Consider the following 72,089-nt stretch of genomic DNA (forward strand, 5'->3'; position numbering starts at 1 on the left):
CGCAACAACTTTCTACTTGCTAAAGTAAAAGAAACTTCTGTAAACAGTCCATTCAGTTCTCGTGCTTTGACTTGCGGAAGACTTTAAACTGGGACATTAAAAGTGGTCATTCTGTCATACCCTTAAAAAAACTCAACCTAACCTATTGTCTTTTTTACAGTGATGTCAGGCGTTTATTTGTAGATGACGTGCTATTCTCGCAGCTAATTTTTGAATATTTGTGCAATACTGCTTTTTATGCGGTTTACCAGTGTACTCATTGTATTTTGTTTTATAGTAATTTTGCTATTTTGTATAAGGGGCCCGGCTTGCGGTTCTCACAACCTTGGGACCTCCTTCTGTATATACAATTTATCCACGTCATGTTGGTTGTAATAAAACCTTTTTTCAATTCAATTTCAATTCAACAACTTTCTAGGGCGCCGGTCGCCGAGCTCTTTAAGGACGCTACTTCCACCTACGTCAGCGCTCAGGCAGGACAGTTAATTCGAACAGAACCGCTTTAGACTGGTCCTATGGACTTGCCGGTGGAGTGGCGCTGAACGCTGCTACATTGTCCGCGACCTCATCTACCACAGTGGCTGCAAGAGATGCGATGACACGGCAGTACTTGGTCGACTGCGACGTAATCTTCGCCAGCTCAAAACAGCCCTCCATCTGCAGGAACCAGGTAGCATGATTTCGATCCCAATATGGCAGCAGCGGGGTCATGGCGGTAAATGTAGCGATTGAGACCAGCGACAAAGGCTGGTTCTGCATGCCGGCAGCAACCGACGCAAAGGCGTGATGTGGTTGGCGTCAGCCATGGCTCCACTGACTGCCCATGGATGGGCAACGGTAACGGAATCAGGTCTGGGTCAGCAACAGTAGAGCGCCGATACGGCGAGGGAGACGGGAGCAAACGTCTTGCCGCAACAGGAACCACCTTTTATCCTCAGCGCATGGCTTTGACTGCTCACGAAAGAGCACACGGTAGATGACGATGATGATGATGATGATGATGAAGCGTTGACGATGTTGGTGATGGGCGCTTCTGTGGTGGTGACGATGAGGCCGCTACAATGTAATCCTGTTTAGATACCGATAATTGACGCTATAGTGCTACGTTCCCACTTCATTTCTGAACCACAAGAGTCTACTTTTTATCATACTGGCTGTCATATATATGGCGTTCGGGCAAGCCGACAGCTAAGATATACCCATTACTGAACTCTGTCTTTTCGTTACGTAAAGAAAAGTGGGTAGTGTTTTGAAAGCTTACCTTACACTGCAAAAAAGTACCATTTTAACGTGAAATCAGAGACGCTGACAGCAATAAATTTCAGGACTAGCCATTTATTTTGAATTTTTCCTAGAACCCACTAGCTCTAAAGAATGCATTGCTTTTATTGATGCTGGATAAGCACCAAGTGCGATAAAATACTGTGAAGTACAAGAAGCCGCTGAGCATGTCGTAATAATAAGCTGGTGCGTGCGAGGAGTACTACAAAATATACAAACATCAGTCCCTTGACGAGAAAAATAAAACTCAGCCCAAACGCAAAACAAATTAGTAGTGGCTTAGCTCTGCAATGCTAGGATACAAGTATCGTGAAATCAGGTTCAGCGATCCAGTCCAAGACAGTCCAATCCAGTCCAGTCCAGTCCTGCAATTTTTTTTAACGTCCTTTGTCCAGTCAGGGCTCATGACGCATGCTCAGCACGTCAGCACGGCTCTTTACCAGCCACGCGAAAAGGCTATCCAGCGGCTCCAGTGCAGCATCAGAGTTGGCTACTGCGCAATTGAGGTGCACACATAGGCACGCGCCGGCGGCAGTGTGTCTGCCACGGCTATGACTCAACAAAATTCAACACAGTCCCCTTTATTCAAATCCAATCCGAATCCAGTGCAATCGAATCCGAGCGAAGCCATACCAATACCATCCAATACCCCCCGCACTTGCCCAGAACGGCCCTTCCCGGCACACGCAAAACTGCTCAACCTCGGCCAGTGTAGCTTACGCTCAAAAAACTACTTGTGATTGACAAGAGGAGCTCTATACGTCACAGCAATTGATCCCGAGATTTTTTTATTTTGCTAGGAACCCACACGTGGTTCCTTGCGCGCGTGCATTGAAGTGACGTGTAGTCCAGTGGCGAACTGTTGGTCACGGTTGCTTTAGACATAAAAAAATCACTGTAACTTATAAAGATTTAGAAAACAATGTCTTTTACAAATTTGGAAAACGTTTATTCATGTCAAAGTACATGTGCACATTATAAAAAGCAAGAACTGTCACCATTAAATCTAAGCGAACGTAATAAAGGGTCCGAGTTGCATTCTACATAACTCGGTAATTTTCTGTTCTCCGCAAGGTTGCTTGTAATATAAAAATGTCGGGCAAAAACTCTTCCTTTCTTCAATACCAACTTACAAGTCAGAAAAATAAGCTTGTTCTACACTGGGTATGGAACCTTTTTGCAAGGTCACCAGAATATGCCAATCAATTTAACAGTTCTCTTATTCTTGTAAACAAATTAGTCTTGCCGGAAATACCACGTCGAGCGGATAATTTCGCAATCAAATACGAATAGCTGGAGGGTCTAGGCCAGTTGTACGAGAGGCTGTTGCAAAGAGCGAGTTAAGCTTTACGAAGAGAAATTATGCGTCCACTATGCGACCTAATCGGACTTCACACTCTAGACCGCCTGGTGCATACTGCAGTGCTGAATGCGGTGATAGTGGAGCGCGAATACTCCGGAAAACTACCAGATAATCGAAGGAGACACCAACAAGCATAATAAAATAAATTGAAACTTTGTAACTTTAGGCATCGCCACGAGCCGCGACTTCTGCGAGAGTGGTCTATAATATGAATTAGTATCATGCGGCAGTTGCCTCATTGCTACTCAATGCGGTATGCAAATGACGGGGATTGATTCATCAGCCCGCGCGTAGGAGTATGGATGGTGTTGTAGCTGGAAGTGTGTCTCCGAAAGGTGAGTCAAATGGGAAATATCAGTCATAAGGGTTGACTCAGACTCTAGGATGGGAAGTAGTTGTTCGATGTCAACTGAAAAAGGAAAAGGAAAGGAAAACAGAAACAAAGAAAACACCAAAATGTCCATTGCACAGGCATTTTGTATCTTCCTTTTTTTTGAAACAGACATCACCTGAGTAACAGCAAGAATTTGGGAGAAACCCAAAATAAAAAAAAACAATGTCGAAAGCGAGATCTTTTTTTTCCGAATAACAAGAATTTCTGTGAATGTGATTCCTAAATTGTCTAAGGTAACTTTGCTTTCGGCTTACAATAAATTGTATTTCAAAGAAATGCAACACAAAATTGCAGCGTTCCAAAATTTTATGGCGCCCTTTACAGCACGCCACAAGAGACGTTTCCAAGCGTGCGCAGCATTGTCCAGGTTTCTTTATTCTTTATTGTTTGGTCAGGGCTTCAGCAAAGCAAAATGAACACAGGCTTACAGCAGGAGTAAGAACCGTAGCATGTCATTTACTAGTGTAAAACTACAAAAAGCCGATGCCTACTTACACTTTTTACTACAGGCAACCTGTCAGGTGTAGAAGTTTTTACAGTCAAAATTTCTACAATTTGACGAACGTTTTCGCAAAAGTACTCTCTTCAGGGTCACGCGTCGACATCTCTGTAGCGAACTGCCAGTGGACACCTCCAAATACCATGCTGGGCCAGCAGCATTATGCGGTCGTATTGCGCTCTTTCAACACCGCGAATGTTTAGCGGGAAATCTTCCGTCAGCGTTTTCTGTAAAACATCCCAAAAGAAAACCCCCTCCCAGCAATTTAGAAATACATGCTGAACTGTCTCGACCTTTTTGCATACTAAGCAGACTCTCCCCCATAGCACAAACAATCTTTTTTTTACCCTCCAAGTCTTCACCGGTAGCTCACCAGCGTGCAGCCTAAAGAAAAAAAATTAACAAGACGGTAAGACATCCTTTTCCCTCTTTTCAGCACATCCTGCACTGCCCCTGCACAGTAAATGGATCTTTATAGTAGAGTAGGAAAAGTAGTAGCGACAAGTTCTCCATACAGCTTTTTCCTTGTCACACTCGCCAAATATTCCATTTAGCATTCCGGACTCAAAAACTATCTCGCATCCATAACCTCTAGAACATAACCATGAATTCCCGAAACAAAGGCATCACTTGAAACGACAAATTGTGGCAGAGCTCTGCCCTGACGCATTTGACAGACTGCGGGTAAAAAGGAATAACCCATGGCACGCGAAAAAAGAAAGTGGTTCACAATATGCCGCAAAAAAAGATGCACCAATTATAAACCACCGTTGCAAACTGTTCAGAACACGTTAGGTTGACTAGTTTGCTCCCACGTAGAGCACCATATTTTCACCGTGGAATCTTTGCACATAGGATCGCGAACACTGCGAGGTCACTGAAGGTCAGTGAACAATGCATGGTAACGTTTTCGAGGCTACTAAAAGAAGGAGTTCTACCAGACGACTCAAAACTTGCAAACTTTGCGCCGTTGCACAAATCGGGACCACGTTGCCTCATACCCAATTATAGGCCTGTTTCTTTGTCGAGTGTAGTATGAGAGGTGTTCGAGCACGTGCTTTTCACTCCCAATAATAACCACTTAAATTCATTTGCGCTGCTTAGCCCGCAAAAGCACGGTTTTCGAGCTGGATTTTCTTGTGGGACGCATTTAACAGAATTAACTCATGATATTGCTGGTGCATTGGAAACGTGTTACCTCCAAGAACTGTATTTTTCACGATTTAGCAAAGGCGTTTGACGTTGTTCCTTATTCACTCCTCCTAGAAAAATTGGCGTGGTATAACATAAACCCTGAAATCGTTCGTTGGATACAAGAGTACTTGAACTGCCGTGAACAGCGTGTTGTCGTAATTGGTCAGCAGTCTGAAGATGTCGATGTAAATTCGGGATTACCGCAGGGTTCGGTTTTGGGCCCACTGTTATTTTTAATTTTCATGAATGATATTAGTAACGGTATTTCTTCTACAATACGATTTTTCGCAGATGACTGTGTATTATATAGAATTAGTAATCACTTCGACGACTGCACCGCGCTTCAACATTACCTAAAACGCTATTTGATTGGTGTAAAACTTGCGGAATGCAGATAAACCTACAGAAAGTTGTGTACATGTGCTTCACAACAATGAAAACGCCTTGTGTTTATTCCCATACCATAAACGGCACATGTCTTGAACGAACGTTCGAACATGAATACCTTGGTGTGTATCTTATCTCGGACCTGTCTTGGCGCCATGATGTAAATTATGTGTGTGGGAAAGCTTGTCGTGTTTTGGGCTTCCTACATAGCAACGCGAAACGTTTTCCAGAGAAGAACAAAGAGTTGCTGTACAAGACCAATGTTCACACCATACTCGAGTTTGCTTGTACGGTATGGGATCCACGTGTAAAAATTGATATCGAGAAACTAGAAAGAGTTCAGAACTTGGCTACTCGCTTTGTTCTTGAAGATTACTCAAGGAATTTCAGTGTGTCTACAACTAAGCGCAGCCTAGGATGGGATTCACTTCAGCATCATAGGAGAGAGTCAGGCTAAAATTGTTTCACAATATATTTCATAACGAAAGAGATATAGACAAAAGTTGTTATTTAATGATTCGAGACTACGTTTCACTTAGCACAGATCACTCCTGTAAACTAAAAGAAATAAGTTGTTGAACCACATTTTTAAGCATTCTTTTTCCACAAATACTATTAGCGAACGGAATAAAATGCCCAAAAATTGTTGTCACGTTATGTCTAATTATGTATTTTCGTGTCCTTTGTAGTGTATCTTTGTTGCACATGGCGGGTTTAGGCTTCTCATTGTGCTTCAAGTGATATTTCTGTTCTGCCTGTATTTTGTACAATATTCTACTTTCTCCCTCCAACTGTAATGCATCGAAAAGGCGCTAGGGGTACTATGATAAATAGATAAATAAATAAATAAATAAATAAATAAATAAATAAATAAATAAATAAATAAAACTGAAATACATAGCAACGTTTGGACACAGAAAATAGGTTTCATACAGTTGCGCGCGCAAACATCGATAGCTGTTTCCCACCTCATTTTTCTGCCTTCCCTCGCATTTCGTTCGCCTGCCTGCTCTAGTACGGGTGACTGTCCCGGTACTTCTCGAGCGGAACTCCCAAGTACTCCGTCGGCGTGTCGTCCTATGTAATCCCGCCAAATGCGCTCGGTTTATAATCCCGATCGCCATGCCAAAAGCCAATACACTGGGCCCAGTTCAAAGCACTCCCGGTATACCCGCAGGAATTTTTGATGCTATCTATGCCTTCTGATATGCTTTTCCTTTCTAAGCAAAACCGAGCGATGAGATCGGCATACGCAAGTATGCGCATTTCATACGATTGCAGTGCAAAACCTCGAAAGCCACAGTTTCATATAATGCTCCTCAAACAAAAGTTTTAATGTAAATACCGAAAACTAATTTTGATATAGGACAGCCTTGACATACGGAGCCCCTAACTTGAATGGGAGAGCTGACCTGGTTAATATGCACTTGGTTTATTATGCCTTCAAAAAGTGTCCGCGGCAACGGCAGCTGGCTTGAATGCAGTGAAAAGTGTTAGTGAAAACCTGTCTGGGCCCCATGACTCGACATGGATATTGTGAGGCAGATTAAAAAGAATAGAAAATAGTAAAAAATGCCACCGCCTGTGCAAGCCCCCCATTACTCGACAGAGGACAATAACGAAGCAACTCAGCCAAAAGACGCCGGCGTTAAGGAGGGTAAGGGGTTTGGTATGAAAAACGTCGAAACCGACGCCGGGAACCCTGTGACAGACGACGAGCACGAGGAAAAAATTAGTGTACCAAAGAGTCCAGGCCGACCCGTCCCCCCTTCCGCTCGGAGACAACGGCGAGCGAAGGGCATTGCGAAATAAAGGCGTCGTCAAAAAGAACTGTGAGTTGCCGTTCCAGCTTCAAACCGAAGCCGAACGTCGGCCCCTACGATCGCGGGCTCACTGGCACGAAGCCCCCGTGAAGCTCTGTCGGCCATCAAAGGTATTGTTTTGGTACATGTACTCCGCTCCCCCGAACCCCTCCTGAAAAATTCTGTTTAACGTCTAATTTTGTTAATGCGGCAGTTAAAACCCATTTCATGCGCTTGTTTTGTGTTTGCCGAAGTTTTTTTGTGTCTTTTTGAGGGCGGCGGGTGATATTGTTGCCCTGCTCACACGATGCGTATTTTTGTATATTTATATTGCGTGCTGGTAAAGAGCGATTTGCTTTACTTTGTAGTACCCAGCACAGTACTAATTTTACATTGTAAGCGCCATGCGTTGAGTCCTCATCCGGACAGATATCATTGGGAATATTAACCATCTGCGTATCTCTACGCTGATTGAGCGAGTACGTGCTGAAGGAACTGAACATTGTAGCCGTTCCGGAAACGAAAGTTGAAGGAGTAAGCACACTCAGCGCATGGTGCGGCAGCTTGCTGCGCACAACAACGTTTGTATCAGTCATGCAGTGGGCGTATCCGGTAGCTGAATGTTATTGATCCAGACGAGTTTATGTGCCGTCGTTCAGAATGTGGTGGAGTGTTTGGAGGGACGGTTTATTGTTTGCGATTTTGCTATTAGGTCGCGCGATTGGCGAGCAGTAGACGCATATGCCCCAGCAAGTGCTGAGGAAAGAAAGGTGTTTTGCGTATGTCTACAAGTCTGGTTAGACACGGAGCGTGTTTATCTTGTGGATTATATTGTGTATGCTCGGCCAGGGATACAATGAGGGAAACACGTTTTCGGGATGCCAGCATTTCAGTTCTCCAAGAAACAGTCGAATGATGTTGTTTGCAACTTGTTGGCGGTGTAATGGTCGGGTCGCAAGCAGTACAGTTTACTGATTTTTAGGGCTGAAGTCATGCTCGTTTAGACCGAGCGTATGTGTCTCTCGAGCTTTTCTCGAAGTGTTACGATTACTGTGTGATCCCCGTGTCGTTTAGCGACCACTGCCTTGTTTCGTACTCCATCGGTGGGAGGAAACAGAAAGTAACCGAGTTAATTGGGATTTGTGGAAAATGAATAAAAAATACTTCCGGATGAGGTATTTAGGAGTGATGTAGCTGAAAAAATTAAGAAACTAGAATTGGATATCTCCAGCTGCTCCTTTAGGTGGGAAATATTTAAGCAAAAAACAAAAATAACTCCTTTAGAAACGTCAAGCGCACGAAAGTACATCGACCGAGAAAGAGGAAGACTGCTTCGAAGGAACCTTGCTTCGCCTATTAGAGAAGAAGGCCAGTCAGCAGGGGAATGTAAAGAAGAGATTAGAACCACGAAGTAGCAGCTTGAAGTAATGGCTAAAGGAAACTATCATGCTGCTCTAGTAAGAGCGCGACCCCAAAAAATTCCGAATCGCCTACCAAGCGAACGCTTGGATTAGCAAAACGAAATGCTTGCAAGAGACAGATTGCTGAGATTGAAAATAATAGGGGTATATGTACTGATCACGCTGATATCGCGCATACGTTTAGGGAATTTTCTGAAACTTTTTTTCTGTTCACCCCAACGACCCAGATATATTTAAAGAAGAATTTTTAAATGCGTTGTCTGGTTCCAGAGATGTCATAAGAACCTTAGCTGAACACCTCTAACCATTAACGAAGTAAAGAGGAATAGAAAGACGAAGAAGACGAATCGGAATTGGCGGGCCCTACCCCACTTTGGCGATTTTCTCGTGCTTCACGAGTTCTAATGAACTGTCATTGCTTCGAGATTTACAAGCGCCTATCTGGCACCAAAGTTGCACGTTCAGAGGGCGCTGCGGCGGCCCCCGGCCTCTCTGGTGAGCATCTTGCCAGGTGCACGGCAGTTAGGGCTTGGCCGTTGCGACCGCCTCCATGCCCAACATCGGGCGAAGATGGAAGCCGGCGCAGCATCAACGGCAGCTACGTCGCTGCCAACAATTGATATGTGAACTGCAGTGCCTGCAAAAGTCATGTCTCCACTACTTGGAAATGATCAGATGGACACTATGGCGCAGTCCTCTGAACCGCGGCTAACCTCGGCGCCACAGGTGGTGACTGTGCCGCCTCCTGATCATTGCCCGATGCACGTAACAGTGCAGACACCACGGTCACCGTCAGAGCCTGGCACGTCAGCCGCTTCCAAAGAACAACTAGACCCCCCCTCTCAGGATGGCAAAAACATCGCCGTTTCACCGGGGGGAGACGACATCGTACCAATCCTCGTCCGCCAGAGTCCATGTCAACCCACTCATCCTTCAAGATGATAATCAAGCCCAAGTGCAAATTCGTCATGTCCGGGCTCCGTAGTCGTATCATTCAGCATACCTTGGACGCATACCCTAATGTAAGTGAATTCAAGGGATTTGCCATACACCACCCCACGAACACCATTTCCGTCTGGGTGCATAGTATGGAAGATGTCAGCCTTCTACAATCTCTGCAAACAATTGAAATCTCTAAAGGTCTGACTGTTCCAGTGCATGCCTACCTCTTTTCAGGCACAGACCTTCGACGGTACGTTGTTTCTGACGTGGATGCTGGAGATTGGATTGGATTGGAGTAAACTTTATTTGTGCCTGCAGATCGGCGTTTTTGTGCGCCGTGACGCGGGCCCGGTGTCGTCTTAGGGGTTAGCCGTTACTCAGCCCGAGCCATCCGCTCGCCGTTGACGGCTCGCGAGTCTCGGGCCTTTCGAGCGCCCTCAGGACCTGCTGGACGGCCCAGAGTTCACGTTCGCGGTCGTAGCTCTTCGCGGCTTCTTCCAGCCGCGGCCTGATTTTTCTCGATGCCGCTTCCTCCGGTTGTTTTGAGCAGTCCCACAGGATATGGTACTGGTCGGCCGTCTCCCTACGGCACACCTTGCACCTGTCGGTCGGGTACGCTTCAGGGTACATACGATGCATCAAGGGCGGGGTGGCTAGCGACCCGGTCTGTAGCTGTCTTAGAAGTACAGCCTCCGCCCGGCTCAGCTCCGGGTGCGGGGGTGGGAGAACTCTGCGAGCCAGGCGGTAGGCCTTCGTGATCTCGCCGTAGTCCGTCATGGGGTCTTTGGCTACGACCCACGCGGGACGGTTGGTCGCGGGGGCGCGTTTGGTTAGAGCTCGTGCCGCCACGTGTGCCGTCTCATTGTGGTTTGCATTTCTCGCCGACGCGCACTCGCTCGCATGCGCCGGGAACCACTTGATCCTCACTCATTTTTCTTCCAATTTGACTCCGTGCAGCACGCGCGCGGCCTCTTCACACATGCGTCCCTTGGCGTAGTTGCGCACCGCCGTTCTCGAATCACTCAGCACCGTGCGGCAGTCTGTTTCAGCGATGGCCTGGGCGATGGCGACCTCCTCCGCGCATTCCGCCTTTGTGGATCTGACGTTTGCCGCCGTCCTCACGGCACCCCTGGACGCTTCGATGAAAGCCTCTAGTTGATATTCGGCCGCGTCCACGTACCGCGCGTGTCCCTCTTTGGCGTGTAGGTCGATGAGGGCCTTGGCTCTCGCATTCCTTTCTCCCTTGTTGTATTCCGGGTTCATGTTTCTCGGTAAGGGGTCTACCCTGATCTTGCTCCGGATCTCGTAGGGGGTGGAGAGTTTGGCATTCTCCGCGTCCTGACGTCCGAGACCCGGGTCTTCGAGTATCTTCTTCCCGGCCTTGGTTGTTGACAGGCGCTCGAGCTGAGCCATTCGTTGCGCCTCCGCAATCTCTTCAAGCGTATTGTGTACCCCTAGCTTCAAGAATCGGGGCGTGCTCGTGGACTCGAACAAGCCGAGCGGCGACTTGTATACTTTTCGGATGATGGCGTTGATCTTGTTCTGTTCGTTTGCAGCCAGAGTTGGTAGGCCGCCACGTACGCAATGTGGCTGACGACGAAGGACTGGACGAGCCTGATCAGGCTGTCCTCCTTCATGCCGGCTTTGCAGGACGTGATTCTCCTGACGAGACGCATCGCGTCGGCCGCCTTGGCGGTGAGACGAGCGACGGTCTCGCCGTTTCTTCTGTGCTTCTCGATGACTATGCCCAGGACTCTGATCTTGCTGACCTCGGGGATCGTCTGCCCGGACCGCGTTACGATGTTGATCTTCTCGTGCTCTCGCCGCTGACTGTTTTTGGTGTTGCCTCTTCGTGGTGGTATTATCAGGAGCTCCGACTTGCTTGGCGAGCAGACGAGGCCGGAGCCATCGAGATGGTCTTCGATGGCGTTGACGGCCTCCTGCAGCTTGGCCTCGATCTGGGAGTCGCTGCCGCCGGTCATTTATATCGTTATGTCGTTGGCGTAGATGGTGTACCGGACCCCCGCTTTCGCGAGCCTGTCGGCCACTCCTATCATTACCAAGTTGAACAGTAGCGGCGAGATCACGGACCCTTGCGGTGTGCCGGTGCTCTCGAGCTTCTTGTCTTGCAGTTGTATGTCGCCAGCCCGCAGCTCGGCGGTCCTGTCCGTCAGGAAGTCCTTTTTGTAACTGTAACTCCTTTCGCCCATGTTGAGCCTGGAGACTTGGGACAGAATCGCCGAGTGTTTCACTTTATCAAAAGCTCTCTGCAGGTCGAGCCCCAAGATGGTCTTGTCTCGCGAGATGCCGGTGTCGTCCACGATTTCGTTCTTGAGCTGCTGTATCGCGTCTTCTGTGCTCAGGCGCTGTCTGAAGCCAATCATCGTGGCGGGGTACAGTCCTTCCCTCTCCAGGTAGTCCTGCCACTGGTTCATCAAAACGTGCTCCAGCACCTTGCCCACGCAAGACGTTAGTGAAATGGGCCGGAGGTTGTCCGTGCCGAGTGGCTTGCCCGGCTTGGGAATCAGGATGGTCTTGGCCTTCTTCCAATGCAGCGGCAGCGTCCCCGTTTTCCAGCATTTGTTGTAGTAGCCCGTTAGGCTTTCGACGGATGTGTCGTCGAGGTTCCTGAGTTTCTTGTTGGTGATGCGGTCCGGTCCGGCCGCCGAGCTGCTGTAGAAGTCCTGCAGTGCTGTGCGAACCTCTTCTTCTTCGATGTCTCTGTCGAGACGCTCGTTGGGTAGCCCCCTGTACGGCCCGTGGGGCTCCGTGGACGTAGTCAGCAGGTATCTGTCGCTGATGCGGTTCATCACCGTGTCGGCTCCGTGTTTCATGACTTCCCGATGAATGAGTTTCGCCAGTCAGTCACTCTGGTGCGACTGAGTCATAGTTTCGTCGAGCAGATGCTTAAGCGAGTTCCATGTTTTCCCCTTGGGCATCTGGCCATCGGCGGCGTTGCATATCTCGCTCTACTGCTGCGCGCATAGCGTGCGACAGTGTTCCTCGATTGCTTTGTTGAGTTCTGCGACTTTTTTCCGTAGCCTACGATTGAGGCGTTGCCTTTTCCATCTGTTGAGAATGGACTGCTTGGCCTCGATGAGGTGGGCCAGCCGGCTGTCCATTCTGTTCGTTTCAAGGTCTGTTTCTATGATCTTTGTTGAGTTCCGAACGTCTTGTAGAACCTTGTTGGCCCACATTTCGATGTCGTCGATTGCTGTGTTTTCTTCCTCCTCCTGATTTCTGGTGTCTCTGAACGCGGTCCAATCGATCCACGTATGTTTCCTGACAATATTACTGTTCGGCTCCGGTACGACGATTTACAAGATCATATGGTCACTGCCGAGGTCCACGCCCGTCTTCCTTCACGGGATCGTGATCGGTTCATTGTTCTTGACGAACGTTAGGTCGGGGGTGGTATCTCGGGAAACGGAGTTACCAAGTCTCGTTGGGTGAGCCGGGTCGGTTATGAGGGCATAGCCAAGTTCCGCCGCGTCTTGGGATAAGTTTCTGCCTTTCGCATTGCTTTTCACGTAGCCCCACGCCGTATCCATCGCGTTAAAGTCACCGCACGCACTTAGCGTGTTCTGGCCGGCTGTCGTGCTTGCCTTGTGAAGAATGGATTTGAACTTCTGCAGTCTCTGCGATGGATTACTGTAGATGTTCAAAATGAAGATGCTGTTTTTTCTTTGCTTGGTCGGTATGAGTTCGTTGAGCGTGTGTTCGACCTTCACGTTACTTAGCCGGTGTTCAACGAAGGTGAGTCCCTTTCTGACCAGGGTGCACAGGCCTCTGCCATCGGGCGGGCCCGCGTGCACCCTGTAGCCTGGAAGGAACGGCTTGTCCGTTAGCGTTTCTTGATGTAGAAACACGTTGGGCTTGCGCGCGGCGTGCACAATGTGTTGCTGGACCACTGCCCTCTTCTTGACGAAGCCGCGGCAGTTCCACTGCCACACTGTTATGCCTGTGGAGTTGGTGGCCATGATTGTCCTAGTCGGAATTCTCCGGGTTGCGGCACTTGGTTGACTGGCTGCTGTAGGGGCGCGAACATTGGGTGGCTTAGTACTAGTTGCACGCTTCTTTCCAGATTGTTGACTCCGCTGACATTCTCCGTTTGAAAGCCGCCTATGGCATCCTTCATCGACTTGATCATACCCTCCAGGCTGTTGAGTTTGGCCTTCACGTTGTTTTTGCTGCTGCCGGGGCTGCAGGGGCTCACGTTGCTCTTGGTCTTGCGCAATTCAACTGCCCTCTTCTTCGGTGCCGGTTCCTTGTCTTCAGCGGCCCTAGTTTCCTCGCCCTTGTTGCTGCCGGTCGGGTTCAATCTTAGCTGTTCGACGTCTCGGAGAGCGTTGCGGATCTCCGCGATTTCCTTGGTGAGGTTGTTGATGGTGGCTCTCAGGGCCGCGTTCTCCTGTCTTAGGGCCTCGTTGAAATCTTGTTCCTTGGTTGAAGCTTTGTCATCTTTCTTGGTGTTGTCGCTCGGACTGGTTTTCATGACACATCGCGCAGTGTCATCCCAACTGACTCTCTCGCGAGGCGGTGATCTTTGGGTTCCCTTTTTTCGCGCGTCTCTGCTCTGGCTCCTGAAACTGCGATCTATCGACGGTCCGCGGTTTCTCGATGGCGTCCTTGACTTGCGCGCAGCTGGCTGGTCTAGTGGCGGGAAGTCGCTCTCTGACGGGAGCTGGCTGCTGACCTTTCGGCGCTCCTACTGCCGCCTGCGGACGACGTAACGTACCTTGAATTTGGCTTTACAATCTCTCGCGGCGGTCGGGTGAGCGCCGCCGCATAGTTTGCATTTGGGGGTGCAGTTGTGGTCTTCTTTGGGGTTTGCTTCGCCGCAGCCTATGCAGATCCTGCTGGTTGGCGTCGGGCACAAGTCCTTGCGGTGCCCGACCCTACCGCACTGGTGGCAGACGTCAATTTGCTTTCTGTACAGGTGGCATGGTATGAGCGTGACGCCGTATCGGACAAAGTTCGGTACCTTGGGTCCTCTGAAGGCTACGATGATCGTAGTCCTGTTGCCGATTCGTTTATCGCCTACGGCGAGTTGGTTTCTGTGGTTGACGATGTTTTGTTCCAGTTCTTCGGCGCTCGCGTCGACAGGGATTCCACGGAATATGCCCTTCACGCTGTCGTACGGCGCCGTGCGGTACGCGCTGACTTCAAATGTCTTGTCTTGAATGTTGATCGTTTGCAGACTTGCGTAGCGGACAGCGTTTTCCTGCTTGGGCGTGCTGGATACTATTATCTTTTGTTGCGCGTTCGGGCAGATGGTATCCGATGCGCTCTCTTCAGTCGTAATCTTTGCCGCGGCAAGAATGGCCGTGGCGACGGTCGTGGTGCCACTCTTGACGATGTCAAGTCCTCCTCGTGGTCTGATCACGATCTTGCTTTCCTCCAGTGGCAGGGCTGGCATTCTCGCTGCCTTGATGACCGAGGCTCAAATATTCTTGTTGTCTTTCGCTTTCTTGTTGACATGGTTGTTGGAGCCGGCGAGCTTCGCGACAAGGTCTCGTTGACGGAGTCTCGACATGCGTTCCCCCGCGAGCGTCCAGCCGGCGTCGCTGTGGAATTCCTCAGGTGAAATATCTTCTCCTTCAACTTCCACGCACATTTCGGAGTCGGAGATCGTTGCCCGAGGGGAAGTATCCTCCATCACGGGGCTGAACGGCGGCCGCCGAGGCGGCGAGCCGCGGCAGGTGCGACGGCGACGAGGCCTAGCGCTCGTAGAACACGCCGAGGCTTAGGGGCCCCTCGAACGGCGGTCTTAGCAAATGTCCAAATAATAGAGCCGATGTGAACGCGTCCGTTCGCTTCGGCTATCGCAGCGCCGCCGGATGCTGGATAAGACCTGGCCAGCTTTTTACAGGACCTGAAGTGCTCAATGCACCACGTAGGTTACTGCCCGTTAATTTGGAAAAGGGCGCTCTTGTCTTGTAACACTAAGTGGACCCTCCGACGCACCGCCTTGCATGTATTACTAAGGATGCGTCCTTCACGTTTGCCAGTACCGTCCATCTGCAGTGTACTGTTACAAATGCCTCCGCCCCGGACATATGAAGGCTTCATGACCATACACTGCTGCAGAAGTGGCGGTGTCGACGATATCGCACATCACTTGTGGGCTTTGCAAGACCAATGAACATCAGACCAATGCCTCTCCAATGTGCCCCACCAAGCGGAAGGCTACAGAGCAGATGCGACAACCCCAGACCCGACAAAAAACTCGCTACTTCACGTGACCAGCAGGATGTCACCACAGCTGAAGTATCAAATCGTTACGCAGCGCTCTCGACCGACATTACAAAAGAATAATCGTGTGAAATTGACGAACCTGAGCCACAGTTCAAACTGACTTACAGTGAAGTCACCCGTAGTAAGAGTCACCCTTCACCCACCCGTATGCATGCGACCCTGAAAAGAAGAGACTAAAACACTGGACGCGTTAGATGAACGCCTGGTAACACTGGAGACTGAAATTCAGCGCATCCGGAGAAGATGTACCATACTGTCTCAGCGACACAAGAGCAACGCTTACTGACTCCACCTGCCCCACATTCGTCTTTCACGACTTCACCTGCCACACCACAGTCTTTCCTGTTGCACACAAGGTAGACGCCGATGACACCACAGCAGCTCCTGATGTTCGTGTCCAAGCACCTACAGCATTTGGCTTCGGTGCTCGCGGCTCATCTCTCGCGATGACAAGCACTGCATGGCCTATACACCTGACTTGTGTTCTCCAGTGGTACCGTAGGGGCTTAACAGGTAATCTCGGTGAACTGAAATACTGCATGCGCATTTGCCAATTATCTGCATGCACCCTCCTGCTACAAGAAACAAACTGCGCTCCGCAAATATCGGAGTTCACTGTACATACGTCGCCAAGCATTCGGGACCGCCGAGGTGTGCGTCCGCACATCCCCTCTGGCAAAGCAATTGTATACATACATTACCACTTCCCACAAGCCCAAGTCCCTCTTCCCGCGTGGTGCACCGCTTGGCAAGAGGTGGTAGCTGTGCGAGTTCGCCTATTTCACTGAGAGGTTATTCTCGTATTTTATTACGCTCGACCAAGCAGTGGTCATGCCAGTCGAATTCGGTCAGCCTGGCTTTCACATCTCAGCCACAACTTTCCAGAGGTCCCGAGTCTAGTGTGCGGAGACTTTACCGCTCCGCACGGATCCTGGAGCTACCAGAGCAACAGCTGTAGAGGTCAGCTGGTTTAAGACACATTGTAGGGGGTGAACATTCAACTCGTAAATGATGTTCTCAGCCCCACTCTTCGGCAAACACCCTCGCGCACCGTCTTACTCTCCGGACATCACGTGGTGGCTTGGGCGTGGGGGGCCCTCACGGCACTTGCAGCTTGACTACTGGGCGAGTGATCACCATCCCATTTATATTAGGTGCTCTGCAGGACCAGTGTTACGACTTCCTCGACGCTGACGGGTGATCGATTGGTATGAGCTCAGATTCCAGCTTCCCCACTCGAACAAGAGAGTGATAACCCGATTTCAATCCTACTAAGCGCACTGCACGCATTAACGCACATCTCTTGGGTAGATGAAGCCTGACGTACGCCTGACCTTCATCTGCTCCGATTGTGGGCCGCCCGCCGTCGCGAGGAACTGACTGTGGCCGCCAACCGTCATCTGAGAGTGCCAAGATCCACCTTAATCACCTGACAGCCCAAGCGCAAAGACATGAACGACGCCTTTCAAGGGCGTTGTGGATGGATTGGTGTGCTTCACTCGGTCTCTCAACAAGCACAGCCTCAATATGGCGCATGTTTCAGGCAATGGAACGAGGCCGCAAGCCGCGGGACGCCTTGGACAATGCTTATCTTACATCGGGTCTGTCCTTGCGAGAATTTGCGGAGGAGGCAATGAAGGCTTTTTTCCTCAATTATTACACGCCTCCGCCGTCCTTTGGGGGACCTTCACCCGTTCCCCCAGAGGCAGGCTGACCCCTTACCATGGAAGAGACAGCTGGTGTTATTTCCCCATTCACCATGGCGGAACTGTTGCAGCGATCGCCTCAGCAGGAAAACATAAAGCACCAGGCCCCGATGGCATGCAGTACGAAGTTTATAAGAACTGCACAGAGAAGTCTCTTTAGGTCATACTGACCACTATAAACGAAGATTGGGCCTCTCTATCTCTATCTGCCTCTCTAGGGTCTCTCTATGTATCTGTAGCTTCGACCTGATACCGACCAATAGCATATTGATTGAAAACATGATAAAATCACCCCTGGAAACATACTAGTAGTAGAGTTTTAACAATATTTTTTGGGAAACAGAGTTTACTGTCTGCAGAGTGGAAATATAAAAATAAAACAGCGGCTAAAACATTACAATCGAAGGTGGAGTATAATCGGCCCGGAAATTCTTCCAGCAGTGTCATGGTTCCTCGACCAGCTACAAAACCAAACTCCGTAGGGGAAACGACCGAAAATATTTTGAGGAAGAAAGACATCATCAACAAAAAGAATTTTTCTAATATTTGGGAAAGAAATGGCGGTATGGCTATGGGCCTCTATGAAATAATTATCTTTTTGGGCCCAGCTTTGTGAAGAGACTGGACAATGGCGGTTTTTAAAGGTGAAAAGATGTCTGAAGCATAGAAAAAAAATGTTTAGTATGAAAAAACGAACCCCAGATAGAGCCTAAAAGTTTCTACGAAGCGTATCAATCGACATTCCTCCGCAACCGGCAGGTTTATTGGACCGAAAGCTGAAGACGATAGATTTGAAGTCACATTTTCATACCCACGGCAAAAATACTGACGACGGCAAAGATTCGTTAGGCGTGCAAGGCCCGTCAACAAGATTGGAACATTGAGGAACGTTTCTAAAAGCGAAATTGAACGCATCTGCGACATCTATCGAATCTTCACAGAAAGATTGAGAAACTCAACAGTTAATACGTTCCTTGCCGTGTACACTGTTCACAAGACACCACGCCTTTGTGGAAATCCTTGAGTGTTGATTGGATATATTGAAAAATATTTTGACGGTTGGCTTTCCGTAAAAGGGCGACGATTCTTTTTCGCGCAGGTTATGGTGTAAACGTAAGGCATGGTTTTCACGTGAACGTTTTACACGCTTCCACAACCAATCTCTGTACGAGATAGACTAAAGTACCTCAGAATCTATCCAACAGGTGCACTTGGGGCGTTTTTTGGACACTAAAACCTTGCTGGAGAGTTCAAATTACTTGAACGTTTGACATAAATGTTTGTAGGCGGTACCTGTGGAGCCGTTAAACATTAAGGTTGACCAATCAAAACCACACACCAGACCATCAAACTCTTTTTTGTTGACAAAAATAACGAAGGTGAGAATCAGCAACACCTACCTGTTTATGTCCCATAGGTATACTCTTGTTAGCTGAAATTCCGCACGCCACAATATAATGTCCAGCCAACTTCTAAATGATGACGTAGGAGGCAAGCGAAAAACTTTCGGCTTGGATAAAGACATGGTCGGAGCACGATGTTACAAGCTTATAGCATACCACTTCTTAACTTGTGGGAACATTATAGTGAGCTGAACACTGTGGGAAGACAGCGAAGGTACATATTTTGCAGCAATATGCTGGTCAGGAGGGAGTAAATTTATATTTAGGCCACCGACCAAACATACCTGTTCGACTGTGCCGAAACTCTTCAAATTTTGTTCTAATTCAACCAAAAACCTTGCGACGCTGTATGAAGGAAGACAAGTAAATCGCGAAAATGCCCTACAAACAACACCATAGGCCACTATCATAGTAGCGGATTCCGCGTGCGTGAAAGCCAAATAAATGTACGATAACTCAAAATGATCGCGGATAAAAATAGCAATACCCCCGCCATGTTGGTTTGGTAGTGTTACAAAGTGAGATTGACAATTCGGTAATGTGAACAAATGAACGGAAGACTTCTGAATGTTTATTTCTGTAATAAGGGACCCATTGACGTATTCAGTGGCAGCATTAGCGATTTTTTGAATTCATCCCAATATTTGCGCCGACTACGAATATTAGTGTTCACGATGGTAAGAACTCGTCCCAAGTCTTCATTTTTTTCGAGTAGATTTTACATGCTTTCGTCCGAGCAAAAAGATAGCCTTTGTCTTTTCCTGCCATTATAGCGCGCCAATACAGATAGCGGTTGAACTTAGTCAAATTATGTTGAGGAACCGTTTTGTCAACGCCCCCGACTGGTGCAATGGTAGAGGTTTACCACGTTAGGCAAAGCCTCTTGATCGAAACTGACACTAACTGCACCAGAACTACTGGAGTCGTTTCACGATTAGCAGGAAGTCTGTGAACTGTCACCAGGTCAGTCGTGGAGAGGATTTGTAGCTTAGTGCGACTGTAAGTTCTGAACTTTTTTCTTGCTATTCCTGAACTGGTTCAAGCGTCAGTCCATGAATATCAGGGTTGGCTCTACGGTTGTAGTGTTCGCTGTCATTGACCTCTTCTTGCAGTAACTGAATCTGAATGCCTTGTTCAAACAGAGCAATTTTCAAGCCATTACGTTCTTGTTCACCTTTAGGAATTTTCAACTGATTAGCTTTTGTTTAATTTAGTACAGTATCGTACTGCTTCAACGTAAAATAAACCTACTCCTGCAGTTCCTGAATGTGCCCAGACAGCCCTGGGAGTTTCACTTTGAGCGAGAGCAAATAATCCATGTTTTCAGGCAGCGCTCCAGGGACTGCAGACACTTTCAAATCTCGCGAAGTTCGCTGAGCAAGTCAGCCTCATGGACAGGACACTCGCACACCTGAGAATTGTCAGACAGAGAGGCCGCTCCCTGATGCTTCTCACTGGCGCGGGAAGTCTTGCACACCCACACATCCCTTTTTGATTGTCCCATGGTCCTAAAAGTGTTAGCAGCAATGCAGGAACAGGTTCGACCGTTATGATAACAGTGGCCACATTCGGAACACTTCACAAATAGGCCATCACCCGGCAACGGCTCCTGACACACAATACAATGGGCAGGTTCTGTCATTTATGAGACAACTTCACAGTTATGCAATACCAGTGCAGTCAGCGACAAACATCAAGCAGAAAGATGTGAACCTAACAAAGAACCGTGTGTACCTGTTGGAGTAGAAGGCGTAAGCATCTGGCAGAACTTTCGCCGCCGAATAATAATATAATAATAAAAGTAATACTACTACTACTACTACTACTGATAATATTAATAATATTATATTATTAATATTATTATTATTATTAATGATAATTGCAATAATAATATAATCAATCATGTTTATTTACTTGCCCAAAAACAGCCAGAGGCCTGCGTGCTTGCACACGGATAGTTACATGAAAACAAAATACAAGAATCATATTGCAAGAAATAAACAAGCGACAAGACACACACAAATTGAACTAGTGAAATGACAGAAATAAAGCACAGGCGGAGCCTGGGTAGGGGTAAAAAAGAAAAAAGAAGATACCTTTGCGGCTCAGCTTATTGTAAAGACCACACAACAAGCGCAGAACGAAGTTTGACATTAAAACGACACTAACAATGACAAGAGTATACAGTCAAATGATAATACAAGCATGATAAGCAAACAGTTTCCAAAATAGGCAACTATCTATTGGTTAAACAGCACCACAGAGAAACCAAATTCCAGCAATGAAAAAAAGGAAAACGAATGACAGAGATATCATAGGTGTTTATCATACTGTATTCAGCAGCGCAGTACCGTAAATTTTAAAGAAACTTTGAAAGATGTCAAGGCGTTCAGAGAAGCAGTTGTAACAATTCTGTATTCTGCGCACAGGAGAATGATCGCATTTTCGCGCAGGGTCAAGAAAAGGCGATGCGACCTGGTGGGCCTTTGTGGAACACTAAACTCTAAACAGTTAGGCAGGTCTGCGCAAGAAAGGTCACCATGAACAATTTTGTCAAGAAATGTAAGGTCTGCGCGATTACGTCTGCAGTTCAGCAAAGGGTTCGAAGGAAGTATGGGTAAGTCAGAGTCAAGATGAAAACTGTGATTGTGATGACGGTGCGTAAATATGATAAAAAACTTCTTGTGCACACGTTCTATTAATTCACTAATATATTTGGAGATGCCGTTCCAGGCAACAGAAGCATATTCTAACTGAGGGATACATATTTCAGTGTATAGCATTCAAAATGGATCAGGAGAAGAGAATACGTTTTTAATTCGACACACATTTTCAAGACTTCAGACAGCTCGCCGCGTGATGAGCCTAACACTGGAAGAAAGAGAGGGTACTGTCGAAAAGAACCCCGAGGTCCCCAATCTCCTCAACCCTTTGCAAATAAGCTCCCTCTCTACTGTAGGAAAACAATATACGATGGGTTTTCCGTCTTTACGTGGCAACCTTTGTTTTAGCGGAGTTTAAAATTAGACAGTTTTTGCTGCACCAGACTTATAATTCTGACACATCCCTCAAGGCACAGCAGTCCTGAAACCACTAATGTGCATAATAGTTTGACATCATCAACATAGAAAAGAAATGAAGATTTTGTTAACACTGTTGACACATCATTGATAAAGATAGAAAACATTAGTTGACCCCGCACAAAACACTTAGGTACACCACTTGTTGCAGTGTAAACATAAGACCTTTTGAAGTTTACATCTACGTAAAAGGACTGGTCAAGGAGATAGGTGGAGAAGCCAACAACGCTTGCGTCTACACCGGACGTAGTAAGCTTGTTAATTATAATTTATGGTTGACCACATCAAACGCCTTACTGAGGTCAAAATAAATAACGTCCAGCTGGCCGTTTTCACAAACTGCAGCCGAGGCCTGTGTCATAAAGCTTGCAAGATTTGTAACCGTCGATCGACCCGAGAAAAAGCCGTGCTGATTTGCTATCAAAACGTTCTTGACGCAGGCAGCAAGAACATTGTGCAGACCTGAGTGCAAGAGTTTTGAGGCGACATAAAGGAGTGCGATTGGGCAATAGTTAGTAACGGCTGGCTTATCACCAGACGTAAATATTGGAATAATTTAAGCGATCTTCCATGAATGAGGAAATTTGCCAAAAAGTAAAAAGTTATTATAAATGGAAGTTAAGACAGGCACAAAAATGATGCCGTAAGCCTTCATGAGGGCTGCTGGAATTCCATCTGCTACACAGGAAAATCACAGTTTCATCCGTTTAAGGCTATCATTGACAAGTTTTTCATCGAACATAAGTGTATTAAAATGAGACATAATATTGAACAATAGGCTTTCGTCGTGAGAATCTGGCGGGTGAGAGACAGAATGAAAGTACTGAGCAAAGCTCGTGGCAACATCCAAAACCTGTTCCCAATCGGAATTAGGCAGGCTAATGTGTTTTTAAGACGCCTTAGAACGGCCGCGTACATACCTCCAGAAGTCAGCCTGTTTCTTATACGCAGAAGCTTCTAACGACTCTATACAGAGCTTGTGGTCACGCCAGTAGAGGCTTTTACAAGGTGAGAGATATCGACTAAACTCCGCTTTCCACTTGTCAAGCCCAGAACGCTTGGCATTTTTGTGGGCGCTGTCACTTAAGTTTAAGCGAACTTCGAGGTTCTTTAGAGAACGAGTGGGGAAATTTAGAACGAACAGGCTTACAACAAGGGATGTACTTTTCCATGCCACTTTTGACAATTTCGGTAAAACGTCCAAGCTGCTCATCAACCTCATTGACATCAAAAACACTAGACCATTCAGCAGATTAATAAACGTGATAGAGCCCAGCATAATCTCCACGCTTGAAAGCATATCGCGGGACTGCACAATCGCGATGCTGTCACCTTCATAGCGATGCTGGGCAGCGACGGAGACAGAGACAATAAGATGGGGGTGAAACTTGTCGGGGTGCACAAAAGATATTTCGGAGGCACACACTTGTACGTTTTTCAAGTTCGAGAAGCACACATCTAGGACATTACCACAGAGGTTTCCTATGTGGCAGACCTGCTGCAAGGACGTTAATGATTGAACATTCATAACATGCTGCATTTCTGCGCTTTGTAATGGTTTTTATGCTGAAATGAATGACTGTTCCAGTGAATACCTGGGGTGTTGAAGCTCCCAGGTATAATTTGCTTCTGGTTGGAGTGTGAATTGGAAACATTTTTATTAGATATGACCTTTCGATTATATTTAGCAGGTAAAATATCCGGGCATAAACAGAATGCACCGATGAGCAGCTTCTCGCCCCTCTTGAGGCCTACTTCAACCCAGACTGATTCCTCGGTCTCGATGTCTGCACGCCGCACGCATTGCAATGAGCGATCGTTGGCAGTAAGAACACCGCCACCCTTTTGCTTAGCCCCAGTTATAGTCGGAATTTTATAGGTCGGAGGAAAATAGTCGGAAGACGAGATACTATTGCAAAGGCAAGTTTAGGTAACAACAACAGTAGAAAATTTGGAGCACACATTTCCAAGAAATTCCAAGCAATTAGTACGTAGACCCGGAGCATTTTGATTAGAAATGTCGAGAGTGTCGTTCTCACTGGTGTAATATAAATATTATTAAAATTATTATTAATCTTTATTAATCACCAAAGAAAAGCTTTAGCGAAACGGGCCCATCTAAGCCTATTGCGGCTTGTGTGATGTGGCCCTTCATTGAAAGGAAGACATTTGGTTTCTTTGTTAATGTACAATATTCAACAATTAAACAGAAAAGTAATTAGTAAAATTGAATATATTTACAGGGAATCGGAATAAAGAAGCAGAACACTCCATACGCAGTAGTTAAACATCAGAATACAAAAAAATACAAGAATTGTTAGATACAAGCGACTCTTAAAGTTGAAATAATAAACACTTCCACCTTGCAAGTGGAAAAGTGACGAGAAAATAGAAGTTACATCCACAGTGAATCGAAGCAGAGCAATCGTATACTCTAGACAGTAGTGAAAGCAGACCACTATGCAAGAAAAAAGACTGTGTATGTACAGTTTACTCTTGGGACAGAAGCAATATGAATTTCAATTCGGATAGGGAATTCTCCGAAAAAATTTCATCGGACAAGTTGTTAACAATCTTTGGGATGTACACACATCGTCTCGCTGCTCCATATTTTGTTGATAAGTGCGGAACAACAAAGTGTGTTTTTTTGCGGAGCTGATTCGAGGCGATATGAGCGACCTTAAATTCAGCCGTCTAGTAGTGTCGCAGTACTACAGTAGAAGTGAAAAGATTTAAATGAATAAAAATCAAGTTCGGAAAAAATATCTTTTCCCAAAGATGCAGTTTGACTGTAAGCTACACTCTTTAATATATTATTAGAAGGTTATCAGTTCCGTCTTGCCAAGCTGCGGGGCAGGAACCGAAAACCGTTATACCATATCTTAAAACACCATATGCAAGCGCATGCACTTTGATCTTTTTAATTGGGAAAAGCGTCAAGTTTCTTACATTGAAAAGTAAATACCCCATGGATCTAAGTTGTGCGCAGACGTAAGCACTATGGTTGTGCCAAGACAAATCACTGAGGAAATGACTTTCGAGATACCTAATTGTATTTGTGTAATACAAGGGAAAGGATTGACTTCATGTACAGTCATGGTGATGCAAAAACACTGGCAAGTCCATCTCCCGAAGTTTCAGGTGATTTTTGAAACACATGGCTCTACTCTCGCCGTGATTGACGGTGAGTTTTTTTTTTCAAAAACCAAGACATAGCTTTGTACACTGATTGCGGTAGTTGCTCACCTGCCGATTTCTATTTAACATGCTTTGTTAGGACGACAATGTCATCCGCGTACTGAAACACTTCCCCGTTTGGGAGTATTGACAAAAAATATTTACAAACAAATTGAAGACAATATGACGTAAAATTTACCCTTTTGGGACACCGGCATCAAGCGGCAGTTTTGTGCAAGAGTATGTATTACCTATAACGACCATTTGTGAACTTTCAGCAAGGTAGTTCTTAATTACAGCAGGAAACGGCCCCTGAAGCCCAAAAAGTATAATTGGCGGGTGATATGTCGTGACAAACTATATCAATAGTCCTCGTACACAGTACCGTATAAATAAGAATATGAACTGTGCCTCTTCTTCAGCCGCATGCAAGACAGAGGTACGACGCGAGCGGTGGACAGGTGCTCTGTTAAGATGACATGGTGCAGGGTTAAGGTTTGATACAAAGATGTGTATCGGAAAGTTGTATCGCTTCACGATGAAGATATGACATTATTCAGACGCACCAACACAAACTGCACTCCCACGCCCTTCGTATGTCTGGGCCGTATTGTTGCAAAGTGCCTCGCCGGATGCGGCTTTACATAAATACAATCAATCGATCAATCAATCAATCAATCAATCAATCAATCCATCAATCAATCACTATTTTAATTATAATGCCCACGTACAACCATAGCCTTTGTTCTCGAGCACTCAAAAAACAGACGGACGACGACACACAAATATGTCCACACGCGACAATAAAAACAAATTACAAGCATAAAAAATAACTCAAAGAAACTAAAGGTCATTAAAAATCAATGATTTTAGCATAATAAAGTTGGAAGAATCCCGAAACGATAAAACAAAGGGTCGTAAGTATTCGACAATAAAAAGGAACACATATACAAGAGTCCGAACCGTAATATACACGCGAGCAAGAAAAACGGAATTAGGGCAGAGATAATAAAGTAGAACTGGGCGGAGACAAGTCAGGGCGAGAGAAAAGTCAAAAGATCGCACATGTAAGACCGAAGGGGTGTATGAAAAAGGTCAATAATATGGGAGCAGATGTTTTATGTTTTTTGACAGCAGTACAATGGATGGTGTAGATTCCATGTGTCAAGGGTGCGAAGCATAGGAGACTTCCCGGTAAGTTTCGACTGTGCTCTAAGGTTTAAATTTGTAAGCTACTCTGAACAACAAATACTCCCGTAAACAAGTTTAAATAAAAAGTCAGGTTGGCTTTGGTTCGTCTTGACTTCAAACATTCGAGAGGATGAGAAATAAAAAATATTAACCATCCCACTGTGGCGGGAGAAACGATATTTTTGATAGATAACTTATTTGCACTTTTTAAAAAAATATTACTGTTCGACTGGCACGTCCCGTTCCAAACCACACGGACATGTTCTGAAACATAGCGAACAAAACAACAAAAAGCTTTGGCCATGAGACAGGGTTCATAAACTCTTTTTCTATTCTAGACGAACCCGAAGCGGCGAAGAGGGCGCTAAAAAAGAATCCACATGTGGAGAAAAGGTTAGCGCACTGTCAAAAATCACTTCAAGTTCAGAGATTTGTGACCAACGCGGTAGTGGCACGTTTTTCACAATGTACGAATAAAAGATGGGGTTTGTTTTAGAAGTGTAGCACATTAACTTCTATTTCTTGCTAACTACCGCAAGTTTGTTTTCGGAGCACTAGTTTTTAATGGTACCAACATCAGAATGAAGAACCTTGCAATCTGCAACGCTTGAAATTTTTTTATTTACTTTGATGTCATCAGCATAGAACACAAAACTAGAGTGATTGATAAAGGCTGAAATGTCATAAACAAAGAGCACAAAAAGGGGCCCCGGAAGCGATCCCTAAGCACACCACTCGAAGAATAATGGGCCGGAGATTTGTTAGTATTAACAGAGACCAAACACCAAAACTATTTAAGACAGTTGCGGCGTGGTTCCACGAAGCAAACGGGAATGTTATAAGTAGTTTATGGAGAAGCAAGGAATGGTCAAGAATATCAAATGCTTTGCTATTCTCACAGTACACGGCATCAAGCTGACCCCATCAGTTCAAAGCTTCCGAGACAAAGTACACTAAAGACACAACGTTCGTAAAAGTTGTACGGCCAGATAAAAAATACGTTGTTCGGGAACAGGGACGTTTTTGACGCTACTGGGAAACGTTAGGTGCAAAACTGATTGGAACAGTTTTCTGGGCGAGCAGAGGATAGAAAAATTATCCTTTAGGTTTTAACGTTTTTTTTTCAGCAGGTTTGTTCAGTCCAACAATGTGCACGACATTCCAAAGGCGTTAAAGATAAATATTTTACACAGTTGTTAAATGAGGAAGCCTTAATCAGAGCTAGTATTAACCCGTAAGCTTTTAGTAGAGTGGAGGGAATTACATCCGGAGCAGACGAAAGAGATGGCTTTAGCTGTTTAAGCGCCTTGAGAATTTCCTCTTGGAATATAAGGGTGGTACCTAATTCCGAAGAAGGCTAATCGCGGGTGCGGGAGGGGTATTGGATCGAAATACTGAACTAAATTGCTCAGCAAATGCATCGGCAACAGAAGCGATAACCTTTCCCGTATCATCGAGAAGGCTGTGAAGTGAGGCATTTTGGGTCCGAAAGTAGGCCGGTTTGGACGGTGTCGTGGGCGTTCAAGCAGCCGGCCACTGCTGCGGGAGCAGGGGGAAGACTGCCTACAGGATGAGCCGGTGTCGTTTCTCCCGGAATAGCTTCGCTGCGCATTGACACCGCATCGGCCGTTTCGCGCAAACTGCACCTAAAATGCCGAGCCCCGAACCTCCAAAGCTGCAACTTCGCGTCAATCCACACAACGCACATCTCATGCACACGTTTTTGGCAAGACGGACTGTGAAAAAACTATCTCCACAAAAAAGCACGACAACATAGAACACTCAGGTACTGATGGGCGCCACCTTAATAAAAGAATATTGTGAATAATATTATTATTTAAAATAATACTGCAAATAGTAATAAATATAATCAATCAACATTTATTTAGGTGCCCAAGAACCGCCGAAGCCTTCGTGTTGTAGCACTGTGCGTAAAAAGGGCAGCACTGAAATACATCATCGGCTGACACATACACAGCCAGTAAAAAATTTCTTTAGTGAAAACCATAAAAAAACTGGAAATGCCACAAAGAATAAAATTAACAGTGGCATACTATATACATTACACCAATAACCGAAAAAATTAAGGTAAATTGCAAGAACACATCGTACAATACCCATAGCAAAACGTTGAAGCATCAATTGCGAACGAACGTAAGAAACAAAATACAGAAAATATTTGTAACTACTGTCAAAAAAAAGATAAAGTATAGAAACTTTTGAAACTGTGACCTTCTGGGGCCCCTTAAAAATGTGTGATCTAAGGAGAGTTTACTACATAATTGTGTCACAGTACATACAAATATTACACCGTAGCACCAACATCCAACATGAACAAAAAAGAAAAAACTGTAAAATCGAAGTTTACACGAGGAAAATAACTGAAGAAAAAAAGTACTATCGAACTAATATTTGTGCGGCACGGCTAACAATATGGCATAAAACTAACGAAGGGGACGGCGAAAAATATCGAGTTCCCCTGTGTAAAAAGTATTGCCAACAGCGTTCCCTTCGTTTCGCGTCATCTGGCCCATTTCATTACAAAAGTGGCGAGCCTACCAGGAGCGTATCATTAACATCTGCGGAAATTAGTTGGATGCTGTGTGCGGACGAGTGATTTGACTTTTGGAAGATGGATTTCGACAAGTTAATGGCGATGAGTCACAATTAAACTTGACGGGACCCGAACTTCAGGAGTGGATTGAAAACAAGCGTGCGGAGGAGAGGACTCAGAGGGCAGCTGAGAGAGAGGCCCTTACAGAGGCAGCGGAAAGGAAAAAGGATGCCGACGAAAGGAAGTTGGCACTCCTCCAACTTAGGCTGCGCATCTAGGAAGGGGCGCAAAATACTCCAGCAGTTACTGGAGAGAGTAGCGCTGGCCCCAACACGCTTGTGATCAACCCACAGAAGTTGCTACCCTTGTTCAATGGCAGGCGAGACGATTTGCACGCCTATCTTCAAAGATTCGAGCACGTAGCAACTGGTCAGGGGTCGCCCCAAGACCAATGGGCTGTTGCCATTAGTAGGCGCTTGTCTGGGGAGGCACTTTCAGTTATCGGAAGGATGACTGCAACAGAGTCGTTAGACTACGCGAAAGTCAAGAACGCTCTGCTGCAACGGTTTAAGTTTACTGCCCAAGGTTATCAGGATAAGTTCGGCCAATCACGAGCTGAGGATGGGGAAACGGGGAGGCAACTGACGGCTAGGATATCCGGTTATTTCGATCACAGGATTGAAATGAGAGGGATACCAAGAACCTTTGAGGGTTTCGGCGATACCGGTATTGATGAGCAGTTTCTCCGATGTTGCCATCCGAAGCTTGTAGTCTTTCTTAAAGGGACACTGAAGTGATATGTAAACATTGCGGGATTACTAGCGCAAATTGTAGTCCGGAGTCCCCAGGCCATGTTACGACCACTCTGCGCGCGTTTACGCGATTTTATTTAGTAGAAAAACTATTTCGAAAACGCTGTCCTCCTCTCTTTACGCTCGCCCATTTTCTGTGGCGTTTTCGTGTGACGTCAGGAGGGGATGAGCTGGCAATTGGCTGCGCCACGGCTGCGCTACTGCACGGCTCCCCGGCCGACAGAGTCAGTCGGCCCAGCGTTTCGTCCGCCGGCCGCCGGCGGGTCGTCGCAATCAAGGAGGTTAAAAAAAATTGCTTGGTCGCAATTCGTTCGCTTAGTTGAAACGAAGCCAGGACACGTTTGTGAATGGAAGAATGTGCCTTTCTTTACTTGGTTTGTTTGTACACTGTATCTAGCTCCAGGTCAAGGTCGCTTCACACAAGCGCTGCACATGCGACGCTTCGCTGACTGGTACGCCAGTAGGAAAATATAAGGCCTCTTGAAGGCGGGAGAAGAGTCAGCGAAGTCAATGTAGGTACTAAGCAAATAAAATCAACTGATATTTTTACCGTACAGCGTAAAACTAGGGCGCGGGAAGCACTTTTTTGCGCTGGGCGAACAAGCACAGCGGTCAGCAGCACGACTACGCATCCGCGAACGCTTTTCCGTCTACGAAATGCAATTGCTAGACGTGAGCTACAGTGGAAACTCGGGCGACGCTTACTGCACGATTGCAGTACAACAAATAGTCACCTAAGCGGCTTGAAATGCCAAAACTAAATAAAAGTGTAAACCGGTTGTACAATATATACCCTATATTAGCAAGGCTTTCGCGTCCCGCTCCGTAGCCTAGCAGTTTGGGGCGCTAGGAATTCACCGTAAATGTTTTGCGAGTCACGAGCTCAAATCCCCGCGGGTACGTGCTTTTTTTTTGTAAGTTAACTTTTTTGTTTTCCGCCGATGTTTTCTATATTGAGTTCACCTTTTTTGGGGCCGCAACGTTCATGGCTACACGAACTAGTTCACAAAACGCGCGCAGGCTGGCACTGGCGCGCTATCGAGTTCTCGTTGGCGTGCTGTTGCCATAAGCACCGACTGCTTGCAGGCAGTGGGCACAGGCCAGAATGAACAGGCCCTTGGCCTGGTGCGAGCACGCTTTTTACGATACAGGCATGAGGGAGGCAAGCTCCAAATATGGGGGAAAAGCGCATGACATTCGGGCGTCTGCAGGTACGCGGAGGGCGTTCATGCACTGCGTAGGTCTCGGCTAGTGAATGCTACGACTACAAGCCGTCCTGGGAGGCTTATCTTGTGCATTTTACAGCCGACAACATGGCAGAAGCGCGGTACGATGATTACTGAGATATTGAGAATGCCCATCCAACAAAGCCATTGGTTATGTTTTACAGAACCGAAACCGAAACTTGTGCGATTGCTAACCTTGGGCATCGTCCAATCACGGCGCCCCTCCTCTCAACGTCACAGCCTTAGTTGGTGCGGCCGCCGCAAACCGCGCATGGTAGTTTTTCTTCTTTCGCGCTTTGTAAAATAATTACCGATTTGTCAACCGGATAAACGATGAAAAGTGTGCTAATTTGAGCCAGTCTACGCAGTGCAAGCAAAAACGGGAGCTTGACAAATTCACTTCAGTGTCCCTTTAATGAGCGACAGTGCAAAACTCTGCATAACTTGGCAGATTATACCGACCTGTTTCTGGAGGCGCAAAACCTCTGAAACCTTAGGAAAGGCCCAGATGACGGAGATAATCCGCAGAAGAATGCAGAAGTCGCGCAGAAGAAGCAACCTCCCAAGTGCTTCTTGTGCAACAGGCCGGGCCACCGCGCTTCAGACTGCCGCAGCGCCACAAAACATGCACCGAAGTGCAGCGCCTGTGTACGTGTCGGGCACAAAACCGAGGACTGCCAACCTGGGTCGGGCGGTGAAGAGCAGTTTGCTGCTTGCGCACTAACAATGGCCTCGCCAAATCATCCGGTGTGTGGCCAGCGGAGTGCTTCCGGAGCAAATGCTTATCCTTCCGCCCACGACCGCGGTCAAGTCACCGGAAAGGATGGGTTTTGCGTTAACGGCATGCCTGTCGTGGATGGCTGTGTTCAAGGGAAGCCTGCTAAAGTGCTTCGGGATACTGGAAGCAATGCCGCCATTGTTCGGTGTGATTGGGTTGAAGACGGTTGCTTAACCGGAAAAACAACCTGTGTATCGCTTATAGACGACGCAAAGAAGCAATTAGCCGTGGGGAGGATCTATGTAGACATTCTGTACTTCATAGTTGAAATCACCGTATCCTGTATGGAGCGGCCGGAAATCTACCGGAAACTTTGTGCTCGGAAACCGTCCAGGTGTCAGAGCGGTGGGCAAACCCGATACTTATTGGGAGAGTCCAGAAGGACGTTCACCCAATTTATTGAAGGATATCACAATGGAGCTTGTCTATCCGAGCAAGAATGGTTTGGTTTCGGCCGTCGAACAGGCTACCCCATCTATTATCCAGCACGGGAAAGAGCTTGTGATTCCGATCACCGAAAATGAAAGAGAAAAGCTCGCCCGGTAGCAGCCAAGCGATTTTTCGCTAAGAAGCTGTTTCCGCAAGATTGGACAAACAGTCTCATCAGGGAAAAGCGCAGCTACCGTTTCGTCAAAACTAGCGACGTGTTACATCGTCCCTTCCACATTTCAACGAGTAGAAGAATCACACAGGTAATTTCGCCCAAGTCAAAAAGGGAACCAATCCTTCGATTTTCATGTGAAGGCGTCGATGCAATTCATCAGGGCATACGAAAAACCGTTTACCGCATCTTAGACAAGTTTTACTGGCCGGGTCTGCGCGGAGATGTAAAACGCTTCGTCAGGTCATGCGACGGCTGCAAGAAAACTTGTACGGGTAGGGTTGGAATACCCCGACATGGAATATCTCATTGCGTTGCTGGGTTCAAGCAAGGAAAGTGCGACTTCGTGGAAACGAATGGGTCTTCCCTAAGCCACGGCATAAGTGGCTCGAACGTACCTCGTCCACGGACCTCAGAGAAGATCCGTGGAGTTTAGAAGACATACTACCAAAAGGCCCTGCAGTGCTTTCTCAAGTTGACTGGGTGCTACCGGAAGTTCATTCCGAATTACGGTGCCATCGCCAAGCGCCTAAATGATCTGATGGATACAACAGAGACAAACAGGGTTGCTTGGGATGAATCTCAGGAGGCCGCCTTTAACACCCTGAAGCAAAAGCTCTCCCAACACTTGGCAGGACTAAACGACTTGTCTCTGCCGGGAACCAACGCATCGGACACCAACCTTGGCGCCTCTCGTGTAGGCCACCGTAGGGACATTCCTTTGGAACCTGTAGCCCAGGCTTTTAGCAAAACAAATGAGCGGGAATAACATACTTTGACAATACCTACAACCGGCTAAGCATGTACACAGTTCTGCACTGCAGCTTGTCATTGTACGGGAACATTTTGAGCTGATTTTGTCACGAGCTCTCCTACTGTAAGAGCTTACCATATTATCTTCTTTTTACGTGCCGAAGCAACTGGCGTGCGTCCGTGAAACACATTTTTCGTGAGAACAGTGTCTTTGTGTAGGACTTTTGGGACTCTGTTTTGGACTGTAGAATACATTATTTCCCTAACAACTTTCTTAAGGGGGAGGGGTAATGTGATGGAACATACCGGGAAGGGGACTGAAGCCGCAATTTACGCGAGAAAGACGAATCCCAAGACCAAGCGGCTGCTGCTGAGTTGGAGGAAGAAGAGGTGAACGAGGACGCGCAGAGAGCGACGGGGCACGGCACTGTGAGAACCCACGTAAGACGTCTGGTCTACATGCCACAGCGAGGCAAGGCCGTCGCCAGTCTCCGCCATGGTTCCCGGCGTCTCCCCCGAGGCCCGCGACATCGTCGCCAGCACGGGTCACCGTCGAACGGGCTCAGGCTTTCCGAACGGTGCGTGACCGGGCGCGAGGCGGGATCGAGCCCTTCAGCTGACCCGGCTGAATGGTACCTGATTCGTTACTTTAGGTGACTTCCATTAGCGTCATTCTTTTCTTATGTGTCAATCGCATTTGTTCTTGTTTTTAACACTCTCGACCATCGATGCTTCTTTAGGTCCTTACATGGAACTGAAACGAGCCAGTGACACTGCAGGCTGTGTCTGTACAACTGAATGCAGACTTCTAGAAATGTTTTTCTGGCAGATTTAACCACCATTGTTAAACGGTTTCTCGCGGGTTGGAATCCTAATCTATGGCAACCTCACTTGAAATGCGAGGGTTCTCTAAAACATCTCTAGCTCTTCTTTGTAGCACTACTGCTGCAATTTTAATAAATCGCAAAATGTTCCTCTCTGAAAACTTTTTGACCTGTGTGGATTTCACTATCACTAGTCAATGAACACTGCCTCCTCACTTCCATTTCGTGAGCAATCCTCTGCCGGTATGCAAATTGTATAGTCTCCTTGTTAACTCCTTCGGTAGTGCGGCTGTGCTAGATAGGCAGTAGTCCTGGGTATGAATCCTAGTTTAGAACAATTTTCTTCTTTCTCTGAAGTTTGTGGGAAAAGCTGCATAGCATTCCTTTGTAGCCATAATCCTGTACTTTACCTGCTGTGATATTCAATCGTTTAATGTGTGAACTAATGAGACGCACCGGCGAAAAGATAACCTGTCTTTTTGCTTTGAAAAAAAAAACTAAAATTTTGGCTAAATGGCCCACCTGCTTTAGGAATTATTTATACTTTTTTGGCATTTTTGTTTCCTGTGTCCTAACGATGACGTCTCTGTTCAGAATTCACATATTTTTTTACTGCGCTCTTGGTTCAAACTTCAATGAAGCTGTTAAAAACTTGTATTGTTGTATGCAGGCTGCGATCTGGTAATCTACATAGAAAAACGTTGTTTTGGTACGTTCGCACTCTGACGATAACATTTGCTGTCAACTTTCACAGTTAGTTACATAACCAATCACTGTGCACAAAGTATAATGAGACGAACTTTAGCGTTGGTCAAAGTAATGTTGAAAGCGCAGTATCACCGAGGCAAGTTAGGCATACGTGTGTACGAGTAGACTATGAGTTTAACCCCTTAGAAAGAGTTATTAGGGTTGTCTGAGAGACGACACTGCACCTAGAAAACAGGGGTGGAGCGGAAATGTCATTTCTAACTGCCTTCTGCCCACGAGTTGAACTTGAGAATTTTTAGGGTTGCCTCTGCTCATAGAGATTGTGAGCTGTCTTTCCCCCTAATTGATAGATGCTAAAGCGCTTCCTCGACAGCGATGCCGTGACCTTCAGCTGGCCGTAATGGCTGTGCGTTGTTGAATAGGAGTCTCTAGATCGCATATTTGGTGATAGCGTAAGGCCCACATGCACACATTCAGTTGTGGTATTTTGTACCTCCCACTCTAGTGTGTCAAACTACATAAAAATCGGGTTTAATAAACGTTGAAATTTCACCTACCCTAAGGTACTTCAGTGGTACACAACATTATCGGTGATATACTATGTCCCTGGGCATTTGTAGGGGTTTCGAAATTATGCAAGTTGATAATTTGTGGTTCTTGTTCAGCTGTGGTCCCGAACAGTCATTCAAAAATACCTCTGATGGTGCAAAGCCGAGGTAACATGATCACTCCTGCGAAATTAAAGTACAGGGACAACAAAACTGATTCTGTAAGCTTATAGGGGCGGTTGTGATTGTAAGAGAGGGCCTACATTAATTTACATATACAATTTCCTGGCAACAGGAGCCCGCGAACACAGGAGCACCCGCTGATTGTGACCGAGCAGCGCAGCCGCCTAAGTGTTCTCTCTTTGGCGCGAGGTTCGTACTGTGTGACGAAGCCACGCGCTGTTACGATGGCACCGGCACATGATGATGATGGTTAGGGCCTACTGTCTATGATGAAGTGGCCGCTACAAGCTTGTAGGATACACAGATCTTCGAGCTGCCAAAAACGAGGGAAGGCCTGTGATCTTGTAACGGCCAATTTTCACCGATGGATATTCGGGCCCATACTAACTTTTTCATACAATTTGTGAACGATTATCCCTGCACAGTATGTGTGTCATTGCGCATGTATTATCACCGCCTTTAATAACCTATTTATATCTTCTTTAAAGGGATACTCAATTGGCAAATTATAATCACTGTTTACTGTCTTAGCAAAATATGGCGCAAAAAGTTTACTGCGGGTAGAGTTTTCCAGTCCCATTTACAGGAATTTTCTAAGAAAAAGGTGCATTTACAAGTGCCTTCCTTATTGCTACGTTCTCAAGTTTTACTGCTTGGCCCAAAGGGTAAAATTTACCTCATGGTCAGTAATCCTAATATTTTCGTGACCAGGTTAGTGCCTGTGCAAGACCACCCTAAAAATTATGTTAACGGCAGAATAGGTCATCAATAAAGTTTCAAATAGACATTAAGCTGCTCGATAAGGCAGAAATAAATAGTCGCACTGAGTGTTCATAAGCATTGCCTAAATAAGAACATGATCGCAATCGCAGGAGACCGAGGTTCTACTTAACCACCGATTGCTTGAAGTGGTTTTGCTTCCCGGAGAGACTTATGGGCGATGTTTGTGCTTTGAAAAGTTGGTGATGAAGTGCATTTTTAAGTGACCAATGCTTCAGTGGGACCTACGGTCTTAATGCTGTTAGCTTGTATGGTTAGTTTCTGTTTTGCTTACAAAAAATGTATTGTACTCATCTTGTAATGGTCAACCACCTTCCTGTCGGTGCAGAATGTGCCTACAGTCTGGACATTTGTCGCAAGAACAAAGCGAGACATGTCGTGAAAGTCATTAAACATTATACATTGTGTGCTTATGAGGGCACAGAACTAAAATGCCACAATTACTGCTTTTAAACTCTTAAATGATGTTATTATATGTCATCTATTACCAAACTATGTACCATTTGTTACTTTTTCGTTGATCTTACAAATAATTTTTTCCAAATGGGCCATAATCTACTAATTAAAGACAATTAATGTGTTATTTTACACGATCTCAAATTTTACTGGTTGTTAGGTTTGTGAGCCATATATGAAAACGTTAACGTCATTGAAATTCCAATACAACATTTACTGTAACCTTACGATTGCATTAGCTGAAATTTGTTTCGTTGCACAGCATACTAAAAACATTACTCGAATATTTTCCTATTTTATTACTTGTAGCAATTTCAATTCACCTTTCAGATGAAGAAGTAGCACTAGCGACCACATGATACCATCGGTCGGGAGAGCAACTTTCAGAGACGTAATATCAGGAAGACGTTTGACTTTAGCACATAGGTCAATAATAAACTGCAAAGGTGTAAACACGAAATTTTTAAAACATTGCTTCTCTTATTGGTTGTAATAAAAAGCGCTGCATCCTTGTCACTGGCTTGACCACCCTTCGAAACACGGAAAATCATTGTAGCAGTACCGAAATGTACTGGCTGTTTGTAACCTGTTTTAGTTCTAAAGTTCAGGTTTTTTTGCAAATTCTCTTGTGAATCTTAACTTCGCTGTATCAGAGGGCCCCCAGCTGGTAAAATAAGATGGTTACCACCCCAAAAGTGATCAAAACATCCGGCCACCGGGGCGGACTGCTTTGGAGTTGGATAGCTTGTCCACTCGACCACCAATGACCGCCTTTGTTTTGAGTATGATTCCTTGTCAACTCGAACAAAGAAGTAGAGCGCGTGCAGGAGCGGAAATTTGGCATAAAAACGCTGGATCACAATAGTAGCGGAGCGTTCTGCTGTTGTGTGTTAATTTTTTTTTGTACCCAGAGTTTAACCGCCAACTTAGTCAAAGATGTCAAAAGACTTTTAACATGTCAAATGAATGGTCGTTTTATTCTGCTTTGTATCGTAACTATAAACCTTCATCACAAACGCTTTACTTAGTGCAATAGAACGGTTTTAAATTTTCTCAAGGGTCCGAATAACAGTAGTTAACCAGCAGAAATAAAAGCACAAGCCTCTTTCGCAGACACCATGTGGAATGTTTTAGCTGCTGAAAGCTTGTCACCTTGAGAAAAAAGGAATAATTTAAGGCGAGAAACTGACGTTTACGCTGTCCTAAATAAGAACACTTGGAATATTTCAGCCAAGTGATTTATTCCAAGCATTCGAAGTGCTTTAAAGGCTCTTACCGGCTTCTTCAGGAGTTAGTTGGGTCGAGAACAGCAGCTACAGAGCTTATCATTCCCTCCCGACCTTGTGCAATAAAGGCCACGGTCATAACTAACGAGAAAGGCACTGAAGTCCCGTTGGTCTTTTTCGAGCATGTTAGGATGGGTCTTGAATTGAAGACGGTCCTATTGAATATTTTGCGTTGGTGTCTACCACATGTGTGTTTCTGAAGCCGGTGTGGCGGTTCGTTTTCCTGTAATGTTGACCTAGTTTGCAGGTCCTTATGTCTGTAATCTATACGTCTCTTCGGTGCTGCACGTGTGGTTATGGCAAGTTCATGGTTCCCCCAATGTAATTGGCCGGGCAGTGAGCACAAGGAATTTTATGAACAGCTTCTGTGCCTTGTGCAGAGGTCAATCAAATACGAAATGAATTCCATGGCTCATTCGGAGCTCTTCTGTTTGTGGCATGGCTCATGTGATAGTGAACACAAGCTTCTTGCAGACGAGAAGGCTTTTCCTTTCGAAAAATGGTAGTATTGTCTATCCCGCTGAACATTGTTAATACGGTAGGCAGTTGCGGATGTGTAGTCAAATCATTCGGAGTGGAGATGGCAAAGGTAGAATAATAAAGTTGACTGGCTCTGTTGAAGGACCAAATATCTTGTTTATTACCGGGACCGCGAAGATAGCTTATCAAGCCGCAAATAAAGGTGACAGAGTACCAGTATTCCTTTGTTTTTCCAGGTAATCCTGGAACATTACAGGGAGAGCGTGCTATTACTAACATGATGGCAGCGATCATTCGTGCAAAATGGTACGGACTTAGTGTGCGCAGTGAGAACGAAAGATAAGCTGGCTATAAATACAGCAGTATTCCTTTGCGCGGTAGACGATTATGACCTTCAGGCTGCCTTTCCCAGAAACAGCTATATCGTGAAGCCCGATATTATACGACGAAGGCAGTGGAACCGTTTCACAATCGAGGTATGGCGGCATGGGGGCACAGGTGCCAGCCAACTGATCAAAATTTCGCCCCAGAAAGACGGTGGCTTCAAGTAACGCTCCACCTGCGCTTCACGATGGCTCTAATGGTGACACGATACGATGAAGGACCTCAAGGAGGACGACACCGCGAACTTGGCAAATATGTTGCGGGGAGGCAGCATTCATATCACCAATCGTGGTTAACAACAATATCGTGTTTAGATTATTTACAAATGCGGCCATCAGCGGGTTTGAAAGAGGCCGGCACTCAAGCCCTTCTTCGTCAAGGAGATCACGGCGCTGAGCACCAATTCTGTCGTTGCATTAACCATGTGACAATTATATTGCTGTTATACATATTAAACCAAAAAGCCGGCCGGACACTACAGTACAGCGAAAGAATTCTTTGTTGCTTTGAAAAGTGGGCACCAAAATATTTAGGGTCATATTTCATGCAGACAGGAGGGAAGAATAGCTGCCTTATTGCTAGCCATACCATGACCCAAATGAACAAAAGCTCCAAAGGGTGAAAATAGCAGGCCTATCAAAATTCTTTACCTGCGGAAAGATGCGGGATGATATCATATTTCAATGACGTCAGTTTTTTGAGAAGTGAACATATTTTTTTTTTTCAATCAACATAGTTGCCGCCGCAAGTTATCAATTTCGACCTTCTATTACATAAACTATTCAGGTCTAGTCAATGTTTTCAACACCTCAAACAATGTGGGCGGACTTCGTGCTGATTTATAAAACGCTTTTATTATCACCAATGTAAGATTCTCTTCTCAAAGTACATTCTTTTAACTGCGTAACAAAACAATTTTTAATAGGATAGTTTCGTGCCCCCGTTTAGGGCGAGCTACTTAGTTCCACCAGCATTACCTCAAAGCAGCAGAATGTTGAAATTAGAAATTACCTACAAATGAAGTAGGCTCTACCGAACAAAAGAAAATCAGGGTTATCAAAACAGGAAACCCACGGCGCTTTAATATATTCTAAAATTGTCCTTGACAACCTTGGGTGTTTTGTGTTGGAGAAAAGAAGCACAGTTTCCACCTTTTAAACTTTTATTGCAGGAAAGTTGTATTGAAACCACAGACCATAAAGGCTCGTAATTTGCGGCTTTAGATCATGGAAGTCGTCTCCGTGTCCGACCTGTTTTAAAAATACGGAGGAATGAAGGAATAAACATGATTAATAATATTCTAGAATATGCGATTTATTTGAATTTCTTGATGTACGAGGCAAGCCCTACAATCATTATATTCCAATTCTTTCAAATGCATATTTCTTTTAATATATTATACCGAATACTTTGGCCGTGGTTACCCAAAACAGTATGGAGCCTAAATCAATCCTGAGAAGCATTGTTCAACCGTCTCGCCACTGCAAATACTAAAAAAATGATTTAGGTCAGGCACACAGTGTGTCAACTTCAGCCTGCGGTTTTCCTAAATGAACCAAATATTACTAAACGTTCCAAATTTCTGTCAATGAGAGTTGAATATTTTCTACATCTATATTCAAACACCTGAAAATTAGGGGAAGTATTTTCTTAGAAAAAATTTTAATGTCCACTTTAAGGGCAGGATACTTCTAATATTTCAGAAAACGTACATATGACAATCCAGCATCACAGTTGATATGCGCTTTGAAGTTTTCTATTGCGTAACAAACTGCAGCCATAGGTCTCATCGTAAAGGCTATGTAAATTGCAAAAGGTATGTTTGGAAGAACATCTACTGCGGTATTGTGTTTAGTATATTTAAAAATTTAATATTTGGCACAACGTGTCAAAGCAACACCTGGGCTATGAAGAGGGCTTAGTTTAAAAACAGATCCTTTTTTCTACCGCGCGTGCATTTTTAACATACGGCGTAATCTTAAAATGCGGGAATAGCACTTTTCCTGCAATCTGTTGTCTCTATTTCGCATTCGAGAAAACGTTGCGTTGTCTTGTACGTGTGCTCTTGTAGATGTTTTTGTTTTTTACTTGTTTGTTTTCTTGGTGTATTTTTTTGCTGATGCGTTTTTTTTACTTCTTTTTATTGGGCAGCGGTATTTTCTTGAGGTAGTGTAAATATTGGTTTAGAATTGCAATGCAGCAGTTATCAACCCCTAGGGGCACAGCGCATAGAAAAACAGATATATACTAAACATTTACGACGGCGGCTGTCGTTGCGACTTCATACTGCCTCCCAAGCACCCTCTTAAAACCGGCTAAAAAAGGTTATTATAAAAATGAATTTGCTAAAAACCATAACAACCGAAAAAACAATGGAATCTTTTGAATACCTTCCTTAATAGAACTGCAGGTAACGCCTGTATATCAAAAATTACATACACTGAAGTAAGCGTGATAGAACTACCTCACAATGCTGGTTCGTTTTGCGAATCTCTTTCTTCCTTTTATAGCAACAGTCTTTTATGACAAGAGCCTTGCAATGCGCAACTTCGTTTCCTCGTGCTTCCCAATCCTTCTTTTTTTTCCTGTAACACCAGAAGTGTTCGCCATGTTTCGCACGCTAGAAAAAACGAGCCCAAGATTAGAAACATTTGTATTTGCCAACTGAATTTATTGCTTATTTAATCATAAATACACTGAGCCGTAGAAAAAGTGTTGTTTTATGGTCTGGTACTTTTCCGTCTTTTACGAAATAAAGCCAAGATAATACCTGTTGTCAATATGACAGACAGGTTTTTATTATCTAAATACAGCCCAATATCTCTTCTCTCTTGATTTCGTAACTTATTTGAACCAATATTTTCCAAGCGTCTCAACAGCTACCTCAATAAATTTATTCTAATAAATTCATTTCAATCCGCTTTGCGGTCTCCACGTTCCACCAGCCTAGATTTGGTTTCACTAACCGACTTCTTAAAAATCAATTCACGCTGAAATTTTGCCTGTTCAGTCTTTCCAAATTATCAAAGGCGTTTGATAGAATATTTATAATACCTTGTTTACAAAAATTACAAGTATACGGCATAACCGGTTGCCCACTAACATTCTGGAAAAGCTATTCTGGAAAAGCTATCCTGAAACAAGAACATTTACCCAGGTATATCTAATGGATCTATTCTCGGTTCTTTACTTTCCATATTGCATAATAATGAACTTCCGTATTGTATTAATTTTTCTCCCGGCGTCTTGCATGTTGACGATACAACCATACCTTTTTGTATTACATGAATATTTCCCCGTACCGCGAACTTGATAGCAGCATTTAACAACGTTGGAAAATGGTGCCACGTCAACTATTGCGGTATTATTAAACCTGGAAAAAAAGTAAATTTGTCGTATTTAGATCTCCTCAGAAAACCATCGGTTTGCTTCCCGAATTATATCTCGGCTCACATTTGATCACATCTTGTGACCACGTTACATTCGTAGGCATTCACCCCGACCCGCACCTTACAATTATTTCTCACTTGCCCAATCTAAAACAAAAAATCTGCTTTTGGGATTTGGGCTTTAAAGGGGCACTAAATAGGCTTCTGAAGGTCGCCATTTCACCCGCGCACTTAATAGAGTACCCCTTCAAGACATTGCATACCACATTTTACACTTCTGCGTTAAGCAGGGGCCGCATATACACGCCACAAGGATACTTTTTTCTTCCTTGCTCACCCAGCGCTTTCTTGCCACCACACTGCCATGCTCTGACGTGCGACAGACTGCTTGTGATGCACCCTGTGACGCACGAAGCTCTTAACAGTACGGCTGCGCTATTGGTAGGCCCCGTTAAATGCCGTAGCCAATCAGCGCTCCCGGCTCTGGGGAAACGCGCTTGCGCGCGGCGCTTCTGCACCGGTGGTATGGCATATTGGTCCTACACCGGTGGCACCGACAAATGTAGATCGTCGCCATCCGTTAGACCAGCTTAGCTGAGTTTGTAGATATAGTGGGCAGTTTACAAATATGGATAACGCAGAAAAACAGGGAGCGTCTCTGCAGGCACAAACGCCCGCTACACGAGCGACCGCGGCAAGCATCTGCCTGCATGGTCGACAAGCAGGCCACTGTCCGGTGTATGCACGATACGGCATACACCGCAGCACCTAAAACTTGTCACCGCCTGCCTGAGCGGGACTATTGATAAAAACCAGGTTTCAAATACGCGAAAGGGGATGCTGGTGCACTGAAAAACTTCGCGGGGGGTCGTTGCCGTCGTGGCCTCCCAAAGCAGTGTGCGGACAACTGCGGCGATGCTAAGCATTTTTTTAGTCCTCGGTGGGACGCGTTCACCGCGACAGCGCTCCATGCCGGAACGCTAGCGAGCGGTGGCAATCTTCAATTATTGTCGTTAGCGAGCATGTGTTTGGAAGCCCCCTATCTGGCCTTCAAACGCTCATTTCAGCTCGTTTCGACCGACGCGGGCACGGGCGGCGCGAGGTGCGGTTGGATGCTGGCCGGCCACTGACCGACCCCGCTGGGCGTTAGCGGATGTAGTAGGCGCAGCTTTGCCGTCGTGTACCAAAAAAAAGAAGCGTGACGCAACGCCCAGTGGAGCCAGTGGCTACGCGCTTCTCGAAACAACCCTGTTTCTCTAGGTGGTCGTGTGCCTGGTCGGTGACGTCTCTGATTCCACAGTGCTTTGGAGGAGCGGTGAAAGAGCAAATGCGCCAGGCCTCGTTGCGGGCACTTGTTAATGATACTGATACTGAAGGGCTTTAAACCATTTTTGCGGCCGGACGTTCTTTCGATAGTACTCCAACGATTACGCAAGTAAAACCGCAACATTTAGTATACTGTTTAGAGCCCCTGTAATGAAGGCCTGGCGCTTTTTCTCTCACCTAGCCCTATTATCTTGAACTTTGTTTATATTTGTTTATACTCTTTTGATCACAGCCATTTTCATTATCGTATTGTTTCATGGGGCAACACTAGCTCCTCGAACGCTTCATCTGACCAAGTAGAAAATCAGTGTATTCAAGTTATAACAATCAGTCCATGTCGTTCCTCCGCCTCAGGAATTCTACATCAGAAAAATATAATATGCATCATGGGGCTGTTTCAATATATCGGCAATCATTTTAGGAAATGTTGCACTGCAGCCTTACTTGCCATCTTTTTGATGTTTTTTTTTTCTTTTATGCAGGAAAGTGTAACCAGGTTTTCAAGTTAAAACAATTTGTTACTAACACCTGTACACAACAAATGCGGTAACAAAAACTGCTCGTTTTACCGCTGTTAAATTTTGAAATAATTTTCACTAACACCTGTTCACAACAAATGCGGTAACAAAAACTGCTCGTTTTACCGCTGTTAAATTTTGAAATAATTTTCACCAACACCTGTTCACAACAAATGCGGTAACAAAAACTGCTCGTTTTACCGCTGTTAAATTTTGAAATAATTTTCACTAACACCTGTTCACAACAAATGCGGTAACAAAAACTGCTCGTTTTACCGCTGTTAAATTTTGAAATAATTTTCACTAACACCTGTTCACAACAAATGCGGTAACAAAAACTGCTCGTTTTACCGCTGTTAAATTTTGAAATAATTTTCACTAACACCTGTTCACAATAAATGCGGTAACAAAAACTGCTCGTTTTACCGCTGTTAAATTTTGAAATAATTTTCACTAACACCTGTTCACAACAAATGCGGTAACAAAAACTGCTCGTTTTACCGCTGTTAAATTTTGAAATAATTTTCACCAACACCTGTTTACAACAAATGCGGTAACAAAAACTGCTCGTTTTACCGCTGTTAAATTTTGAAATAATTTTCACTAACACCTGTTCACAACAAATGCGGTAACAAAAACTGCTCGTTTTACCGCTGTTAAATTTTGAAATAATTTTCACCAACACCTGTTCACAACAAATGCGGTAACAAAAACTGCTCGTTTTACCGCTGTTAAATTTTGAAATAATTTTCACTAACACCTGTTCACAACAAATGTGGTAACAAAAACTGCTCGTTTTACCGCTGTTAAATTTTGAAATAATTTTCACTAACACCTGTTCACAACAAATGCGGGAACAAAAACTGCTCGTTCTACCGCTGTTAAATTTTGAAATAATTTTCACTAACACCTGTTCGCAACAAATGAGGTAACAAAAACTGCTCGTTTTACCGCTGTTAAATTTTGAAATAATTTTCACCAACACCTGTTCACAACAAATGCGGTAACAAAAACTGCTCGTTTTACCGCTATTAAATTTTGAAATAATTTTCACAAGGCTGTGGAAATCATCCCCATCGCTTTCTGGCTTAAAAACAAACCTTGGAGAGCTTCTTTTGCCGGAATTAGGTTTTGGTCCTCTTTTTTATTCTTTCGTTATACCAAAGTTCTCAGGCCCCTTTGCTTCCTTTGTGTCGTTCATGAACTGATAGTACCGCTTTTTATATTTGATATCTATAATTTGAGTTACTTTTCTGAGTGTATGTACATACCATGCTAATTTCTTGTGTATTTTATACTTCGTATACTTTTATTTTGCTATTTCTCCCATTTGCTGCTTGTGAGCTATTCGTTTGATGTATTTATAATCGAGGGGCCCCAATCAGTCAGTTGACTCCGGGAACCCCATCTGCATACTAGTATGTTCGCATTCACTTTTTGTAACATGCTTTCTCTTAAAAATAGCAATAAATCAATACCTATTCGAGCGTTTTTTATTCAGCACAATTTCCTAAACGGAAAAACATCACATGTCTAGGAAATGGTGGTGATAACAAATATTCTTCCAAAAAGCTGTATTCTTGTAGACTTTCCTCAAACATGGGTTATGCATTGACGATTGGGTATGTTTATTCCAGCAGCATCTACCGTATATTCTTTTATATATAGCAGTGGGCTCGTTACAGGAAGGGTGTGGCATACTATACTCTTATTGTCGGTGCATAGGTCTGGTAAGAGCTGGGAGAGGGGATGAATTGAGATCACCTAGGCATGCAGACATGCCTAATTCCTTGCATGAAAAATCCGAAGCACCACTACACAGAGTGCTGAGGATGATGCCCTAATTTCATTCACTATGATGATGGTGGTGCTCATGGTATTTGAGGTAGTCCAAACCGCCAGGCTACCCCTAGCGCCGAAGGTTTTGGAACATAAGCATAACCTACAAGATGCAAAAAATTAACGTAGACTCGAATTCTAGCAGAGGAGCGTACACGTAATTAGAAAGGTTGGTCAGCATTCAATTAAGAACCTAAGCTCACCTCGTCGGTCGTGTAATGGCATTGTGCCCTCAGGTTGGATCTCTTTAGAGTGGCGCAGCACTCGTAGGCGGAAGTGTGGGCGTTTTAGTGTGCGAATGCACTTTATAAGCGACCCCAAACCATCCACCGCCGGCGGTGGTGGCGGCGGCGGCGGCGTCCGCAGTGCTCCTCTATATTTAAAAAAGAAACAGCATCCGGCGCCAGGTTTCGATCCGAGGACTTTGCGGCCGCAGCGCGACGCTCTACCGACTAAGCCACGGACGCCACGCTGATATCAGTGTGAGTAACGCGCCTTATATCTTTAACGCATTCAAACTACGTCGTCAGCGGCGTGCGTTGGCGACTCAGCGCCGTTATAGCGGCTTGATAACTGCGTGGTGTACACGTGATACTACAAACCCGATGGAAGAGATGGAAGAGAAGGCGGCTAGGCGGTGGGCTGCGGGGGCCGAGCGCAAGCGCCGCAAGCGGGCCGACAACCGTGCATTCGCACTTTCACATTCTCCCCCTCGGGGAAATGCGGGAGAATTTTTTTAGTGCGGAATTTATTCCATACAACAAATTACTGTGCATTAAAGCTCCACCACACAAACCCGGCTCCAACGACGTACAAAAAATTGGGTAGATGCAGATTACTGCTCTTGAACTGCACCGTAATGCAGTTATCTCTCTCGTTACACGGAACAGGGCAACGTCTATAGCGTAAGTGACGCAGTCGACAACAGCTTCATTCAAAGTAGGAGAATGATGAAGCACTGACCGACGTGGTTGTTTCATGCGGCACCTGTTAGTTTTGAAGCGGCGTTAAGTAGGCATAGGGGTGATGAATTTTGTGCCAACTTCAAGAATAGGTTGTTGGTCAAAGCGAGGGAAGAGTTCTCTTGGGAGAACTTGCAGCGCCGGCACTCGGCACTTTGTTAAGGAACCTGCGACTGAAAACGACGAAAGTGGGCCACAAAGGGTTTTCACGAATAAAGTTGGGACGTATCCAAACACAGGACATGATGTTGTTAACCGTGTCAGAAGGGGAGAGCAGGGGTTTGTGTATAAAGTGTAATAGTGTAGTCTTCACACTTCTTATTCACGGTACCGCGCGGACTTTTTGTGCATTCCTTCACATTACGTGCAGCTCCGTTGGTTCTGTGTCATCGAGCTCAATCGGTTCTTGGGTACCCAGCAGGTCACTTCGAGGGATTGCAGTAGTGTTGATAATGTAGTTGCAGCTGGACACGGCTTGACAGGAGCAGTCACGCTGCTCCGCTGTGTACAATCAGACGTGAGAGCCAGTTTGATGGCATATGGCTCACGATTCGTTTTATGTCTCATCACTGGCTCAGTGTGCCTGCCATAAAGTGTGGTACTGAGGTCGAAGTGTCTCCGTGCAAAATTCATTGGATGGGACGAGGACGCTCATCACGGTCGACGTAAATGGCAGTAGTGGTGCGAACCAATTTCGATGCAATGTCCATGCTTACCTGCGCCTTGGTGTGGCATGGATTGAGCGCGCAAGGAGGGCTGTGGCCGGTTAGCGTCCGCGATGTCACCAGTGTGACTTCTTGTCGCAGTTGCAGATGCCATGAAAAAGCTATAGAATGGCCTGTCGCCGATGTTGGTTAAACATGATGCCGATGGCGCAGAAAGTACAATGTGTGGCAGCAAAACATGCGCTGACCATGCGGGTACTACTCGTGAGGTTGGCGAGTCCAAAAAGCTTCTGAGTCCGAAGGGGGCTATTACGGAAGCGCATAGATCGTAGTAACGTGTTGTGCGTAAGGTGGCTTGTTGAAAACGCTCTAAAACTCAACATGTAGCATTTCTCTAAAATTGCAATGCTTGAAAGAGTGTATGCTCATGTCGTTTGTCCAGCAAATGGCTTTGAGCCTAAAAGAACAACCCATGAGGTACCGTGGTGTGAATTCGATTTTTGGAAGGTCACAAGAGCCATGCTTGTGTGACCGCTGGACTGGTGACAGGCGGAGAACTTACAGTTTCCAGACCTGTAGGAAGGAGCCGTGGACTGAGTAGAGAGAGCGGGCTTCAAACATTTATTGCCCATACGACGGTAGGGCCACCCTCAAGTGTCCACATGGTCTTGCAGACATGTTTGAACCCTCCTGTTCCAAACCCCATGCTCCAATCCCGATACCAGCAATAATGATTTCTGGATGTAGCTCACGGGTATACTAGTATCCCCGAAAGTACATTAGGTTGCCAAAACCATGAAAAACTTCAGGTCAGTTTTTCTTGCTCAAACCAGAAGTAGCGCCAAACCGAGGTTTAAAGCAGCATTACGATTTGTTTTTTACTGATGAGGATTGATTTATAAGTCAATCACGGAGTAAAACTGATAACGCTTAAACAAGTATAGAAATTTTGGATGACATTCCTTAAATACACATAAAGCAATGAAGGCTTGAACGAAACCTATTATATTTGAGCAGACCAGACTTCACGTTTTTGCCTGAAAAGTCCTTTCGCATAGACATTCATGTCCTGTTTTCCCAAAACTGCATATTTTACCAATTGACCCAGCAAAGTTTGATATAACCAAAGGTGAGCTGACTCGCTGCATATACATGTACAAATAGGGCCTTAGGTATTTTAAACTATTTACGAAAACAGTAGAATTTACATCTATTCTTACACAATAACAAATTGAAGTGTATTGCAGTAGACTTCATTGGAGAGGCAATATTTAAAAAATACAGCAGATTCAAGCTAAATATCCCATAGAATCTGGATGATTACAACACTTCAGTATCTGATGAGCTAGTTCGGTTTCTGAGAGAGAGGTACAAGCCTTTACAGGATGTAAACAGCGGATGTGCACGCTGCGTACAGATTTCTCACGTCACCAAACTGGCCCTGTGTTTTGCTGTAATCACGACTGCACGAATAGCATTTTTTTCATTCGGAACTCCATGTGGACACCAACCTGCTATCAAGTTTGCGCGAACTGTTGCTATATTTTGTGACAACTTAAGAAGAGCACCGGAAATTGCCGCTGTGCCTTATCACCGTAGCTGTATGTTTCTCCGCGCGGCGCAAATAAGGCGTTACTAGGGATATTTTGAATATGGCGTTAGCCGTTCACGTGATTTTGTGGATTGATTAAGCTTATAAACTACACCAGTGATGAAAAACAAACTGCGTGAGACAAGGCAGACGATATCACGCATTCATAGCGAACCCCGTTCAAAACGCGCGCGCACTGACGTCACGGGTCCGGCACTTTGGCGGAGTTATACACTACATGGGGTGGTGCCGTTCTTTAGTTGTAACCGAGTATAGTGTGGCTGACCGTTGTGCACATGTACAAGAAATTTACAGCCAAGTCTTGCCAGTTGAAGTTCTGCCGTAATATTTATTGCATGTCTTTTTTTAGTCCTCTAGAATCTAAGAATTTTTTCTTCCTTAACCTGCATGAATTTAAAAAGGCTTTTCTTCTGACGCATACTTATTGGAATATACTGCCGAATTACACTTCAGCATAGACGCCAATCAGCAAACAGACTGCATTGTCCGAGATATCCCCAAGGCCTTTGATTGCTTACCCCACCGTCGAACAGTATCAACATTATCTGCCCGTAAACTGCACTCACTATCTTTACCTCGTATCGGTAACTTTCTTTCTCGCATTGAACGATTCGGGGTGGCTAAAGATTTTTTTTCTTACCGTTGCCATGTAACTTCCAGTGTTCCTCATGGTAGTGTTCGAGTGCCGATTTGATGATCGATTCAAAATAATGACTTAACATTTGATATATCATCCGGAACGCATTTATTAGGTGATGATTGTATCATATATCACACCATCAAACACTTCCTATAGCACACGGCTCTCCAAAAACACCTGAACATTCTTTCCCCTTGGGGGGAAATCAGACTTATTTCCCTCAACTTGCCCAAATGAAAGCTTGTATCACTCAGGCACAAGCGTTACAGTTCGACCTTTAAATATATCCTAAATAACCGACCTGTCTCCTTAGCACCATCATATAGGTATCTGGGCGTGCATCTAACACAGCATCCTTCCTGGTCCTTTCAAATTACCACTTTTTATGCCAAAGCCTCCGCATCCCTGGTGTACTTACCTCATTATTTAAAACGCTGTCGAACAAATGTCCGTATGCTTGCTGCCCAAGATACGTCCTCCCCCAGCTTCAGTTTGCTTCTTGTATATGGACACCTTGCCAACTATTATCGAAGCAATACAAAACCGCAGTGCACGTTTTATCTCTCTAACATCCAGCCGTCATCTTATCGTAACTAAAAAAAAAACACAGATAAAACTCTCGAATCCTTAGAAACATGTCGTTCTGTTGCTATTGCTTGTTTCCTTCACAAGTATGCAAACTTTTCCTATCTATCACCCCTTATACTCGAAGCTCCCGTACGCGGGTCCTGTAGGTTAAACCATCTGCTGAGTATCAAATGCATTTAGGGTCAAACCCAAGTATTGCACTTATGAGCACAGAACACAACGGTAACATTTCGGAATGATCTTGCCGACACAATTGTTTGAATCAGACACCATTCATTCTTCCGAAATTAGGTGCACCAGCATTATTATTCATGAAATGTAGAGTTGTACTTGAGCACATGTGTTCTACTGCTGTTTTCCTGTTTTCAACGCCCTACGCACTAATTCGTTCGCAGTGTATTTGCTTTCCGCACCATTTGCTTGTGTACCTGCCGCATTTCAACACCTTTATACAAGACATCATTATTGTAACTACAGTACGCTTCTTCCAAGTTATATCAATTGTTAGGTATATTGTACTAGCGGTAGTACCCGGCGGTGCCCGGGTGGGCTGTTATATTAACGACAGCATTGGGTATAACACAAGTTCGTTTATTTGTTAGTCGTCCTATTAGGTTAGTTCATTGGGAACTGGTACACACTCTGGAGCTCCTGCCTGCTGCCAGTACATCGGCTCCAACGGCAGGCGAGTCGTGGTATTGTGAAACGATTGGCACTCGTGCTTTACTCCAACTCCCGCTTTACAAACTGCTGTGAGATGGTGCACTCGAACGAGTGATACACTGCGTGAACTAAGGTTTATTAAGATGGCGAAGCGGGAGTGGTTCCCAATTTCACAAATGCAAGTGATGAGCGGACAGCCATCGCTCTGGAGGAAGTATTGTCTGGAAATTGAGATCGCTGTTAGTCACGAAGTTCTCCCGCAGCCCAAGGGTGGGAAAAGTGTATCGAGGGAGGGGCTTGGTTTGCTTGCCCTCTTAATATGATATGAGGACGAGTGCCAGGTTGTAAACACAACTTGAATTCGGCAGGAGGTAGCGCTGGGAACACACGATGGTGGCCGACTGGGTGAGGGGTATTCTTCCTCGTGGGAAGTGCTATCTCAGAAGGTATGAACGATGCTCATGGTTACAGTTTTTTTTCATTAGTAACATGCGTTCCCTACGGGAGGCACGGGGTTGCAGGAAGTTTAGACAGATGCCGAGGGCTAACCTTTTCTCTTTTGACCGGTACATCTTCTCTTTACATTTATTATATATGACACGGGCTCCTACGGGAGACGTGTAGTTGCCGAAGGTGTCAACAGATGGCGACGGCTAAGGAACATGGGAACACCCCACGGAATTTCACGTTCAAAGGAATGCAGAATAAAAATCTCGCTGGCCTTCTTAATTAGATGTTAAGACAAAATCCTGAAATCTGTTTTTGGGCAAATAACTGGGCAGCATTTTCAAGATAAAACGAATAGGAAATATCGACTGGCTCCATGGTTATTTACGAATGTGTAAAAATATGTTTTCCCGAAATTCTACTTCCCTCTATTGCGAGGGTGTCGTTGAAAAATGTTGAAAACCCTGGTTAGATTTCTGAGTAACTTGCTCATCTCAACAAAAATTTGTTCGATATCTGAAATAGCGGGCGGTAAAAAAAAATTATATCTGAAAAAATATTTTACCGCTTCTCACTCTCCCCATGAAAGAATTTTAAAAATTTTCAGCAATATTGACGTCCAACACCATAATCAGGATGTGCTCTTAGAATCTGTAGCCGTTTTAAAGAGCAGTTTGCCTAGACGTGCACATAACCTGTTAGGCATTTATTGCTCATCATCTGTGACATTCGTAAAAACCAATTTGGCCCTTTTAGCGGCGCTGCAGGGCGAAATCCTTAAAAATGATTGTGTGCATTTGTATGAGTTACATATTCTAGCAAAAATCAGTCCGATAACTGAATCGGTTAAAGACTTAGTTGAGAATCTTTGGAAAAACCGTTTTAGTTCCGGAATGCGGAATCACCTTGGTGGTGTAGGTTAGAGCGAAATCCAAAAACAACTTTTTAGGTATTTGTAAGGGCTACATATATCAAGAAAAGCGCTTCGATATGTGAATGGGTGACCGAGAAAATCACGAATTAGCGAAACAATAATTTCGCCCTTTCTCGCAGTTGAGTGAAATTTCCAAAAAACCCGCCTGAGTAAGCACGTACTTAATGACGCAAATAAACTCACGAAATTTCAATTATCTAGATCTCACAGTTTTGGCTGGGCGTTGATGAGTCAGTCAGTCAGTCATTCGGGCACTTCTATTTATAGGTATAGATTGCGACAGTTTGATTTTTATACTATGTTCAGGCTGTTAATTTTGTGTTATTGCTTGTCACGCCCTTCCTTTGTTAATGGTTTACAGGAACCTGTTAGAAGCCTGCATAACTAAATAAATATAAATACACCAACGAAGGAAAAGAATGATACCACTAAATAGTGCTTAAATTGGCCTTCATGCATTTTAGACCAGCTGATAAGAAATATCGTGTATTTAGTGTATTATTATGCATGGCGTTTTATTTTTGACAACAGTGGGGATTTCGGTACATCTATAATTCTCTAGCTGATTTGTACGCACGTTGACACTTTTTAAGAATCCGAGTGCTTAGGGACTAAAAATGCACTCTAAATTGTAACTGCACGGGTCAGTACTTACTCCATTCTGAAAAGAGAAAAAAAACACACTGGCTAGTTCATATGTGGTTTCAAAGAAATTTAAAACAACAATGTGCAAAACCTTGCACGCGAAAACTAGGTTCGGAAATACCCATTTGTGATGGCGGTGTTGTGATGATAATGATTGGATGCAATGGCGTAAGACGCTTGAAATAACCATGTGAAAAACCTTGCACAATATACGTGTGTGCGGAAATACTCATTTCGAATGGCGGCATTGTGATGATGATGACTGGATGTAATGGCGAACGGCCAATTAGGACAAAAAGCTTCAAAACAGTGAGTAAAGATAAGGCAGCCATACGCACACATCAACACCACTCAAAAGAACAAAAATAAATGAGACAGAGACATTAAGGGTGCCTGTTGTAGAACGCCAGGTTGTGATTATGCGTAGTATAAATTTGGGACTAAAAATTGTTCTTCCTCTAAGTATTTCAAAACGCCCTGCACAAAAAACATGATATAGTCCGAGAAAAAACGCTGCATGTAGTGGGATGTGTTGTCTGTATTGTAATGGGAAGTGTTTGCGTCGTGTTGTGTCAAGTGCTTTGCATTATTATGTGCGTTACTGCTAGGCTTGGTTGAGCTGGGTTGAGTATGTATTGTTGAGGACAGGTTTAAAAGGCTGAATATTTAGGTAACAAATCATAAAGACATCTAATAAATTTATGTACTCTCGTTGATGTTCGAGGCATCATTTGTTACCTTCAGGGTACAGACTAGGCCGGGGTAGTCTGGAACGCATCAGAGGAGCAGCGAAATCCCCGGAGTTGGTCGCCTGGTTTCCCTGGGAGTTGGAGCAGGTGAAGCTTCGCGATTCGCAGTTTTGAGATAGATGGTCATGCTAGTCGCACTTCGCGCAGGTAAGTGAGCCATGGCAGCTGTTTGTATCCTACCCGAAACTCTAACACTTGAAGCAGCGCCGTTGGCTAGTAATGTACGAGCGGACAGAACTATGTTTAAAGTCTGTGTTTATGGATTCTGGAAGGGTTGACCGGTCGAAATTGAGTATAATATAATGAGATGCCATTGCGGCGTTCGCGGCATGTAGATGCGGGCTTAACAGCCGTTGCACCCCCATTTTGTAGGCTTTTTAAATACTGGCATCGGTTTTGGTCAGTCGGGTCTAGCCTCCGGGATCACTCCCTGATCGCTCTCCGCGTTGGCGTCGGGTGTAATCCTGGTGCTGAAGTCTACACTGCTCGTTTTTTGCATGAGGGCTGTTGCTTGTTGCTGGCTGTGCACTTCACCCAAGACATCACCTGTTCTGAGTTTCTTTGTGTCATACTTCTTACCAATGACTCCTTTGAGAAATTTGAAATGATAAATACGGAGTGGGAAGACACTGAAGTTTATTGGCCGACAGATTTATCTCTTCGACGAAATATATCAAAAACAATGAAAATCGCTTAAGCATATTCAGGTCAAGTAACGACAGCGAGAAAACTATCCATAATAAATTAGACAACCCGTGCGGCATTTAAAAGAAAGAATGGAACGGGCCCTGCTTTTGGCACACACATACGCCGCCGGATGAGGCCGGGCTTTAAAATACAAGACATACATAAAGAAACCAATGTAAGGTTCACAGTACTGCGCCCATCCCTCTCCAAGAGTGCATCGAACCCCTGCAAAAATAAAACAACAGTCAGAACAAACAGAAAGTCTGTCATGAGTAGTGAGGCTTCAGCCGAGCCTCTTGAACGGCTTCGGGTAACATGCGTCATAGTCATTTGCCGTAATACCATCTGGGATCACCTCGTAGGTCAGTTGTCTAACACTTCTTACAAACCGTTAGGGTCCAAAGTGCCATCGCAGAAGCGTCTCACTTAGTGCGAATCACCGAATCGGGCTCCAAATCCATACAAGATCACCCGGGTGATACTCGGAATCTCGACGTCGGAGCTTGTAACGTCTAGAATTCATTACTTGATGGTTCGTAGCACCTACTCGAGCAAGCTTGCAGGCATCGTCTATAAGCTGTTGGTATCCCTAAACGTCCGCGTGGACGTCGTTGTCTACGTGTGGCAGCATGCCGTCGAGCATTCTCCTTGGCTCTCGGAAGTAGACAAGCAATTACTCGGGCTCGCACACGCGATTCCACACTCGAGTGGCAAAGCCAAAGCGCCAGTTCATTCTCCGCTGATGTTGATGCTAAGGTGTCGTTTCTGAAGAAGCTAGCGGCCCTCTGAGTAGCTGAGGTCGTCGACAATACGGGGGTCCCGCTGGCGCTGTGTGCGTTAAAATATACGCAGACAACACCAGCCGGGGAAGATCTATGCACCAAGAAACGCTAATAAAACTATTTTGACTTAATAAGAAATGTATTTGCACTATCAATATATGACAGAAGGAGTCCCGATAGCTCCAGTGAGAATTTCCGTGGAGCAAATTGCCATCATCTAGTCTTGTCTTGGATTGTTACAGTGGTCGAAGCCGGCATCCCGAGCATCGAGAGAGACCCATATGAAGCAAAAACTCTTGGCGGCAAAGTGGCCCGAAAATTGGGCAAATCCATCTTGCTGGTGACGACACGCTCCGCACTGAAGCCCGCTTTCTGATTACACAGGGCACGTCTATTGGGCCATGGGCTGATATGTGGTTGGCTGCAGGCAACAAACATGATCCCTGATCTACTTGTTTTTTCTATGGATTCTCCGCTTGCGCTGTAGATGGCCTGGCTACCGGCAGCCTCTCCTTATTCAACGTATTCGCATCTTCTCCAGCAGGAGCATTCTTCAAGCGTCAGAGCACAAACAGTGGTGAATGCTTCAACGAAGCTTCATCAGCGAGGATCGACTATTATGTACCAACTCAATCAACGATAAAATCGCTCCCCGGAAGCGACATAAGTAGCTTGTGGAACAACTAGCTAGTTAGTGGGCATGGGAGTAGCGCATCAAACATGACCCCTGATCTTTAATTTGTAATTTTTAATAGTTTTTTTATACTGTAATCCTTTCTCACGGTATTGTTGGATACCATTTGTGAGTGCTTTTCGACTTGTTTGCTAATATTTTGTTTTGAGATTTTGAAGCTAACCCGGGACCAAAATTACAAGTCAAAATGCTACAAGAGGGGCTGATGAACAAATACGTGTACTATTTCAGCTTCCTAAAGATGTTCGTGCGCGTTCTGTGCAAAGCTGATACTGTAACGCTGATGTTGCTGCTGACGCAAATAGAATAAAAAACGGTCAAAGTGCATTGAGACGAAATACCCCAAATATATAAAAGACTGCAGGAACTAGAAGACAAACCAAAATTTCCTAAAACCTGAAAAGCGAGCTATCAAGCATGCAGAATTTGGATTAAGAAACGGCTGGTGTAAATACCTTGCTGCAGGCTGGCCTCGACGAGGTTGAAAATAGGTCTCGACGTTACAATTTATTTTTTTCATGAGCTTCGACATGTTAAAGAATCGTGGGCGGAACCTGAAGCAAAGGTGGTCACTGAACTTACGTCCTCCAAAGGTTCCTTTTCGACTAACTGCCATTATTGCGCCCACTATTTCTGCTATTTTTAACAAAAGTGAGGCTGTCTTAATATTGTTAAGCTCAGTGGCAGCAAAACTAACGATAAATGATTGTCTGCACACTCACAAATAAAGAGCAGGAGATTAGCATTGGTGAAGACTTCTTTCACGCCACGCGCATCATCCTGAAAAAGCTCATTGCTATCGTAAAAATATGCCAGAATCCCTGCAGGTTAACTTGCGTTACAATACGTTATATGTCAAAAAATACTACGTGCATTATGACAGTGCTATCAAGGTTACTCAAGTAGAACGGCGTGTAATAACAACCAGGCGCGTGTCACTTCCTTGGAATGCGAGGGGGGTGTGACCCTTTATCTTATTCAAGAGTTTAAGTTCTATTCACTAACGTCAGAACCCTTCAGTCCAAATAGATTTGTTTATCTTTCGCAATAGATACCTGCTATGCACAAATAATTGTATTGACTGAAACATTGGTCCCCGTGCACGTGCAGAATACAGAATGTTTTCAAGAAGCACGTCATTTTTCAATCTGTCGTTGTGATAGAACTGCGCGTCCTGGAGGCGGTATCGTGTTAGCTATAACCATAATCATAACCTGGTCTTGTATACAAGCTAACAGCGCCCTCGAACTAATTTGGGCATTTCTCACTACTGGTGATAAAAAAATAATGGTATCTTCCCCATAGTCGTCGACACATTTGTTAACAAACTGCATGACGTTATAAACTACATCGTGACACGTTTCCCCAATACACCCTTTAGAAAAGTCAGTATGGCAACGTAACCTACCATCATCACCATCGATATTCACCTGGCGTCTGCCAACTTGATCTCCATTATCAGCCGGCTTAACTGGCGTGGTGCGCATGTTAGCTAATCTGTCCCGGCACTCTGTTAAAATGCCTAACGACCCGATTCAGTGGTCGGAGGATTTTTCCCTGCTTCCGGGTGGGTTTTCAGAGAGGCGCTTAGGCCCTATATCTTATGTTTTGGTGCTTCTAGTTAGTCCGGACGTACTTGCGAGCGCAGCCACAAGCTCGTTTTGGAGCCGTGTGCCGACCCGTCGTCTGGGCGCGTTGCTTCATCATCGGCAAAGGTACAGTACAATATTATATTTGATTTTGGGTAACGGCATGTGAACGGTCAGCATAGCTTCTCAGGCAAAGCTCTGTCGCGTTGTATCCCTCTACAAATGTGTGCGTGTAGGTCGTTCACGTCGCCGTTATGTCAGCTCCGTAATGTATTCAGCGGTAAAACTGACGAAAGGCTTCAGCCACGGCCACTCGTTCTTCCTTCAGCGCTCGAGCGAGCCTTCGCCCTACAATAACTGCATGGCAACAGAGCATGCGGTGAGGAATGTGTAACATAATACACGTGGAAACGTGGGCGCAAATCGATCGAATGGAATGGCGTTTAGTACGTAGGCATTTATTTCAAAGGGCAATCCTTTTCAAAAACTAGCAGTCACATGGGGAACTCGTCGAACAAACCCGAATTTATCACGGCATAGCCATACATGATTCTAAATGTCGGCGATAGGAGCACGCAGCGTGGTACAGATGCAAAACAAACAAAATATACCGTACATAGTTCTAGGCTCTACGGCGGCCAATCTTGAGTAACGTAAAAACAATATGTTTTAAGAAACAACGCATGTTCCAATCAGACGCTGCATAACCTGTGTACCCTTTTCCTCTGTATAACCTGTGTACCCTTTGCGGCCTAGGGAAGCTTAGAAAAACATGCGCTGACATAGGCAGGAAACGTAGATCGGTGGTTGTGAGAGATGGCTTACGTTGAAACCGCTATAATTGATCGTGACTTTTCCTATTGCGGGCACATATAGGTCGTAGGACATGGTGAAACCGCCCCTATTCCTGCAAACATTGAGTTTTAAACCATTTTTGAAGTCGATCAGAGGTAGCATGTGTGCATATCACCTTGTCAGGAAAAAAAAAGCGTGTAAGAACCTATGTACGCCCAGGGTCCCGAGAATTTTGGGCCGGCTTGTTGGTGTCTCACACATTAGTGAAACAATCATTAATATTGTCCTTACCAACTGCTCCCGTTCTAGAGTTTCAAAGCGTCCATGTTTCAAAGTATTTGGGTGTTTGTCTTATTATTCCCAGAAATAAAGTTGTCTAAATATTCAAAGAAATAAAATCTATATCATGCATGTCATTTACTCAGTTTATTATTCTAAAGCGGGTAAAAAATGGCAGTGTTTTTCACTCGTGCACATGTACGGAATGAGTGTATTAACGTTGTTCTGGATTCATTCCAGCCGTGGTAATGTGCATGAGAAATGCAAGTGCTTCAGGAGACAAAAAAAGACTTCGAAGCCCTACTAAGTGGACGTGGTCCTGGGGCCTGGTGGCACCGTGACTAAAGCTACGTGCCAAAAGCCCCACCGGTTGGAGTGGAGCGTGCAGTCACAATGTAGCTGTCTTACATACGCTGGCATTACTAAAACAGCAGTGATACACTGAACCGCCACCCGAGCTGTCCTGCACAGAGCTGCATCAGCAATGGTGAAGGCCTCGCAGCACCCCACTTGCTCCCATGCCACTGGAGTTTGTCGATTGGAGAAGTGTGCAGCCAGAAGGATTAACGGAGCCAATCTGCAGAAATTTTAAGATGCAAGGGTGACTCTGGAGACTTTCAATGAAGTGGCTACCAGTATAAGGACACTCGGAGCACAGCTTTCTTCCGTCTGCCCTTCACCATTCTCGAGGCCACTAGAAACAGGAGACCTCATTCAGAGCTCCTCAATAATGAGGCCTACACGTTTGCACAGCCCACTAGAGTGAAGCCAGTGGTGCCTCATGAGTTCGAGACATTGATCTGTCCCGAGGTAGAGTGCACAGCCTCAACCACGAAAACACCGACATGGCCAGCCCTGTTCCAGTCATGCACGGTGTGGAGGCACACTTCAGCGACCTGTCTTCCTCAGCAAGCTGCAATCCTTGTGGTAAGTATGCAGTCTAAAGTTGCCTCATGACCAGTACTGGGCAGGGACCTTGCAACGGTGGTCGCCTGGGCAGGTTGGTATAATGTGATGGATACCTAAATCATCACACAAAAAAAGACACTGAGAATAAAGGTATAAAAATTGGCATAAGAATAGCTCTTTTATCATCATGACGCAGTGCCTAAGGCTTTGTGCTACTGAATCTTATATAACAATTTTTTAGTGGTCCACTAATCTCCAAAATACCACGGATCTGCTCAACTAAACCTTTAGGCCAAGCAAGCAACAACCTCTTCCCAACATTTCTTTTCAGGGCTTGGAAATCACACCTGCTGATGCTGCTGCCCAGGAGTAGAATACACGCCACCAAGGCAAAGGCGAAACGTAGAATTAGACTCGGTCCCAGCGTGTAACAGCGTCGTCTTTCGGTGTCGTCTTGAAACGCCCTACGTGGACGGATAAAGGAGTGCAAAATTTTACGTCGCAGAAAGATCGGTCACGTGTGAGACCTATTCAGTAAGTACAAAGATGTTTGGGCTTTTTCGTAATAAAAATTGTGTAGTAAGGCCTTTCTTTTGTTACAATGCAAATGCAGGAAGTCCTGTGTGACTTTCTGCGTTTTTTGTTGTCATGTATTCTTGGTCAAGTTGAATTTGGCGATGTAGCTTTTGACAGTGGCACATACTTCCTTTTTCCACCAAAATGGAACATGGCATGACCCTACATTCAAGTGACTGTTTCTTTACGTTTCTGACATTTTATTGATTGTCACTTCACTATATGAATTAGCAGTTTTGAATGCGGTGTGAGACACGCACTGTGGCCAATGACTGCTACTGGCAACTTCATCTCGAACCATTGCAAGGAAGAGAAAATTTTGTACTATAAACAGATTGATGTAGCATGCATTTTTTTGTATTTTTGAGATGTGCACGTGTACAATGGGCAGAAACTGAGTGAACTAGTTGGTTCATGGCTGAGGGAACTTGGTTTCTGGGTCCGAGCCCACAAAAACTAATGCAACACGGCTACAGAAATGTGACCACACACAGTGTTTTGTGTCGCTAAATTTTGGTTGGCCATGTAGCATTAGTTTTTTTCGGCTGACGAGAAACCAAGTTGGATGTGGGCATTCATCGGCCAAGACCAACTGCATGCATTTTTATGCTCCATATGTGCAAAATTTAGTTAACATTTAGTCCAACATGCACGTGTGCAAATGTATGGGTATGCTTATTTTATGATTTTGTATGTCAAAGGCTTATGGGCTACGTGTCCAGCATTTCCTGAAGCTGAAGCCCCAAAAACCGCGTCGCCTGAACGCATGACACTGATCATATAGGCAGAGGTGAGCGTGCGCTCGCCTCTGATCACACCATGTTTCACGAGCATTAGGGAGACTACATCTGGAGGGTTGTCATGCCATTTTAGCATTTTAGGCAAAGGTCACACACCAAGCGAGGGGGATTTCATGCAAATGTTGCATGCTTGCAACGTATTTTCTAGTTGCGTACTCTTTTTATCTCCCCTGCTGCGGTTCAGTGGTTCAGCTGAGTACCACAATGCGTTATCCGTGCCACAGCAGCCGCTTTTCTGATTGAGGCAAAAACATAAATGCCCGTATATTGAGATTTCGGTGAACTCATAAGATTTCCAGGTGGTCGAAATTAATCTCAAGCCCTCTACAAGGCGTGGTAGCTCATAGCTTTGGCGCATAAACACCCCCATTTCAACCTTTTTTTTGAAATTGGTTTGTACCACTGATGGAACTTTTTCTAACAGGTATGGCATCAACAACGAGCAACCTGCAGTTCACCGATATGTGTCGGTGATGAAGACCAGAGGACACGATGTTGAAGCCTTCAGAAGTGGGTTGCTGGTTGACCCTTCATGTCCGTGGATGGGTGGGTCACCAGATAGGCTGATATTTGATACGTCAGACACACCTATGCATGGCCTCCATGAGGTTAATAGCCCATACAGCCAAAAGGGCAAATCAGTTTCACAAATAGCAGAGCCCTTTTACATGGTGAAAGACCAACAAGGCATCTTCAGGCTAGACCGTAGTCATGACTACTACTTTCACGTATTCGGCCAGATGGCGGTGGCAGGCCTGTCTTGGACAGATTTTGCTGTGTTTGCGGACCGGTTCATCATTCTAGAGCTCATAAGGTTCTGCGAGCAGGACTGGTCTGTAGCCAGGCCTAAGCTTGACAAGTTTTACTTTTCTGTTTTGCTGCCCTATTTAAACAAGTTAATGTGATAAAAAGGGCAATGCAGAATTCGCTAGTTAGGAGAAGCACACTTTGTGCTGCAAGTTCACACTGCAAGCACAGAAGTGTCAAATAGGTACTTGAACAAAGGGGCTATAAAGATAGATTACAAATTTGCTTTATTCAAAAGATTAAGTGTTTGTTTATTTAGAGCTTCTACCTCTGTTCTCTAGCTTCTGTGCGGTGGATGAATCATCCATGAATAAACACATTTTCATTCACTTACACTTCGTGTTGACTCATTTGGGATAGTGTCATTAGATGTGTGGTCACCTGGTGCACGTATAATTGGAGACTGAAAGTTTGTCAGCAATACACACACCGCCCACATCTCGTTGATAACAGGACCCAGGGAAAGCGGTATAGGTCTGTCGAAGATGTGGAAGTTCTTGTTTCGTTGTATGCATCGCTCCACGTGTATGCGGAGGGACGCGATTTCCTCGGTCTCTTCCACTTTCTCCTCCGAGAATTGCTTTCTGGTAAGAAAGGGTGGCGTGCTCAGCTGAACCTTGATGTGATCTAGTAGGTCCTAGAATTTGACTCCCTTGTCAGCCATTAGGACGTCAGCCCCCTCAAAAGAACCCTTCAAAAAACCACTTTGACACACGCATTCCTTATCTGATATAGAGCCTGGGAAAAGGTTTGACACAAACGTTACGGTACCATCGGGAGAAATGCCTACCAAACCCTTTAATGTATTCGCAGACTTGTAGTGCGAATACGTTGCCGACTGAAGTGCTAGTGAGCTTGCTGCCTGGCATTTTATCTCAGTTGCATCCAGGATAACGCGTGTTGAGGAGTACTTGGGCTTGAAAGCTGGAGGCATCTCTTCTAGCACTTTTGGTTTAAAAAACCAACAATTCAGATGTGACAACTTGATAAAAGCGAAGCTTGTCCAAGTTACGCATATGCTCGAAACGGTAGCAATCGACCCGCAAAATCTGTCGGCCAGGTCTTTTTCGTACAGTCCGAGGGGCATCCTCACAAGAAACAAAAAGAATTTATTTTCCGCTTTGAGAGTCCTTGGTCTGCCTGCTTTTAGTGGGTCTGAACGAGGTGTGGACCAAGTTCTCCATTCTCCTCTTGAAAGCCAGGGTTGAAGAACATAACAAGAAACTGGAACACCGTGTATGATGGTAGGCCAGTATAAAAACGGATATATTCATCGCTGTGCTTGAACCGTTCTATGGAAAACAGCATTCCGGCTTTTTTCGCAGTTTATCTGCTACCTCCTTCATCAGTTCTAACTCCCTCGTAATTTGCAAAACCTTCAACTTAGCAGCCTTCAGCTCCTCTTCTAGCCCTTCCGCTTTTAGAAGTTTCATTTTAACACGCAACAGTTCGTTCTGCGTGGCTTTTAGATCATCCTGGGCTGCTTTCAGCAGCTGCTGATTCTGTGTCGCTGCAGTTTTGGCTTCAATGCAGAATGGGCAGCGTTGGCTGAAAACAGATGACTGTCGTTCCAAGCTGCTCATTTCAGTGTCCTCGTTACTTGGTTCGTCCGAGGAAGTGATATCTACATCTTGTGCACAAACCCTATCAAAGCTGCCATTCCCAGTAAAAGCTCCTTGACTTTGGGTTGTCAACTGCTGCACATTTGTTGCACAGCGTTGCTTAGGGGGCGGCCTTTGTACTTTAGGACGTTGTGACGGGAAGTTGAACACACTTGGGACAGCATCCTCTTTCAGGTGTCTTCTACCAGATGCGTAGTTTGAGAAGAAGTCACTATCAACAAAGTGCTTTGAGCAGACTTTCGTGTGTTTGGTTATTTAGATTTTTTTTAATTGACCTCGGCGTATAGCCACAATCTACTTTTTTTTCAGGCCAGGATTACTTGGGAATCCTAAGAATGAAACCTAAGAAAGGCGTAAGAAGTTGCATTAGCTCAGACAACCAAACAAGAAAAACATCGCGTAGTTGCGTTCTATACTATTTATATTTTTATCCCCAGAAGAAACAGAACAATTTAGTACAATGTTTTTATGTTGGCTAATAACCATAAAAACTAGCAACGTGCATTGAGTAGTAACCACGTGCGATTTTGGCGACCTCACGAAAATCGCACCGTGAAAACGACATGCAAAGCTGAACTTTGACTGAAAACGTAGCTCACAAAACTAACTGAAAAGGGATTGAGGCCAACAGGAAATATGACGCTAAATTCTTCGGGCGAATTCAACGCGCTTAAAACATGAAAATATCTACCTCCAATGACTTTACATCAGCCCACGCTAGGGAAGCTCTCTGGTAATCTTCACAAACTGCTCCTCACCGTAGTATTTAACGCTGATAATAACAAAAAAAACTGAAGCAAGCGCGAGCAGTTTGCGCAAAGTGGCCACGGCCAGCCCGAACACTCAGCGACCGCGACCAGGGAAACCACGCACTCGTCCAGCAGCGCAGCACGCTTGCCAATGGTTTAAACAGATCACCTCCCCTTCTTTTTGATGCAAGCGGTTTTTCAGTACACATACCCAGCGTGTTTTCCGTTCATACAACAGATCTGGCACAGCACGTTCTAGCGTCACGTATGTACTGAGTACGTACGTACCTTGTTTCGGAGGGCGTCTTTCGTGGCACGCTGGCCGCACAAAGGCACGCAACAGCATCCTGGCATCGCGGATGTGTTCAGAGGATGACGACTATCGTCTGCAGGGCGCAAGAGACCGCAAAAAGTTACAAAAGATTGTAAACTCGAGCTACTGAGCACTGAGGCGTCACGTGAGTGCATGCCGCACACTGGCAAGTAGATCAAGTAATGGCGGACGAGAGCAGTTGGTGCGTACATCACTAGGCGGCGCTGGCTTTGTTAAAGGGTTATTATCCCCAAATTCTCACTCGGCGACTTGTACTTTTCCAATATAAAAGGGACTACACAACCAGTGCCCGTTGCTCCTTTTTTCACCACAAGAGTTCTTGAACTTTTGCACTATCTTCAATTTAACAGTATTGGTAGATCAAGAAACTTCAATATCGTCTTGCATGGCAAACACGCTTGACTTAATCCTAACTCTACCGCCCGATTTCACTTCCACTATAACTTAACTGCCTGGCTTTAGCGATCATTCTTTTCTCAGTTTTTATAGTAATTCGGCATCTCCAAAAGTTTTAAACCGAAAAAAAAGTATTTCTTGACTACGAAAACTCGAATTTTCCCGCTATTATCACGAGTTATCCATGTTTGTTGGTACTTTTCTGTCAAACTACGATGATCGTTGTGTTCTAACTGGGAGAACTTTGCTTTAACGAAACGCAGTCACATATACTCCTCGCACGCCAGAGTACGACTCTGATCTCAAAAGTCTCTCCAAGCGAAAGAAGCGCCTTTACCGATCTGCTACAAAATAGCCAACTGATTCACAAGGGACGCTTGTAGACTAACATGGAACGCTTGCATATCTGCTCTAAGTGCTGCTAAATTGTCATTTATATCGCAAACCTTGCCATCCATGCCCACAACTAACGTTAGATAGATTTGGAATGTCATAAATTCGTCGCAATATTACAATATGTACTTAGATGGAGCATCCCGTAATTCCATTTCTTTGAGTAACTGTGCACCTGTGTAAGTATACATTCACGAATAACTTTTTTTGCTTTCACAATATAATGCACCTTGTGCACAGACACATATTTTACTGCAATGTCCTCTATATTGATTCGACCGCCAGGTGCGGCTCAGTTAATTGCTGGACATAAATACAACTTTTCTACCCGTTACGATTTAAAAGACTCCAAGTTTAAAAAAAAAGACGTTCACATATTTTGAATATTTTAACAAAAAACATCCAACTATCACCTAAAACATCTGGACTGCCTATACAGTGGGAAATATAGAAGGTTGTTCCTTTCTTCTATTTGGGCTAAAACTGTCACCCGCCAATTAACACCTTATTTTTTGACTCGCACATGCTTCAAGTTACTGGAATGCATCATATTCAAAATTTATTCACATTTCTTGAATCAAATATCTTTGTTACATCAGCGCAGCACGGGTTTTGCACATCAGTAATATGCGAAACAGTAAACATCTTTTACTTGCAAGTTACATCGCATTTTGGACCGATCATCTCAAGCTGACTGTGCTTACTTAGACTTTTCTAAAGCATTGACAAGGTGTGCCCCAAAAAGCTGCTGTACAAACTAAGCCACTTGCGACTTGAATACACCATCATGTTGATTGATTTCGTGATTGTAGAGTATTTTGTCTTCTGATTCACAGTACCTCATATAGTTTTATGTTTCACCAGTTGTAGTACTTTCAGCACTGCTGGTTCAGTGTCTTCCGGCTCCCTCGGTTCTTGGCTAATCAGCAGGTCAATCTGAGGGATGGATTCCTAATGTCGTTGCTGCTGATGACGTCTTGCTTGGAGCGGTCAGGTGCTCTTGTGTCTTCAACGAGACCAAAAGGCCGAGTCACGGAAGATGGCGGGTGTGTTGTTTTAGGTCTCATCACTTTCCTACGGTATCTGGTGTGCGAAAAAAATCTGCACGTCCACTTGAATGAAGCTATACTGCTGCAAAGGACAGCTATAGAGCTTGCTCAGATACTTCGCAGTTGAAGAAAAATTCGTCCTGGTCGAGGATTCCAACCCGGGACTACCGCTTAACCGGAGCCACCGCTCTACCAACGGAGCAAACCAGGAGGCTAGTGGTGTGTAGCACGAGAGCGAATTTATGAACTACTCGAAGTGACAGAAAGGTGTTTAATTCCTATCTGCCCTGCAGTATCACACTGAGGTTGAAGTGTCCCGGTGCAAAGGTACTTTGATGGGACTAGGGCACGCATCACCGCCGATGTAAATGGCAGCACTCGAGGGAACCAAATTGCTAACACTGTCGCCGCCTCGATGTTTTCCCGTTTATTTGTGCTGTTGTGTGGCATGGATTAAGTGTGCGAATTGGGCTGTGGCCAGTGTGAGTCCGCGATGTTATCGGTGTGAAGTGTGGTTGGATGTTCTGCAAGCGCCGCACTGGAAGTATGGTACTTAGGCAGGACGACGGCGCCAGTGGAAGATGCAGATGGGCGGAGGGTGAAATGATCATACGGAATCTTGCGCACAATATGCGGGTACCGTGCCTGCTGCATGCGGGAAGACACCGTTCCCGAAGCTTTAATGAACCATCACGGGGGTGCAAATATGGCTAAATGGGATTCGCGGAGTGCTGGCGTGGCGAGGACAAAGCAGATGTCCACAGAAAGCGACTCCAAAACGAAGGAGTGCTTGAGAGGCTTAATACTGGCGTGGTTGCCAGAATGGGGCTTCGAACTTGAAATACCAACCTGACATGTAGCTATACTAGAACACTGTCATGGCACGTCCGCGTGCAAATGTGTCACCTCACGAGTGACAGGCATGAAACGTCCGGATCCTCACTTGTCGGAAGAAACCATGAAATTGGTAAAACAGGTTTCGCTTCCTACAGTTATTGATGATGCGTTTGTCTGGCTAGAACTGAGAGCTGTGGTAACGAGCCACCCCCAAGGCTTGCAAACACGTTTGATTACTTTGGTAGCCCAAATTGACGCTCCAGTAAACCTACCACTTATAATGGTGATAAGATGTCTCTTACGATTATGGTATTGCAGCGAGCAGTATTCCACGTTGTCGCCACGACAATCAAACGATTGAGTACTTTTAGGTCGAGACCACCAGTCGCGCATAACCAAGGTAGAAACGCCTAGTAGGCACATGAATTGTAACCCATAAAATTGGTAACATCGCATAAATCGATCTAAAAAAACAGCACTAAAATATTTATTGGCATGCTCCTTTTATCCATAAAGTTATGACTAATGAAACTAAGCATCAATTATTGTAATAAACATATCGCATGTATTACCGCCTACGTGGTAATATTCCACCGTGTTTGAGTGCTTTTTGGTTTGTACGATTGATTTATATTGCGACAAAATAACTGGTGATTTATTTTTCGGTTTCTGTAGGTGTGTAATTGCCTTTTCACTGTGGTGGCCTTGCGCGCACTGCCAGTCAAATTCGCGTATTACCGGTTTAAAGAATTACTTACTGATTTCTGAAAAAAAAACATTTGCGAGTGTGTTTTTTGTTTTTGTCAAGTTTTTGATAAGGAACTGCAAAATCTTTTACATATAAAACACCGGCAGAAAACATGTCAGAATTGGGCTTTTATAATATTTTTGTGGTTCGTGACATTTTTGGCCTTTCCAACATAATGCAAACATTCCTAATTTAGGCTAGATTGATGCAAATGGCATATAGACATTAGATGCGGTCACGATTGGGAGGGAGTAAAGATTTGCAGTTTCACTATTTGCCCCATATTCGAGAACATCGGAGCGTCGCGGTACCCAACAGCTGAGGGACGGCTCGCAGCCAGCTGTAAACAGGCGTGGGGCATCTTTAACCACATGTCCACTTCGTGTAACTCCGGTAACAGCGCGTCCAATGCGTGGATCCAGTTCCGACCCGCAACATCGGTGACGACCCATTTGTTAAATAAAGGAGCAGAGTTGCCTCTCTCTCGCCAAGGTGAACGCTGACCTGAGCATGGCCCTCGACCATAGCGATCTATTAGGAGTAGCTGCGCGGCATGACACTCTGAGCCTCGATGGACACGCCCGGGAAGTTTCGTTGAACAAATTCCCTGCCATGCCTGACACGCCAGCCTGTGTTACCAGCTCCATGAAAATGGGCTGCCGGCTACGCTTTGACGGTAAGCATGTACGGTGGCACCGACGACTGAAGTAGGCCCGTGTGCCACATGTCGTGATTGGGTGGTCCTGGCAACGATAAGGGAGCCCTACCATTGAGGGACCCCAAGCTTCTGCCGCCCGTCCCCGCCTCGTACTCTTGCGCCGATTCTCCAGACGTGGGCTAGCCTGTAACATGTGCTTGACCCGTGCTGCTGCTTCTGCTGTTCGTCTTTCCCCATGCGCACGCCCGAGCAAATTCATACTTCGCCAACGCACGAAGTACTGTGCTTGTGCAAACTGGCAACGTGAGAGGTGAGGGGGCACCACGAGAAGGTCAAATCCTGCTTGGCAGTTCGGTGTAGATGCGATCGTTGGTCTATTCCGTAAATTAGCTTCCAGCCTGTGTTAGCTGGTTCGTCGCGTGCTCTAAAGACGCATTCAGAAGTTACAAAATGTAAAGCCTCCTTATTCAAGGCGCCGGATTGCACACTGACTTGTTGGAAAGGTGTCATTTTTTTGGTATGACTAAAGACGGTAAAAAATCCGAAGCGGGGAAAGAAACAAAAAGGTGGGAGCTGGACGAACCCAAGTCTTTGAAGTAGTGAGCCAAACATTTAGAGAAGATAGGAGAAACGCTCCTCTCTAGCAAAGTGGTGGATCTAATACCCAAATAGTCACTGCGTTCTATGACTGGGGAAGGCCACGTAAATCATGTAAAACACTGACCTTCAAAGCTGCATGTTCTAGTTCCATGCGCAGCTAGCCACTGATCATATTGACACTACGGGACCGCCTAGATAGGAAACACGTGATTAAGGAAGAAAAAAGGCAGGAAAGAAGGTACATACTACAATTGCAGAACTAATGTCTGATGTGGTGTGTAGCTTGAGCAGCAACATAGCTTGAGCAGCAACATGAGCAGCAACTATCTTCGCAAGTGGCTTGGGCTTGTTCTACGCATCCGTCCCGCATGTCGGCCACTTAGTGGAGGCAATTTTGGTAAAACTATCTTTCCAAGAATATGGACTCGTTGCTTGGTGGTGTCTTTATGCCCGCCCCGTACACGAACTATCTCAAGTCTATGAACAATTTTGTGATATTTCGGAAAAGATCAGAGGCAATTGTGGGTTTTTTTCTGTGGCCTAATCCAGTCTCCGTATGTGCCCACGTAATGCGGTTTGTGCCTCGAGCTTTCTTTGTCCATATGACATTTCTATATAACATGCTTAGTTCTGCTTCTGCTGTTGTAATGCAGGGTGCAAAGACGGAAACGGCATCGTGTAGTTAAGGTGTCAACCGGTCTTTTTTGGCCAATACATCACACCCATTACCACCTCTCATGTCTGGCGTGTTGGCATAACCAGTCCGCTGCTTGCAGAGTAGGACTGGCAGGACCGCGGAATGTCCGAAGGAATGGGTTGGACAGGTTGTAGCGTACTCTCCTCCAGCGTTCGTTGCACTATTTTAAGAATTTTCCTCGCAATGGCATCTTCGATGACATACAGTGTAGGCGATGGGTCACTCAAAGGGCGTGTAATTTGGAGGGGTATTTGGTGTAGATGCCATGTCATAAGCTGCCTCAATGCCTGGGTTGTTCTGGTTGCAAGGGGTTCATTCCAAGAAGATGCGGATTCCCTGAAGATTGACCAGTCGCTGCAGTGTATTTTAAATGGCGCGAGTGAAGCTGCTTGTGCGGTTGGGGTTTTCCAGGTCTTCTAGGACTACGTTTAGCTTGAATTATTTTAATGTTTCTAAGGAGTAACGTGTTAGCTAGCAGAATATCCTGCACTTTTGTGGTGGTAGAGCCCAGTTCAGTTACTGTGAAGATAGTGACTACTTCCGAGATCGATGGGTCAGAATTCGTTCTTGGCCCACTACTCTTCCTAAGTTACAATAACGTCCTGCCACATAACATCTCTTCTTCTATAAAGCTTTTCGCTGATGATTAAGGCATATTTTTATAAAAACGACTTTTTTTCTTTTTTAGATTTCCAGAATACCCAAAGATTCGAAAATGTTGGGCAGAAAGAATTATGTTTCCATCCTTTTTGCTTCAAAAGTACAGCCACATTTCTAACAGCAGGTGAACCGTTCCGAAACCAAAACTAATGTGGTGTGCTAGCAAAAATTGACAACTCAAAGAAAATCAGCGGTGTATATTGAATTCTTTCTGATTGGTTCTGGTCTAATACATAAAAATAACCAAAATAAATTTGCGATGCTTTCTGTTTTTTTAAACATTGCTTTAAACTTCCGTAAGGGGGACGCATGACGCCAGAGGCGTCTCAGGTGCTCACTTTGCGCGCGTTTTATGCTAGTGCTGTGAGAGCTCCGCGGCGGTCCTGTTGATCGGGATTCTCTTTACTAGCGAAAGTAAAGCATTGACGGAACGTTTTTTTAAGAAGGTATGGCCAAGTTCCGGGTGAAAAGGCGACTGAAACGAACGTTTAGTGGAAATCGGCACACGGTGAATGCTCCGACCAAACACCATGCTGACGTCCATGTTTCGGCGAGTGCTGCAAAGCTTGGGGACATGGACAACAACTGTGAAGTGCCCCTACAAGACCCCTTACTGAAAGGTAATAGGATGATTGATGTGGAGATTCTGTCGTCTGTTTTTGCAAAATTGGCCTGCCCAGAATGCAAGACGACGTCACTCCGATTGGAAGAATCCTCGCAGCAGGGAATATCTTTTGCATACGTCGTTGCTTGTGACGCCTGCGCATTTGGACATTCTTTTGAATCGTCAAAAAAGGCTGGAAGTGCTATTGAGAATAACCTGCGTCTTGTCTACGCTATGCGGAAGCTTGGCACGGGTTATTTTGGAGCTGTAACGCTGGCGAAATTAATGAACATGCCACCACCGCCTTGGCATTCTGCCTACCAAAAGATATCTACCAAGCTCTGTAAAGCGGCAGCTACTGTTGCGTCTGAGTCAATGGCAAATGCCGCTGCTGAAGTTCGTTGTGTTGTGCAAACTACTGACTGTGGTGTATCAGAGGATGGCACTTGGCAAAGGCGTGGACATTCTTCATTGAACGGCTGCGTCTCCTTGATATCTGTTGATATTGGCAAAGTTATTGACGCAGAAGGTATGTCAAGTAAATGTAGGGCATGCCATTTGAAAAGCAAGTTGAACCCAACAAGTGCTGAATTTATTGATTGGAAGGCAAACGATACCCACTGCCGGGCGAACTACGCCGGTAGTGCTGGTGGCATGGAGGCCGTAGGGCTTTATCGTATGTTCGAGCATTTCGAAAGAAGTCTTCAAATAAAGTATGTAGACTTCTATGGAGAGGGCGACTCCAAGAGCCACGCGGCAGTAAAAGACATACATGGCCTAAATAGCGTGCGGAAACTGGAGTGCATTGGACATGTACAGAAGCGAGTAGGGTGCCGCCTACGAAACTTGAAAAAAAACTGTTCGTGGACTAGGAGGCAAAGGAAAGATAACCGACGTTCTCATCGACCGGCTGCAGAACTACTATGGTATTCCCATCAGAGTGAATGTGGGAGACCTGCACGCAATGAAGCAAGCAACACTAGCAAGCCTGTTTCATTGCAGGTTAAAAGATGAAGCACCAACGCATGGTCTGTGTCCCCTGGGTGCCGAGAGGTGGTGCGGGTTTAATCGACAGACAGCACTCGGTGGCGGACGCTACAAGCATAAGAGAGGCCTTTCCGACGAGGTACTCAACCAAGTGAAGTCAGTGTATGCTGACCTTTGTAAGGAGGAGCTCCTAAGCAAGTGCCTGCACGGAAAAACCCTAAATGCCAAGGGCGCATCCTTACCCTCTCTCGTACTAAAGAGTATTTTTACGAAAACACAAGCGAAATAAACAAAATGAATATTATCGCTTGCAGTACAAATCTACAAGAAACAATTTCACAGCTTTACTGCGCCGCAGTAAAAAGGCATACTATTGCAGCCTTATCGCA

The 72,089-nt window shown here is 45.2% G+C and overlaps 1 pseudogene; it reads right to left on the bottom strand.

Moving 5' to 3' along the window:
• Nucleotides 1–13,238: 13,238 nt before the first annotated feature.
• Nucleotides 13,239–14,942, bottom strand: LOC144160860 (uncharacterized; annotated as a pseudogene).
• Nucleotides 14,943–72,089: the final 57,147 nt, after the last annotated feature.

This window comes from Haemaphysalis longicornis, unplaced genomic scaffold (genome assembly GCF_048455015.1).
Source record: "Haemaphysalis longicornis isolate Haplotype H1 unplaced genomic scaffold, Haemaphysalis longicornis Haplotype H1 scaffold_11, whole genome shotgun sequence".
Taxonomy (NCBI): Eukaryota; Metazoa; Arthropoda; class Arachnida; order Ixodida; family Ixodidae; genus Haemaphysalis; species Haemaphysalis longicornis.